This window comes from Kogia breviceps, chromosome 4, assembly GCF_026419965.1.
Source record: "Kogia breviceps isolate mKogBre1 chromosome 4, mKogBre1 haplotype 1, whole genome shotgun sequence".
NCBI classification, from domain to species: Eukaryota; Metazoa; Chordata; class Mammalia; order Artiodactyla; family Physeteridae; genus Kogia; species Kogia breviceps.
In genome coordinates, this window is record NC_081313.1 from 147,800,193 (window position 1) to 147,872,281 (window position 72,089).

Here is a 72,089-nt window from a genome sequence, read left to right on the forward strand (position 1 = left end):
ATGAGACCTACGCAGAAAAAGTAGAAGCAAAGACAACTGCAGCTAGAATTTGGTAGAAAAGCAAGAAAAGATTTTTTTTTTTTTTTTTTTTTTTTTTTGCGATACGTGGCCCTCTCACTGTTGTGGCCTCTCCCACTGCGGAGCACAGGCCCCGATGTGCAGGCTCAGCGGCCATGGCCCACAGGCCTAGCCGCTTCGCGACATATGGGATCGCCGGACCTGGGCACGAACCCGTGTGCCCTGAATCGGCAGGCAGACTCCCAACCGCTGCGCCACCAGGGAAGCCCCAAGAGAAGTTTTTTTAAAAGCTTCCAGTTCAAGTCATAATTAAGGTTAAGTTTCAACAGCTTGGCATAGCTGTGGATGTTTTGCTGTTCTCTGAAAAACGAAGAAAATCTAGCATAAGCATGTTCATTCGAGAAAAATACTGTGTGTGTTTAGGTTTTTTAGCCATGCCCAAGTGACTTTCAATTTTGTACACTGTTCAAGGGCAGAGTGTATATTGGTTAGCAAGTGCTCATAGCTGGTGCATCTCCAAAAAATGCTTCACAAAGGCTGCCAGCTTCTGGACATCTTCAATGGTGTCAGCGTTATGCAGAGAGGCCCGAATGCCTCCCACGGACCCAGAAGAACCACCGATGCAGCCGCTAATAGCAGGAGCACCGGGTTGAGCATCACGACGACCCTCCTTCCCCTCAACAGCTCCTGCGAGGGTCGCAGCACCTGACACCACCGTGTCCAACCTCCCACCTGAAAGCCAACGCAGGTGGCCAGGAGCATCACACATCTCAGTCATTAGAAAATTCCTTCCTAACGCTCACAGGTAACCTAGGTTAGCTCAAGTCTTCGATGAACCTGCCGTGCAGGGGGCAGGGAGCGGGCAGCTATTCTCATGCGTGAGAACATACATCTTCCATGGGGCTTACAGAATTAACTACTCTCTCTGATGTTCAGGGGAGCAACAGTGTCTGTTCTTACACTGAACAGGCTTCTGCCAGCTGCACCAGACATGGGATGGCACCCTTTGTGCTGTCAGAGCAGAGATTTTCAAAGGTAATTCTGACCAAAGCTCCTAGAAAGTGTGGCCACGCCATGCTCTCGGCCATGGAACCGTATTAAGGGGTCTGTAAGCAGAAGCAGGAGAACCCCCGTAACAAATGGTCTTTCCCAACGAGTTACAGTACCTGCTACTCCAGGATGGGCAGCCTCCTAGATGTGTTTCCTTCAGCGTCTGGAAACTAAACCAGTTCTCTGACAAGCTTCTGGATGGGACGTGTACTCACCAACTATGACCTTTCAGGGAGATCATATTGAGTTCAAGAGCTTTGTCGAGAAATCCTTTTTCTAAAGAATCATCTCCTTTGTTGTTGTCAATGCGGAATGGAATATTCATCTTGCTTCTATTCTGGGGCGCCACTGGACATCTTAAAAACATGTTTTTTGTTCCAGCTTTTTTTCTGTAATGTGCAACTGCCATTAATAAAGCAACAGAAAAGTTTTAAAAACCATTTTCAGATGCAAACAAGAGATTAAAAAAAAGATCTGTGCCAGGACATTTATAATTTACATAGGGAGACCACTCTTGCATATGGAACAGTGAGCTAACATTCTCGTATTCGACTCATACTTAATTTCCAAGAGCCTCAGTTTCCTCATCTGAATATTGGGAGTCATAATAATATCTCCATTTCATACTAGTTATGACAATTCAGTGCTACAACATAAATGAAGCTTCCTACCCATGGCACTCACACAGCAATGTGAATGACCCTTTCTCTACAAGGATGCAGAGAAAAACAATAAGTTGGTCCAAATAGTGGCTGTAAAATATAAAAATAACGAGTAGCGTCTTTCAAAGCACTTAAAACACTGTATTGTCCCGAGCTGTGTGACCTTGAACAGGTGACTCAATCTCTCTGTTGTGCCTCTCTGATGTGAGGACTAAATGGCCACAAATTCTCTGCAGCCCTCCCAGCAAGAGGTGGGGCCTAGTGCTCCACACCTTTTGAATCTGGGCTGGCCTTGCGGACTCGCCTTGACCAAGAGACTGCAACAGGAGTGATGCTGTGCAACTTCCAAGCTGAGGCCTCAAGGGGCATGCAGCTCCTCTACCTGCCCTCTGAAAATATCACTGCCATGTAAGCAAGCCCGAGCTAGCCTGCTGGAAATAACAGGCCCAGCCCACAGACAGCACCAGCTGCCAGACAGATGACGGGGGGCCATTTAGACTCTAGGTGGATCACCAGATGACTTTGGTTGAATAAGTGATCTCAGATGAGACCAGCAGCAGAAACCACCCCACTAAGCCCAGCCCCACCTGCTGACTGAAAACAATCCTGAGCACAAGAAATGGCTGTGGTTTTCAGTCACTGTCTTGAAGTGTTCTGTGATGCAAAAGTAGATAACTGATAGAATTTAGAACAGTGTCTGGAACACATTCAATGCTAGGTACATATCTATTGAAGTCCATAAATCTGTCTCTTTATTCTCCGCACCTTGCACAGGGCTCATACAGACTCTCAGAAATGAATGGGTCACGTTTCTCCTCGGATACGTTTGTATTGGACTTGAGATTCTCATTTGGAAAGTAAGCAAGCCAAAATTATCTTCCACTGACAACCAAAGGAGACAAACAGAAGAAGGGCTGGCATGCGATTCTGGATTACACGGAAAATATGTAATAACTCTCTCCATTTTCTCAAACACATCCTGTCATTCTTCTACTTCTACAGGGTGGGATTCATTAAAAGTAAACAAGAAAGAAAAGCAGTGTGAGGAAGCCCCCATTCAAAGCTATGCCCGCCCCTCAGGGCACACACATAATTCCTGTGAAAGTTAATAGGAGTCAAGTGCACGGCGACAGACAGAAGAGACACAAGCAGGGAAACCAACTATCTGCTAATAGGCTTTGAGCCTGAATTCTGGGCCCCCCTTGGCACAGCTAGTAGGTATCCTGGTTGACATTTACATTAAAAATGTAGTGTCTACCCTCTTTGATATTCTGCTGCCTCAGGCACCCCAGGTGACAGTCCAATGATAGAGCTGGAGCAGCTAAAAGGACACGTGATTTAAGGGGAAAACATATTACAAGGGGGAAGAATTAGGAACCTGCATTTACAAAGAATCTGTATTTACTGTCGTCCCCCACACATTTACCCATCCTACTGTGAACGTAGGTGGTACCATGACAGCAACAACGTCATAACAACTAGAAATTGAAGATTAACTTTGCACGGTGCCCGAGAGCGTCCCTGGTGTGGGGCTGAGGGAAGAAAACGATGAAGGGGAATCAGCTGCTCACAACCTGGCAAAACGGCTGTGGAGGGAATTCAAAGGCCACAAGACAAGCGCTGTGGAAGCACAAAGCTGAGCAAGTAACTCTGCCACACAGAAGGCTGAAGGTTTCAGAGGAAGGGAGGTGGGAGGGGCAGGACAGGGGGAGACGAAGGAAGGGCATCTGGCACAGAGCTGTCTCTGCCAAGGCACGGGGCACCCCAGCAAGTTCTCTGCAGCACCTGGAGTGCTGGGTGCCTGGCTGGGGGCAGGACTGCAGACCGCAGAGGGCCCTGCAGACACGCTCTCCTGGGAACTGGATCGATGGGATCAACGAGGAGCATGCAGGTCTGCACAACAAGGAGCTCTGTGTTTTCCAAAAAGCACTACGACCGCCATAGGGGCTGGAGGTGGGAACCCTGGGGGAGAGGCCTGCTAGAAAGCTCCCACAAAGAACTTCTAGGTCCACAGAATCAGGGCTCCTGACCAAGACAGGGACGCTGGGGAGTTTCAAGCATGGGCAGTAAATGCAAATGTCAATAGGGACCCAAGGGTCATATGAATGAGTATAACATGCCCAACACGACAGACTCAACACAAACTCCCTATGTTACCTGTTAACTGTGAGGGCCCGTTCTTTTCTCCCACAGAGAAACAGAGTCTCCCTTTTACTTAAAACATATGGCCCTCCCAGTGTGTTTCTCCCACTTTCAGAGACACGGGGATTATGAAATAAGACACCTGCAGTTAAGTCATCTTCCCATGTTCCACTAAGGGGTCCAATTGTGTGTATTAAACCCTGTGAGCCACACGGAGCACTGCCGTGGGCTGTGCTGGGCCACCGCTCCCAGGCGTTATCACCAAATCCCAGAGCGGGGGCAGGGCCTGCGGCCTGAACGAGTTGGGGGCAGGGAGAAGTTGCCAGGCTGACAGAGCGCCAGCAAGGGGCCGGGTGGGCGTGGAAGCAGTGGGTAATCCTGGGACTGTAAAGCTTCCAGGACAGAGTCTGAGCAGCGCTGCCCAGGGCGTCTATGATGGAAGCTGATGAGAATGGTTGTCACCGAAAAAGCAGTACCACACTCAGTCACAGAAATTTAGGAAATCCTGAATTAACAGGGCTACAAGCGTTTCTTGACTCAACTTCCTAGACCGTCTCAAGAGCTCTGGTGAATCGTGGACTCCCAAGAGGATAATTCATATAGGAACACAGTTTTCCTCAAATGCATGTGGCTGAAAAACCCACTGCATCTCTGGGATGAGTATTCTAGAATGCCCACTGAGAATCCCCGGGACTTCCCAAGGTACCAGAGGGGTGTGTGTGAGGGGAAAGGCACCACCTCAGCAGGAAACAGCAGCTCACAAAGGTGGTGAGGGTTTAGAGGGCCCAAGAAAACCGCAGGCGGTTGGCAAGGGATGACAAGACGCTCCTTTCAGTGGTGTCTGCTGCAAAAGACAAACCAGAAACAAGAAAGGGCGCGGAGAGTGCATCCTGAGGTGAGAGAAGCCCACAAAAGAGTCACTAGGCCTCTCCTGACTGCCTAATTTTTTACATAAAAATTTAACTCTAAATTTGCACACGATTAGGAAAACTAGACTAAAAATACAAAGATCTATTCCCTTCCATAGAGGTGGTTGCCATTAACAGTCTTTTGTGCACTTTCAGGATTAGATACACAAATGTGTACACATGTATATATGCGTGTTTCAATATGTACATATATACATATATAGTATTTACAAATACAAACACTGTGGGTTTCTAAGTGGAATAAGAGACATGTCCTTTTCTACACCTGCTCTTTTCCCTTTGGACCTGATGACGTATCAGGCCATCTTCCCAGCCTGCTCTCAGGCCTTCCCCGAGCTCCACACATACGTTCCTCCCTACCACGGATGGATCCTCATTTCCTTCATCAGACCCCTCCCGAAGGACACCCAGGTTGTCGCTAGAGTTTCCCATTATGTAAGTCTCCCTCATCGGACTTGCGGGTGCCTGATTTGAAGCACGCTTCTGTGCAAGGCAGAGTACTGGCAGAGGGCAGGTGCCTAGAAGTAAAAGTCTTTGGTCAAAGAGCAAGAGAGTTTTGAACTTTGATGGATGCTGCAAGCCTCGCTCCAAATTTGAACACATTTGTTATACTTAACATACTCAAAGTGTGTTTGGTCCCTCGTCTACACCAGATGTTATCAGTCTTTAGAATTTCTGCCCATCAGAGGGCAAGAAAATCCCATGGTTTTAACCTGCATTTCCTAAAGAAGTTGGCCCCTCTTCATTTGTGTAGTAGCCAGTTGTGTTTCTTCTGAGTGGTTTGCTCATACAGTTAGAAACCACCCCCTGCCTTTATAAAATTTGGTTATCCTTTTTCATTTATTGGTGGGTTCTTCTCTGTATCAACAGTCACCATTATATGTTAATACACTACCAAACTTTTGTGTCTGTCATTTTGTTTTGTGTATGTCTCGAACTAATTGTAGAAAACTTTTAAATTTTCATGTAATTAAATATCGTTCAGTTTATGGCCTCTGAGTTTTATGGCTTCCTTAGGAAGGCTTCTGTACTCCCTACACTTACACAGAAATTCTCTCCTGTATTGTGTATTTGCTTCTTGCATTTAGCTGGATTTGCATCTTTTCGACTGACTAGAATTTGTGTATGCTGTGATGCCAATATCTAATTTCTGTTTAAATGAATTAGCAATGCTTCAATCAGTCAATTAGACAAAAAGTCAAGTTAGACTTTAAAATTGTCTAAGTTAAAATACAATTCTCAAGTAAACAGGGACCTGTTTCTGGACTTTTCCACCGATCTGTCTTTCCCTCTGCCAGTGGCTTTATATGTTGATGGGTAATAGGATAATATTATATTTTATTAATGTTAACATGTATGTTTAAAATATTTCATCTATCCTTTTGCACTGACTTTTTCAGGTGAACACTGAACTGACTTCTAGATATTTACTAATTTTTGTGACTATTACGAATGGGATCTTTCCTCGTTTTTTATTGTTATTTCTGGCTTATGGGAAAGTAGCTGACTTTACATATTTAGACACAACTGATCACAATTCTGAACATGATCATTTCTAATTTTTCCACTGATTCGTATATTTGGGAAAAAAAAACCCATCATTATCATCTGTGATTTTTGTTGTTTCTTTAGTAAATAAAGCCTCTGGAACCAGCCCCCGCCAACTCTCCGCATGTTCTTATCCTGCCTGATCCACTTCCCCACTGTACCTGACCCTAATCTGTCTGCGCTGCTGTACAACACTGTCTGTTCACAGGGCTCTGATGACAAGAAAAGCTATTCATATCTGTAAAGCGCCAAGGGCTCTGCCTGCTTTATTTTATTTTGGGGTTGTCACTAGACACATCACATGCTTCCCTCACTTTCACAAGGCCTGCACCCCACGTGAAAGGGAGAAAAGGTGACCTAATATCTTGATATGGATTTTGTCACTTCAAGAGCTTTATCATAGTAGAATTAATATCTAATACATATTAAACACTATGTGTCAGAAACCTCCTAGGTGCGTTCCATAAGAACCACAAATAATACTGACAGCTAACCATTCAGGAAATAATTAAACGTTGAGGCATAACAATTAAGGCTGTTTTAATTTTAGCCCACCGGACATATAAGGGGTATATGTTCTAGTAGCATTAAAAAAAAAGAAAGAGTTGCCAATTCTAAGAGTAGCTTTTCCTTTTCGACCACTTCCCAAAATTATAGTTCTCTTTTTCTGTCTAGCAGCTTTGGATGGTTCCTTCACCGATGGAGAACTTATCCACTGGTACTGAGAGAGAAATGATAAATATGCCATTTAAGTTACAGGTAATTGAGGAGGGTTTGATCTTCACTGCAAATTAAGACATTTTAAGTTAATAAAAGGTCTTCAATCTGCATTTCTGGGAAGCTAAATTAAAGCATCACACACCATTTTCAAAAACAGAAAAGCCATTTCATTTGAATAAAAACTTAGTTTTAAGATGGCAGGAAGTACCTTGATAATTTTCTTTTAAGAAGGAAAGAAAAACAAGCCATTAAAGAGAAATTCTTCCGAGAGAATTAAAACATGTTATATAGCTCTGACTTGGCACTCCTTCCATTCTGCAGACCTTTTTACATAACTGCTTTCATCACAGAATGATTTAAAGTCAAATAAATTGAAATTAGAGTAATTATTTCCCAATGAGTGGCTATTTCCATTTAAAACAAAAAGCCAACTATTATTGCTTTTCTCATAAAATTAAATATGGAATCTACATTATGCAATTGTACACTTATTTCCTCCTTTGTGTATTCTAGTTTCTTCCTCAGAAACCTAAGATGACATACTGCAGACTGCCCACAGTGGGTAAGATTTTGGCAGGAGCAAAGGTCAACTTTAAACATTTTGCATCTAAAGTGGCTTTGGATACCTTTGGATAGAAAGTAGAGTCTGAGCACTGTCCAGACACTTAGATACCTAAAGGGCATCTAAGAGAGCAAACCAAAGTCCTGATATTCCCGCAAAAGCTGCTCCTCCCATCGGCCCCCTTCTTCTAAGTGATACCACCCAGTTGCACACATAATCATCAACAACTTGTCTCCGTGTTACTATTTCCTTCATACCCCACATCCAATCTATCGGCAAGCCTTGTTAGCTACACCCTCAAAACACAACCTGAATTCAAGCGCTTTTCACTTGCTCCAAACTTCCAACCGAAGCTAAGCCAGAAACATCTCTTATCTGGACCACTGTGATAGTCTCCCAACTGGTCTCCCTGTTTCTCTTCTTTATCCCCCCAAGTCCATTCTCTCTACCAGCTCACCTTATTCAGATACTATTTGGATCATGCCTTTTTCCAGTTCAATACCCACTACTCATTTAGAATAATCCAAATCTGTACTCTGGCCTTCGAGACGTTATAAGATCAGACCCCTGGCTAGCACCCTGACCTCATGTCATACCACACTCTTCTTCACTCAGTCCTCTGGCCATGTCAGCCTCCTTGCTTCTCCTGAAATAATCCACCCACCCACATGCCTGCACACTCACGGCCTCCTTGTCCTGGAATGTGCTTACCCCGGATCTTCCGTGGCTTGCTCCTCTCTTCATTCAGGTCTCCGTGCAAGTGCCACTTCTCCAGTGACGCTGTCCCCTAACAGACCTATCCAATGGAGTCCTACCCACCCCCCCTCACTCTCCTTACATTAAGATATTTAGGCACTTCCTACTATCTCAAATTATGTTACTTATCTGTTTATTCATTGCCATCTGAACTCCTTCACTAGGATGTAAGCTCCATGAGGGCAAGACTTTTGTCTGTCTGGTTCACTGCTTTAGCCCTAGTGCCTAAACCTGTATCTGGCACACAGAAGATATTAAAAAAAATTACCTGTGAATCTGACAAATGAACAAAGTACTCCTTGCAAGAATTCAGAGGTTGCACAGGAAAGAAATAATGCTCTCGGTGGAAGCAGGCTTAGTATCTAGGGTCACCTCTATTCAGAGTAGAGATAAGAAGAATTTACAAGTATAATTCACTTTAATCAGTACATCATCTGCTAAAAACATAAGGGAAGTGCAAAACTAGAAAAGTACAGTTGAAGCTTCAACAACATGGGTTTGTACCTCGCGGGTCCATTGACACACGGATGTTTTTTCAATAAATATGTACTATCGTCCTACACGATCCAAGGTTGGTTGAATCCACAGATGTGGAACCACTGACTATAAACTTCTACCCAGATTTTCAACTGCGTAGGGGTCGGCACCCCAAACCCCATGTTGTTCAAGGGCCAACTGTATATGATGAGGAACGTTGAACACAGTAAGTTTTAAAAACTGTCAATACGTGAACAAATCTTTTTGTTTTGCTATGTGTTAATCAATTTAAAAACAGTGACCACATACCAACAGGTGGATTTTTTCTTATTACCAGAACAAGCAGAGTTCTGTTGGTTTCAAGGGCCTTTAGTAAAGCCTTTGCTCCTTCACTGGTGAGGCCACAGTGTTGCAGGTCAAGTGCTTTTGATGGAAGACAAAAGGTCACTGGCTAACTCTACAGATTTAACATATAGACAACTCTCAGTTTCTCACGTGTGGAAGAGTCCTGCACAACACAAGTCATGGCAGGCTTGTAATTTGGGGTATGGAAAAACAACAGAAACCTATACGCACACACATAATGCATAATCCAATTTAAAAACCTCTTCTTGGATGTGCAATGATAACCCTGGCTTTAGTACCAATAAATCACCCAACATAGTTTACAATTACAGAACTGTATAACTGTATACAGAAGAACTGTATATAACCTATGAGCAAAAAGCATCACAAAATGAATCTCAGCTCATAATTAGCAAGGGCGGCAGTGGCATGTAAACCTCACGAGTAAAAACTGGTGGAGGTCAGAGATGCACGGCATTCTTTGGATCATGATCTTCAGCTCTAAATCACACTTGAAACTACTTAAAAGGGGAAAACAAAATAGAAGAAATGTAATAAGTGTTACTTTCAGAGTAAAAAAGACAAGTCTAAGAGGATACAAATAATAACAAATTCAAACAATGTGTGAACAGACAATACATACTAAAAACCTATCATGAAAGCATGATGGTCAAGAACTCTCTCCATAGGGCTTCCGTGGTGGCGCAGTGGTTGAGAGTCCGCCTGCCGATGCAGGGGACACGGGTTCGTGCCCCGGTCCGGGAGAGGCCACAACAGTGAGAGGCCCGCGTACCGCAAAAAAAAAAAAAAAAAAAAGAACTCTCTCCATAAAAAGTCAGACAAAAACCAGAAAAACTGATCATGAGTTCTAGTCGTTCTGGGGCTGAACAAACTACTCATTTATACCAAAGGGATCATCACCAAAGCACAGGTAGTTAAAACTATTACATGAAAGAAAACTATGGTGAGTCTTTTTTTTAAGTGTTGTGCGGATCATCACATTAAAGTAACTGGAGTCTTTCAACACCCCCATGACACACAGAAATAGCAAGTCAGACATACGGATCTGACAGGATATGATACAAGCCTTACAAGCTCTCACTACAGAAGAATGGACACACGCTCTAATTAACCAAATAGCCAGATTAATACAAACAGCCAGTAAACCTCACCAGTAAATCAAATGAATACAAAATAAAACAAAATGTGGTTATTCTCCTATCAGATTAAGCCGAGATTCTGTACGAAGAGCCTTGAAATCATGTCTATACCCTTTTGATCCAACAGCTCTCTTTCTAAGAATTTAACCAAAAGAAATAGTCAGAGATATAGGTAAGGATATATATCAGAGTACTATTTGTAAGTGAAAAACTCGACAAAGCTTATATACAAGAATGGATAAGCTATGTGCACTGTGGCATACTCACATAATGGAATACTGAACAATCGCAAAAAACGATGCAGGAGATGCAAATTTACTGACTTGCCAAAATGCTCATACTAAATTAACTGAAAAAAGTTACAAAATTGGGAGTAATCCTACTGGCACAGAAAATGGAGAGGTACTCACTTTTGTAGTTTTACATTTTTTTACAAGTGCTACAAGCCAGTGTTTGTGAGAGGCAGGCTTCACGTCCACTGTTGGGGTGGACTACAAACTGGCATAGCATTTCTGGATGGTAACTCGGCGATGTGTATCAAAAGTCTTACAAGTATGTCACACTCAGGTCATTCCACTTCTAGTTCCTTACTCTGCAGAAGTAATCCCGATGGACACAGAGACGTATATACAACGTATTCACAACGTTTCTGACAGGGAAAAGCAAACTGTCTAAATCTAATGGCAAAGAACTGATTAAACTATGGGACATCAATATGATGGAATACTACATGATACATCATTAAATGAAAAAAGCAGGAATATGAAATAGCAAGAATACTACAATTTTGTTTTTGTTATCCCCAAGTGGACAAAATATATTCATAGAAAAAAAAGACTGAACGTATACACACCAAAATGAACAGTGATTATGTCTGGGTATTAAGATTATAGGTAATTGTTCTCTTGTAACTCTGCATTTTCTATAAAGAATATATGCAACTCACAGACAAAGTTTACGAGCAAAATAAAACCTAACGGAAAAATGAGGCTTCAAAAGAATCCTATCACAACAGTATCATGCCAAAAGCTAAGCATATATCATATTAAAAATTCAATAGTTTCAATTTTAGAATTGACCTCCAAGCCACAAATCCTCACTAAGAGATTCCGCAAAAGCACTTGCACCCAGGTCACCAATGAGCGTGTTGTAGTTCAGAGTGACGTGCCTCAAACTAGCCATACAGTCAAGATCAGATCTCCTGGAAGGAAAACTCTCAGGCCAGGTGTCTGCATGCCTTCTGGTGGTCTGATACTTCACAGATTTCACGGGATGAAATTAAGATGCATGAATAAGGAAACAGGGTGTGCCTACTGAGTATGGCTTATTACGTCAGAGATTTACACACACACACATATCAAGCATATATGGCGGGGGAATCAAGCTGAGAAATTAAACAGTCAGTTCTGTTTTATGAGTCCAGTGACCCAGATTCTAGTCCGTCAGTGATTAGATTCCAGCCACTGGATGACATGTTTCTGAACAGTTATGTAAAGCTGGACAACTCAATGACAGTCTAGGAATTATCTTCCCTAACTTCTAAGTCAGGGAATTGGTCCTAAATTCTATGACTGCTGAGGCTCTAAATGTCATCATTCTGTCCTCCAATGGTCTCCAAACACTGGACTGGGTAGGGTAACCCATAAGAAAACTTTTTAATATGCATCTTATTTATTAACAAATTATATACACCAAGTTCTATACATATAATGTATGTACATTATAAACCACACAGATAGTTTTAAAATGATACAAAGGCAAATAGGTTCTAATATTTTCTTTTCCTAAATCTAAGGCATTATTTTAATATTATTTTAAAATATTTATTTATTTATTTGGCTGTGCCGGATCTCCAGTTGCGGCATGCCAGATCTTTTAGTTGTGGCATGCGGGCTCTTAGTTACGGCATGCGTGTGGGATCTAGTTCCTCTGAGCAGGGATCGAACCTGGGCCTCCTGCATTGGGAGCGCAGAGTCTTAACTGTTGGACCACCAGGGAAGTCCAAGGCATTATTTTAAAAACTGTGTTACAAAACGGATCTCACGTGCTACCTAGGGTATGCACACAGACTTTAGAGGCCTGGACTATGCACAGCCAGTTTGATGTGCCTTGGGAAAAATAATCGTTTCACATTTCACCACAAGTCTTGTCTTAAAGACATTCAATTCTTTATATTCATAAAATAAATTTTGGTAATAGAGAACACTGACTTTAAATGAAAAAATCTTATCACATTCTTGAGAAAATAAAGGACTCAAAGTGCCTTTGACACTCTAAAACGAAAATTATGAGTGTCATTTTTCTATTAACAGTAACTTCTAAAAGCTCCAAGCAAAAATAACAGCAATCACTTACAAATTAGTGATTGCTAATAACAGCAATCAATGACTGTAATTAATGCTGTAATAAATCAAAAACTATTTATACAAATTAGTTCATTTAAACCTCATAATGAGGCACAGAGTTTAAGTGACTGGTTCATGGTCACTAGCTATGAAATGGGAGAAAGGGAACTGGAACCTAGGCCATTTGGCTTCGGCACCCGTGCTCTTGACTGTTTTCAATCCCAGGGGTCAACGGACTTGCCCTCTATAGGATCAAAGAATTTTTCAATTTTTAAAATCTAAATTTAAACATTTCCAGCTTTGTGGGCTATACAGTTTCTGTTGCAACTACGCAACCCCACTGGCGTAGGGTGAAGGTAGCCATAGCTACCATGTAAACAACGGGTGCCACTATGTTCCAAAAACAGTTTTTTTACCAGGTGACAGGCTGGATCTGGCCCACCAGCCATAGTTCAGCCATCCCTGATCTGCACCATCAAACTATTAAAAAGGCTTCGTGTCAAATTATTAAATAACTTTAGTCCTAAATACAGTCATTATAACCACTGTAAAGTTGTTAAGGCATTATTTTTAAAACTATATTTACAAATTGCTGATGTAGTGATTTTTATTAGCTTATAAACTACAGCAGCTGGTAAACACTTGATTCATTTAAGTCTTGAAGACTAGAATGGCATAATTTTTCACAGTATCACAATCAACGTTTTCAGTAAATAAAAATACATAAAAATATTATGAGGTATTATATATTAAATCTCTTATTTCTAAAATTAAGTGGACTATCTTTACTAAATGGTAGAATCCCAAACTGAAAACTGGTCATATTCTTTCAACAAAATGAAAGCTGCACTCACATGTGTCAAAAGACAAAAATTAACTTCCATCTGTATCAATATATTAATGTGCTTCAATCACATATGTTTTCATGAAAGTTCAAACATAAAAAAATCACCTTTAAGTTCTTGGCCATGTGATCTGCTCCCTGCCATGTCACATTACACCCCATGAAGTTTACTGTCTTCAGAGAGATAGAGTTCTTTACATCTTTGCAAATAACTAAAAGGGAAAAACACACACACACACACAATAAGATGAAGAGCCTATACATTTGTCAATCTTGACTTATTTGCTTTTCTTGAGTCTATTGGAGGTTTATAGCCACATTCGTAAAATCATTAACTACAGTCTTCCCAAATAGGTAACTGATGAACAGATGCATTCTAAAATTGTCAGTAACAAAGTGTTATTCCAGTTAACAGCAGCAGTTTAATTGTATTTAGATATTAAACCTGAATACACTGAATACTGCAAACTTTATTCCCAACCACTCAGTAAAACACTACATACCTTTTGAGACATAGGAAAAAAAAAGAAAAACATAAAAATCTGAAGAGTCTTCCTATTTCCATTTCCAATGATACTTCCCAATCTTGATGATCAATCAGTGATTTAAATGTCAACTATAAACCCAGTATTTTATCAGCTGCTATGCAGTATACTAGAGCCACAGAAGAGAGAGGACCTCAAACCCTCTGCTCCCTCAAATTGAAAGGCAGGCTTCCTGACCCCTCCAGACCACTACGGGACACAGGGAACACACACTAATGTTTCAGGACTCCAACTAACAGTCACCTGCTTTGTGATTACTTCCATGACACACCCCCACTAACACCACTGAGTTTGCTGCTCTTACGGGACATGACATATATTTCCTATTTTAACACATACCACAGTGTGTTATAATTATGATTGCAGATACATGTTCTAACAATTTAAAGATCACGATGACATTTTTGCTCTTTACATCTTGCTATTTCCCTTCCCATAACATTTCCTGAAGAGAAATATTAAAATACAGACAAACAGAGCTTCCCTGGTGGCGCAGTGGTTGAGAATCCGCCTGCCGATGCAGGGGACACAGGTTTGTGTCCCGGTCTGGGAAGATCCCACATGCCGTGGAGCGGCTGGGCCTGTGAGCCATGGCCACTGAGCCTGCGCGTCCGGAGCCTGTGCTCCGCAGTGGGAGAGGCCACAACAGTGAGAGGCCCGCATACCGAAAAACAAAACAAAACAAACAAACAAACAAAAATACAGAGAAACACAAAATACAGAAAATATACAAAATGTGTGGTTTGTGGCTTAACAGAAACTTAAGTAAATCAGTTGTGACAGTAGCCAGCATGACAAACTTCCATGGTACAGAGGAGAATGGACCAAGGTTTGAGCAGGCACAGGAGACACTCCAGGCATGAACAACACCAAGAAAAGGTACACAGGAAGTAACGTGCTTTGTAGGAAATCATGAGGCCAGTCTAATGAGAAGGGACTTAAACAAGACTGAAACTCACTTTCTAAACCTGCATCTCCAAGTGGGCAATTCGCAAGACACAGGTCCACCAAAGTGGCTGATTTATTCAATCCCTTTAATGGGGAGAACAAGTTTAAAATTTTATTGCTATTGTTTGCCCCAAAAGCAACTATCAAATGTTGGCAGGACACAATGAAGGCTTACCTTTGTTAACATAGTTAAGTCTCTCTCTCTCACAACTAGCCATGTAGCTCCACGTTCCTTAGCGCACCGACGCACTTACTCAGAATTTAAGAGCTTTACACAACTAGAAGGTCACATCTTTACTTCTTATCGCAGGAACATGACTTCTGTAAACTTTATTTCTGTCACAACCTAAACCAAAATTATTGTAAAATGAGTGATTTAAACCATATATTTTATCACCATTAAAAAGCATCTAAATAAAAAAAAAGCATCTGCTCTGTGCTAAGGATTGGAAACGACTCCTGCCCTTAAACCTTCATTAAGGAGATGTATAAACTCAAAATTTCAATCACATGAGATAAAGTACCATAACCTTTATGCACAGAGGTTCCTATGGAGGCAAAAATTTATATCTAAGGGACGGCTTCATGATAACCCTGAAGTACAATGTAGAAAGATGAGACCATGCAGAGTTGGAGTACAAGGTACATTAACTGCACAGGGAGCATCTGTGCAAAGACACTCAAGGCTGACACCTGCTGGGCACAGTAAATACTGCAGGTGGCGATGACTTAAAGGCCAGGGGTCCAACTGTGAGAACAGACAGAAAGGAAAATAGAGATGCTGGCCTAAGCAAGCCTGGGAGACAGCATGGACTGTATCCCACAGGTGATGAGGCCTGGGGCTACCACTGGCTGAGTAAGGGTGCCTCCGCTGATTAGAAAAAGGCACCCCGCTGCTGAAGGACTGATTAGATAAAGGGAGTGATCACAAAAAGCTCCCCTTCCTCAGGGTCAAAGAGCCCCAGGAGGCTTAGAAGAGCACAGTTCAGACTACAGGCCTCTGTGCAGAGCACACGCTGGGCGGCTAGTATGCACTAACTCTGTGTGGGTAAGCCATTAGCAGCATTATTTTAAGCGTATCTTCTTACGTTAGAAGATCACTCAACCTGAGTAGGCAGATGAACTCAGAGGAACTGAGCCCAGGGGCCGTGAAACCACCCAGGAGCTTCTGCCATAGTCCAGGCAAAATGTAATATGGATGAAGAAGCAAATTTAGGAGGAGGCCAAAATCCACAAGCTAGACTCACTGGATGAAAAACATAAAGTTCAGTGAAGGACCTCTGAAGAGAATGGGCTCTGCAATCAACTTTTCTTACATTCAATATAAAATATTAGGCAAAATTAAGTACCGTGGTCTTTCAGGTCCCTTACAGCTCTAATTTCTTTTAATTTCTAACTTATTTCTCTGGTTAAGTAAAGTCCCTTCAGAGGTACAGAACAGTTCCTACACCTGAATGGGATGCAAAGAATAATCTGACTTCTCTTCACCAGGGGATGAGTTGAACTGTCCTTGCAGAAGAGATAACAGATGGTATCTGTTATCTGGGTGTGAACAGATGTTACGTATGATCTGGGTGTGAACCCCAGATCCTAGAAAAGGGCCAGGCACACGACAAGTATTCAGCTTTCTGAAAACAAATGAACCATCATTTTCTCTCCTCAATCTTCACACCCTTCCTCTGCTGGCTACTTTCTCTCAACTTATAAACATCCTCAAATATACTCACTTAAAAAACTCTCAGACCTATGATTCTTTGTATCATCTTGTGGGTAACCTACGAATCTCGCATGCCTTCAAACACCTGTCCTCGCAAAAAGCCCAGATCTGAACCTTGGGCCCAGACCCATCTATGAGGGCCCTCTAAAGCACGGAAGATGGAGTAAGATCCTCTCCCCACCCCCAATCCCTTCCTACTGAGCTCTGTATCGCACAAAAAGATGCAGCTGTGAACTGTCACCCACGTTTGCTGCCCTTCCTTTTCCAGCTGGTCACCAGGCCCCACCCATTCTCTCTCGGATCTCCAAAATCCAGTCCATCCTTTTATAACTTAAGGGGACCCTTAGATTACAATTCACCCTGCACCCAATCAACTGCCTTCCACATGGAGGTCCGAGTGTGTTCTAAACCAGAAGTCCATCTCATTGTTCTTTAGGGTTTCCCACAGCCTTCAGGATAAACATCCAAACTTCCGACAGGACAGCCAAGGCCCCTTTCTGTTGGGCCCCACTAGGTTTCCAGTATCAACTCTCATTTCTTTCCCAAGCCCTGAGTTCCAGTCCAGTACATTAGTTTTGCCATATTTTCTTATATTTCTCAACCTTTGACACACTGCTCCCTCCTGCCACCCCAGGAGGTTCTACTCTCCTTAGAAAGGATGCCACCTCCTCCAAGAAGCCTAACCTGAACTTTCCCTTTTAGGATTCTGTGCTCTGCAAAGGGGAAAGGTGGGGAGGGGGATAAATTAGGAGTTTGGGATTAACATATACACACGGCTATATATAAAATAGGTAATCAGCAAGGGCTAACTGCATAGCACTGGGAACTCTACTCCATATCCTGTAATAACCTGCACGGGAAAAGAATCTGAAAAAGAATGGATATATGTATAACTGAATAACTTTGCTGTACACCTAAAACTAACACAATATTGTAAATCAACTACACCCCAATGTAAAATAAAAATTAAATTAAAAAACAAAATGATTCTGTGCTCTGCAACACCAGAACTCACTTCTTCCAGGGCACTGACTACTATGCTTGTGTCTACCTGCTGCCCAGTAGAAGGGGAGATTACCTAGGGCAGAAGCATCGTCTCCAGCAGCCCTTGGTTCTGACAACTCAGTCAAGTGCCAGGATACTTTACACACATAACCTGCTTAATTAATTCTAAGAACACACAGAAAGAGTGGCTTTTTTTTTTTTTTTTTTTTTTTTTTTTTTTTTTTTTTTTTTTTTGCGGTATGCGGGCCTCTCACTGTTGTGGCCTCTCCCGTTGCGGAGCACAGGCTCCGGACGCGCAGGCCCAGCGGCCATGGCTCACGGACTTAGCTGCTCCGCGGCATGTGGGATCTTCCCGGACCAGGGCACGAACCCGTGTCTCCTGCATCGGCAGGCGGATTCTCAACCACTGCGCCACCAGGGAAGCCCGAAAGAGTGGCTTTTAATGTCACTTTACAAGTGTGGGGATTGCAGTTCAAAAGTAACCTGCCCAGGCCACAGAGAGCATAAGCCCTGGAATTCAAACACTAAGCTGCCTTCACACTGGTGCTCTTTCTACTATATGATACGACTATTGAAAAAAAGATTTTTTTCCCTGAGCCCTGTTTTAATGGAAAGGGAATGAAGCTGGGATATATCCATTTCCTAATCGCTTTGGTCTGTACCAGACAAAGTCATTCAACAGACCAGGTAACATCTGTGGAACAATTAACGATGCTCCAAACTGTGCGAAGTGTTCTACATTGTAGAGCCTACAAGCATGAACACAGTGCATCCCTGTAACCGCCACAGAGACTGGGTCCTGTTCAGCCCATGCTACAGATGAGAACACTGAGACCTAGAAGCCTTAAGGCACTCGGCCGGCCGGGGTCACCGAGCTGGCAGGAGTCCTAGGCCGCACGCCCCGTCTAGTGCACGCACACCCGGGCACTGGGCACCGGTTCGAGTGCCCACCCTTCACCTTGCACCATCTAAAACCCCGCTCCGCAGCGCCCACACGAGAGCCCCTGGAAGCGGGAACTACAAACCTGTCTCGCCAAGCCGTGGCTGGAAGAAGCTCTGGATACAGATCAAGGGCAGACGGTGCCCAGGAGCGACGCCCAGTCCACCCCGCGGAGGCGGTCGGCTTTAAGTCCAGCAGGCCCTCCCACAGGCAAGTGCACAGGGCGAGCAGAGACAGCGAGTCCTGCAGCTCGCACAGGTCCTCACAGCGCGAGAAGAGGTCCGCCGCGCACTTCCGGCGCACCTTCACCGAGTGGTCATGGCCCGAGCGCGGCCTCGGGGACGCTGGCTGCGGACACGATGCCCACACCCGCCTGGGGGCCCCGGCTCGCCTCCCGGCCCCACGGGTGCCCACTGCCCGGCGGCTGCGGCCCCGCAGCGTGCGCAGGACCCGCGTCGCAGCCAGGCGACACAGGGCCACGGGCCGCAGCTATGCCAGCCCCTCCATGCCACGGCGCAGCGCAGGCCCATGGCGCCAGCCTCATCGCCCGACGTGCGCGCGTGGGGCTGCGTTCAAACCGGCGGGCGGCCCCGTGGGGGCGGGGCTCGTGGACGTCTGCACGCTCGCCCTGCGTCTGCAAGCAACCCCGCCTCCCATGGGGACCCGGCCTGAGGAGCAGGGGCGTGAGCTTTGAGACTAGGTCGGCCCGAAAGGTAGGCGATGTGGAGAATTTGGGGTTTCCAAAAAGTGTTTGCTTACTGATCCAAAGAAAAGTGAGACATGGTTGTATCAATGCATTTTAAAAGTAGTAAAACTCCCCATAAGTGTCTGTGCTCACCCCGCCCAGGAGAGAGCGTGCACTCCGTGAGGGACACATGAAAGGCTGAATGAACGTCTGCCTGTGGTCCCTTACCTGGTGCACGAGTGTGTGAATTTCTGCGGAGAGCTCTTAATTTCTGTAGTTTCTGCTGACTTGACACGGTGGTTGGCAAGTGGTGACTTACTCCATGCATTCAGGACATGATCGTGGTTACTAATAATCACTTTGTTCTCTCTGCGCATGTCTGTGACTTAATATTTTCTTTTTGTAAAGACACCAGTCATATTGGACTAGAGCCCACACATTTGACCTCATTTTACCTCAATTACCTATTTAAGGGCCTTATCTCCAAATACAGTCATATTAGGAGGTATTGGGGGTTAAGACTTCCACATATGAACTTGAGCAGGACACAATTCAGCTGACACTAGAAGGTGAGAGTACTTTAGCAAGTAAGTAACTATTTTTTAAAGTGAGTTGCTTAAAGATATGAATTTACTCAAGAAGAACAAGAAGAAATTACATAACACTGTACATTATACAAAGATATTAAATTAATTATAATGACATCCCGTGGGATCCGCATTAAGTTAGACTAAGCAAGATGAAGCAACTTATCCAGAATTGTATAGTTAGTACTTTCCAGAATTTAAACCAGGTATTTTCCCAGTTCCATTCTCACATTATATTTTCATTTCATTATTTGAAATGAATCTTGAGTCTTCATTTTGCTTAGTTTCTGAAGTTATATGGGGACAGAATGGAGTTGGATATTTTCAGTGACGTTCACACATGGGGAAGGAAATTGAGTCCAGAAGCTTCCGCGATGTTTCCATGGAGAATGCTAACAACAGAACCAGAAACACCGTTATCCTTTTGGTTCAGTCATGTTTCATAACACACTCCAAGAATTAATTTTAAGAGGCCGAATGTTTTCCAAACTTTCACCAAAGGGCTTTTGTGGGGTCCTCGAGTAATATCTAAGAGACTTCTTACTTTCACATTCCAAGCCACTTAAGACCACGAGTTCTGATTGTTCTTTGTGAGAAAATCAAGTGACAGTCATAGCTCCTAATTTAGGATTGTTTCTTCAGGGCCCAGGCAAAACCTAATACACAGTAATAATCATTGTTAATTGTATCTTTGACAATGATCAGTCGGGTATCAAAGAGGTGTATAAATCGGGAGAAATTATGAATCAAAGAGAAATATAGGCCACAGATATTTAATTAATGCTCAATTATTTATGAGTTTAACTTTGGTTAAGCTAATTTTCCTTCCTCTAGACAATTTCCAATTCATCTCCACAAAGAGACCAGAATAATCACCTTCCAATACAAGATTTATTCTGTTCCTTTAATTAAGAGCCTACAGTAACTTCTACATTCACTCCACGAAGTTTTGCTAGGAGAGAAAAGGAGCCATTATATTTTGTCTTGAATTAGATATGCCACCATACTTGACTTAGCTCATCTTACCGGAAGCACTTTGAGGGCAGATCCTACAGTCCTGTCTTACATCCTCTACAGAATCAAGCCAAGGGAATCACACATAGTTACAGCTGGAAAAACACTTGTTCTGGGTTGATATTTTTAGCCTTTACCACCAAGACTTTATCACCAAGACCTATCTTTACAGTCTCTAAACAGAAGACCTTCTTGCCTTCCGTTTTCATATTGACTAGGAATGTAAAGGGAAGAACTGAGAAGTAGCCTTAGTCTGCTAGCAGCCAGCCCAGATAAGTCATCTGTGGAGATACTGTTTCTTTCAAAAGATATAAACATAAGAGGAAGTCCTAGAGTTTGTAACAACTGTGCAAAATACAATTCCATGAAAACCTAGAAATCCAGATGCAGATCAGTAATATATTGGTTAAATAAGCTGTTATGTTCATGCAGTGGACAAGTGTACAGACATTAAGAAGAACGAAATACTTTTCTATGACATTCTCTTTTCACTGAACTCATCAGTGCCGCAAAAACGATGTTACATCATAGTTTTTCTTTAACATTATATCAGGCATCTTCATCTTGTCCTGCATTTATTGCCAGTGTTACTAAAGTTTATCATTTACCTCTTTCTCTTTTAGATATATAATTTCTTCTTACTGTGGAAGCATTCGTCAATCCCTATTTTACTATTTCTTTTAAATTAGAAATGAATATTGAATTTTATAAAATATCTTTGGGGGATGGATATTTCAAGTGATTGTACAGTTTTGTTCTCTTTTGACCTTGTTATATGGTAAATTATAATTTGTTATTTTATATTATGCTATTTATTATATATGGTATTATGTTTACTAATTACATTTATTATATTATAATTCCATTATAATTAAGGTAGCATTTTCCCTCAGATAGACAAAACAACCAGTGGAATAGGAAGCATCTTAAAATTAGATGCAAGAGCATAAGGGATTTGAGATGAAAGTAAAATTGACATTTTGGATCAGTAGCAAAACTTATTCAACAAAAGTGGGAAAATATGGCTATCATTAACAAATTCTAGATATAGCAACTAGTTGAAAGTAAAAAACATACTGGAACTAAAAGTATCAGAAACCTGGGAGACTTGACATGAATTATTCATGACGAACACCTTTCTAAGATACCAAGAGAAAAGGACACATTTAATTATATAAGAATTAAAATTTTCCTCATGGCACAATGCACTACAAAGGTCAGAAAACAAGCAACAGAAATTGGGAAATATATTTAGAAATGGATATGCTTTCTTGACAACTTTTGGGAGAAGCACATGTTTCTTTGTCCTTTAACCTGTTATGTGGGTATTAATGTATAACGTAAGTGCATGGTTCCTTTCCTTTAACCTGTCACGTGAGATTTAATCTGTATGGTAAGCGCATGGTTCCTTTCCTTTCATCTGTAATGTGAGTGTCAACGTGAGGCACTGTTTCCAAGCACAGACTTTGGATGTTTCTGTACTGGTCCCATCACTGACCATCCACAAAAACTTACAAATGTTGCTTTACTTTCCTGGGGGTTAGAGTCTTAGCTAAGAAATGGAAGCTAAATAGAACTTTCCCCCAGGGATGATAGAAGGTTTAAAGGAGTAAATATGTAAGAGACTTAGCACAGTGCCTAGTACAAGAGAGATCAATGTAAGTACTTATCAATTTTTCAAAGAGACAGATGAAAGAAATAAAATGTGGTGATTTCAATCTATTGATATATATTCTTGACATTAAATTGCGTTTTCATTCTTTGGATGACCTAACTTGCTCATGCTTTTTCTTACTCTAGTGAACTTGGGTAGCTAAAATCATAGTTTAAAATTTTTGCTTTTATATTTACAAGTAACTTTGACCTGTAAATTTCTTTTTCCTTACAGTCCTAATGTATTTTCAGTATTAGGATTATATAGACTTCATAAGATGAATAAAGGAGCATTCTTCCTTTGCTACTCTCTAGAAGTTTTTCTTTTTTAATACTGATGTTATCTGTTTAATAGTAGTTTGATAGAACTCCCCACCCAAACGATCTGGGTGGGTCTGGTATTTTCTTGGTGAAAAATTGTCAACTACTGACTTTATTTCTTTACTGGTGAAAGAACTCCAGCTATGTATTTCCTCTTGTGGCAGTTTTGGTAAACTTTAGGAGCTAGGAAATTGTCCACTTTACAGAAATGTTCAAATTTACTGGCATTTCATATCTTCTCTGTTTGTATTCTCTGCTAGAACATCGTCCTGATTCTTTCTGTGTATTATTTACTTTTGTTTTTGTTTTGCTTAATCAAAGTGTGTTTTGAAAATCTTTTCAAAGAATATTCTTTTGACTTACTAAATCACCTCAATTTTACACTTTTTTCTGTTTTATTAAGTTCTGCTCATATCTTTATTATCTAGTTTATCTATGTTCTCAGGGTTTATTGTTTGGCTCTTCTGATGTCAATTAAAACACTTGGTTATTAATTTTAAGAAATCGTTTTAGTTATAAATAGTTGAACTTTTTGAAGACTCCAGCTTAGTTGTAAGTATCTATGGGTCGGCACCTCCACATTGTTGCTGGCCTAAGCCTTAGTGCACCCTATAGCAATGTATATATTGACATTTTTCCCCCTGGACTTTCTGTGTTTTGCTACTTGTCACTTTTCTTTGGAGAGAAGCCCTGTGAAATAGCCTTTAGTTATTTTACAGCCAATAAGTGTTTAAAATATGTGTATTTTTTAAAGATAAATCGACTTATATAATTAGGCAGAAAATCTGATTTGCCATATTTTTAAAAACAGCATAATTTCACTCTTCTCCATGATTAATCTGCTGTTTTACACAACCTTTGAGTTTTTAGCTTTATCAATGACATGTACTTTACAAATGTTTTAAAGAGCCTACCCACTCTTTTAAAACATCCTGTTCATTGTTTCAGTTCTATTATTGTGTCTATTTTCTGCCTTGCAACTGATAATTCCAACATTGAATGGATGGCCTTGGGAATCTAACTCTGGTATTGATTGTTTTTGCTGATTCTCTCCCATTGTAGCTGATTTCTTCATTATTGTGTAAATTTAGATCATAAGCTCAGCTTGAGCTCAACTTTATCTGTGGGAAGCTATAGGCCCGGGTTGAAGGTCTCCCTCTGCAGAGAGTGTTTAGTTCTGTGTTTGGGATACCACCGATCTGGGAGCATTTTACGGTAATTTCTTACCTTCTGTTCGCAAGACCACAGATAACTTTGCATCCCAAACACTGTGAACACATATCTGGGGTTCAGAATTCTCAAGATTTCCTACCTGTTTCCTACCCAGAGCGGAGGCCAAGAGAATTTGGTCTTAGTCTCCCTTTGCAAGCAGATATATATATATTTTTTTACTGGCACACCCTTTCATTAAAGGTGAAGCTGGGGATAGATAGGCTTAGTTCTAACTTCCCATCTAGTAGGGATGGAGACTTACCTCCTGCCTCCCATGTGGTCATGGACACTTTAACAAGAAGTCTCTATGTCAGGGCAGGTGTGTCATTAAACTATGGCCTGTATTCCAAATCCAGACAGCTGCCTATTTTTTATGGCCTATGAGCTATGAATAATGTTCACATTTTAACTGGTAATATTTTAACTGGTTACTTAAGTACCTAAATAATTTCCTCAATTTTGACTCTTTGGTCCACAAAGCCTAAAATATTTGCTATTTCGCTCCATAAAAACAGGATTTCCAGCTTCTGTTGTAAGCTATCAAGATCTACAATCCACTCCTAATATAGCTAGAACTCTGACACATGTACTCCCCTTCTTCCAGCGGTCCTGGAAATTTCTGCTGCACACTTCAAAAATCACACATGCACTTAAAAATAAGTTGTGTACATTTAACCTAGCATACCTAACCCTTTTCTTTTAGGAGAGTTTTTCAAGTAATCTTGCCCACCATATTCTTCAGAGCTTCATTAATAATGGCAAAAAATGGAAACAACTAAACATTCAACAAATGGGAATTGTTCATAACAATTATAGAAGCACATACAGTAGAAAACTATAAACTGTTATTGAAACAGTGAGACATAACTAGTTTTATTCCTCGAGAATTATGTTTATTTAGGTCTCTTTTCTTTAAATAAGAATATTTCTGTGTATGTATGTATATAATCATGTATTTATATACACATACATTATTTACATGATATATTTATATTAATATGTGAAATACATACCTATACACATACCTTTTATTTATATTTGTATACATACACAGGAATATAATTATCTATATCATATATTTATATACATTGAACTGAAAACTGGTAGTATACATATATATTGTGTATAAATGTGTGTATATGTGTATGTGTAGAAAAACAGGTTGAGAGATATGTAAGCATGATTTAGACAGGTTCAAGATTTTAAAAGTCGTTATGTGTAGGTAGTGAGATTATGGCCCATTTGATTTAAAACATTGCATATTTTTACATCAACTGTTAGGAACAGATTCCTACGTAAATAAAATTATAAATAGTTATACATACTTGTATGTGTAATGTATAATTAAAATATATATACTTTTATGTAAGTATTATATTTATATTATTAATATACTTGTCTTATAATAATACATTATATATTGTGTTATATAGAATACATTAAATATAACACATTATATCAGATAATTATATATTTCTATGTTATGATAGAATTGTTTTATCATCTATTACATGATATATCATAATATTGTGAACATATTAAATACATTGCATTAGTCATATATTTTGTGTACAATATATGCTATGGAAAATACATGTTAATATAATACATAATGGTTATACATTAATTTAAACAGTAATATATTACATGTATACAGCAACATAATATTTAATATTGGTATATATATTATAGTTAATATATACATAGCTAATGCTCTTTAAAGCCATATGCAACAAAAAGTAGAATGGGACCAGGAGTATGGCCAAAGCAAATTCTAAAAATATTAGATTATTTATATTCATTTATATGTCATTTTCCTGGAACTTGCATCTGGCTATTAGAGAGCACACACAGCAAAATCACGATAAAGTACCCAGGAGGACACGGGATCCTTTATTTACTGGGACCTTAAAGGAAACACAGTGCTATTCAGTCCCCCATCAAAGAGCGAAGAGCAAATCTTGAAGCACCCAGTAAAAGCCAATTCAAACACAAAGGCTTTTCCACTTAAACTTGAAAAAGTTAAGTTCCCAAGAGACCCCCTACATCAACCACCGAAGCTCATTTGGCAGTAAAAACAATAACATTCAGGGAACAACAAGAAATCTAAAACAATAGTTGTTTTAACAACAACAACAAAAAATCCAGCAGCTAATTAGTGTCTTTCCTGTTTGAAAGAAGGGGGTGGGAAGTGGACAGAAGACCTGATAGGAAAGATAAAAAGAAGAGGAAAAGGAAAGTAAAAGTTTCCAGTTTGACAATCAAGGTGTCTTCTGCATCCGTTTCATCCCAAGACCACCAAGTCAACGTGGAGGCTTTTTCCTCCTTCCCTTTTCATGAGACTGATCATAACCAGCACAGCAGATTCCTTCGAATTAAGGGATGCTGTTGCCTACATGTGTGAATGTGCTGTGAGTAAAGTACTGAAGTAGAGGACACCTAAATGGAAACGGCCTCATGAATGTCCATGTGGCTGAGCAGGAAGGTAACCTGTCATAGATGTGCTAAAGAAGAAGAGCTGGGTTTTAGTTTATTTACTTTTCCCTGGACTCTGTTGAATGACTGTCATCTACAAGTTCAGGCTACTTTTTGCTGAGGATTGATGCACTGGGAGAGCTGAGAGAAAACTGAATAGTAGAACTGTCTTTTTCTGGGCCAGTTCACCTTACTTTCCCAAACTCGAAGTCTTTCCCTATTTCTTTCTCCTTTTTATTGTAGTAAAATGAACATAACATAAAATTTACCATTTTGATCATTTTACAATTCACTGGACAATTCAGTGGAATTTAGTACCGTCACAATGCTGTGAAACTGTCACCACTGCCTAGTTGCAACACATTTTCATCACCCCAAAAGGAAACCTACACCCATTTTAAGCAGTCATTCCCTATTTCCCTCTCTTCCAAACCCCTGGCAAACACTCATGTATAATATTTTTCGTTGTGTATGGATTTGCCACTGCTGGACATTTCGTACAAACGGAACCATACAATATGTGGCCTTTCATGTCTGATTTCTTTCACTTGCATCCATGATGTAACATGTATCAGTAATCCATTCACTTTTATGGCTGAATTCCCTGATCCTGTTTTCTTCATACTGTTTGAATACAAACTTGAAAATATGTTGAGGCTGAAGCTCTGTTTTAATGGCACATCTATGAGACCAATTCATTTAAAGAAGGTGAAAATGGAGATATTGTTGTGAAATGATCATTGTTGAGAAGCCTCAGCTAATTTGATAATGAAAATTTGGGAAATGTTGCGAAAATTATTTGCTTTATATTAAAAACCTTTTAAACAAGGATTCAGGAGATTGTCTTTTTCTTGCAGGTAACTTAAATGAGGCAGAAGAAAATAACTGCCCTTTAAAACAGATTTTGAAAGGATTCTATTTATTCTTAATAGACGAATGAGAGTACAGGTGGTTCATATCCAATATGGACTCCCTGTCCAAACACTGTTTATCGTTCTAGCCACCACTATCGAATTATATTTCTTGAGAGTAAGGCAGCTGAATTCCTGCATACTACTTTTAAAAATTCATCTATGAAATCCATTAATACAGTATCAACAAGAGATGTTCATGTTTTCAGTGCAGTTCAAATATCAGGTATAAAGAACCCCCCAGTAAGGAAAAGAATCCTATATCTCTTGCCAGAATGTGGTCAGCTCTGGGGTGCTTTGCTAGCTGAAAGACACTTTTATTGTGAACAGAATAGAGGTTGTTTAAGAGGGATGAGAGGCAAAATCTTTTAAGTACTTGTTTGTGTTAAAAACAGTGCTAGGCTATCTCATACTCTATAAAAGTGAAGGCTCACCATTTTACATATGTGAAAAGCGAAGTTAAAAGCGTTTTAGTAACTTACTAAAAGGCACGCAACGACTAAATTCAAGCAAGAATTCAATCCCAAATCTGTCACACTGAAGGTTGAGCTAATATTGACATTAATAAAAATAGCTCTAAATTAAAAGTTCAGAGGTATTTTTTAATTTCACACTCTTTCACTAACCCTCTTTGGAGATAAATCATTTCATTTATATGGGCCTTAGTTTTCACAACTATAATAGTTGGAAGTGTGACTAGGTGACCTCTATGTAGTCTTCCAATTCTAAAATGTTCCCTTAATTTGGATTCCTACAATAATTGCCATTGCAATGCATGCATGCTGCCACCAAGTAGCAGTAGAGAGTACTAGTTCCTTTTTTAAACCTAGTGGGGAGTGCATTTTGACCTCAGACTTATCTGTGAATAGTACAACCTGTTAATAGAACTATAAAATAACAAAATAATATGGTAGTATTCCCTGTAAAGCAGAAGCTTTACACTGTGTCTATGAATCGTATCAGAATCACCTGTAGGTTTTTAAACATAGAGGAAATCCAGATCCCACTGAATGAGGATTTTCAGAGATGGGACTTGGGTTTCTGGAATTTGGGGCTCCCATCATTTGTATATTTTATTTTATTTTATTTTTTCCTATGTACAACATTTGTCACATCCTCTTTTTTTAAATTGATTTGTGTGTGTGTCACATCCTCTTGAATCTTTAGCTATTTCTGTTTGTTTTAAAAGTTTCAAATATTCCATAATCTTCACCTACTTTTCATAAGGCATTATCTGTTATGTTTATTCACTCTTGTGCTTCTCCTAGTTAAAACTTCTTTTTTTTCTGGGGGCCCTGCCTTATGGCTTGCAGGGTCTTAGTTCCCTGACCGGGGATTGAACCCCAGGCCCCCAGCAGTGAAAGCACCAAGTCCTAACCACTGGACCACCATGGAATTCCCAAGACTTCTTTTTTAAATGACTTTTTCCCCCACTCTAATTCATTCCTGGGATCAGTTTCATGTGGGAACATTAAACCGACCTTGCATTACTAGAAGAAAGCCACTTTGATTGTGATATATTACTGTTTTACATACATACCATGGATACTGTTTGTGCTTTTGTTTACAAATTTTGCATGCATGTTCAAAGGAGAAACTGGCCTATGATTCTCTTCTTGTAATATTTTTACTTTTGATCTGAAGCTTATGTTGGCCTTATAAAAATTTTGAGCAATATATTATTTTCTGTTTCCTGGAAGGGTTTTACCTAAGATTACTAATATTTCTTCCCTAAATATTTGGAAGAATTTACTTGGAAAGCCATTTATCCCTGGAAATCATTTTCTGAAAAGGTACTTAATTATACAAACAACTTTTGGAGTAGATATAGAAGTTTTTAGATATTTCTTTTCTTGGTTTAGTCTTGTTAGGTTGCCTGTTTTAAGAATTTGTAATTTTGGATGAATTTTCAAATTTATAAATATAAAAGTATAATTTTAACAGCTTTATTGGGATGTAATTTACATACCATAATTTAACCCTTTAATGTATACAATTCAGTGGTTCTTAGTGTAAGCACTAAAAGACGTGTGTAACCATCACAACAATCCAACTTTAGATTTCTGTCCCCCCACAAAGAAACCCATTACACATTAACAATGTGTTTTCATTCTCTCAACCCTCTCAGCTCTAGGCAACCACTAATCTCCTTTCTGTCTCTACAGATTTGCTCGTATGGGCATTTCATATAAATGGGACCATACAATATGTGATCTTTTGAGAATGGCTGCTTTTCTTTACATAATGCTTTCATGGTTCATCCATGTTGTAACATGGATCAATATTTCATTCCTTTTATAGCTGAATGCTATTCTATTGTACGGATATTCCACATTTTGTTTATTCATTTTTCAGATTGACATTTGAATTTTTTCCACCTTTTTTTTAGAAATATGCTTCTACGAACATTCACATACAAGCTTTTGTGCAGACATAAGTTTTTATTTCTCTTAGGTATATATTTAGTAATGGAACTGCTGGGTCATAGGGTAACTCTATGTTTAACACCTGTAGGAACTGTCGAGCTGTTTTGTAAAATGGCCGCACATTAGGTCAAATGGCTCAGACTGTATTTTCTATCCAAAGGTATCCAAAGCTACTTTAGATGCAAAATGTTTCAAGTTGACCTTTGCTACTGCCCAAATCGTAGCCACTGTGGGCAGTCTGCAAGATGGCATCTTAGGTTTCTGAGGAAGAAATTTGAATACACAAAGGGGGAAATAAGTGTACAATTGCATAATGTAGATTTCATATTTAATTTTAAGGGAAAAGCAATAATTACTTGGCTTTGGGTTTTAAATGGAAATAGCCACTCATTGGGAAATAATTACTCTAATTTCAATTTATTTACTTGAAATCATTCTGTGATGAAAGCAGTTATGAAAAAAGGTCTCCAAAATGGAAGGAGTGCCAAGTCAGAGGTATATAACATGTTTTAATTCTCTCAGAAGAATTTCTCTTTAATGACTTGATTTTCTTTCTTCTTAAAAGAAAATTATTAAGGTACTTTCTGCCATCTTAAAACTAAGTTTTTATTCAAATGAGATGGCTTTTCTGTTTCTGAAAATGGTGTGTGATGCTTTAATGTAGGCTTCCCAGAAATGCAGATTGAAGACCTTTTATTAACTTAAAATATCTTTATTTTGAATGAAGATCAAACCCTCCTCAATTACCTGTGACTAAAATGGGATATTTATCATTTCTCTCTCAGTACCAGTGGATATCTTCTCCATCGGTGAAGGAACCATCCAAAGCTGCTAGACACAAAAAAAACCATAATTTTGGAAAGTGGTCGCAAAGGAAAAACTACTATTAGAATTGGTAACTCTTTCTTTTCCTTAATGCTACTAGAACTTATACCCCTTATATTTTCCATTGTGCTCAAATTAAAACAGCCTTAATGGTTATTCCTTAATGGTTAGCTGTCAGTATTGTTTGTGGTTCTTATGGAACGCACCTAGGAGGTTCCTGACACATAGTGTTTAATATGTACTATATATTAATTTTACTGTGATAAAGTTCTTGAAGTGACAAAATCCATATCCAGATATGAGGTCACCTTTTCTCCCTTTCACGTGGGGTGCAGGCCTTGGGAAAGAGAGGGAAGCATGTGATGTGTCTAGTGACAACCCCAAAATAAAATAAAGCAGGCAGAGCCCTTGGCGCTTTACAGATATGAATAGCTTTTCTTGTCATCAGAGCCCTGTGAACAGACAGTGTTGTACAGCAGCGCAGACAGATTAGGGTCAGGTACAGCGGGGAAGTGGATCAGGCAGGAAAAGAACATGAGGAGAGTCGGCGGGGGCTGGTTCCAGAGGCTTTATTTACTAAAGAAACAACAAAAATCATAGATGATAATGATGGTTTTTTTTCAGAAATATATGTATCAGTGGAAAAACTAGAAATGATCATGTTCAGAATTGTGATCAGTTGTGTCTAAATATGTAAAAGTCAGTTACTTTCCCATAAGCCAGAAATAAAAATAAAAAACAAGGAAAGATCCCATTCGTAATAGTCACAAAAATTAGTAAATATCTAGAAGTCAGTTCAGTGTTCACCTGAAAAAGTCAGTGCAAAAGGATAGATGAAATATTTTAAACATACATGTTAACATTAATAAAATATAATATTATCCTATTATCCATCAACATATAAAGCCACTGGCACTGGCAGAGGGAAAGACAGATCGGTGGAAAAGTCCAGAAACTGGTCCCTGTTTACTTGAGAATTGTATTTTAACTTAGACAATTTTAAAGTCTAACTTGACTTTTTGTCTAATTGACTGATTGAAGCATTGCTAATTCATTTAAACAGAAATTAGATATTTGCTTCACAGCATACACAAATTCTAGTCAGTCGAAAAGATGCAAATGCAGCTAAATGCAAGAAGCAAATACACAATACAGGAGAGAATTTCTGTGTAAGTATAGGGAGTACAGAAGCCTTCCTAAGTAAGCCATAAAACTCGGAAGCCATAAACTAAAAGGTATTTAATTACATGAAAATGTAAAACTTTTCTACAGTTCAAGACATAAACAAAACAAAATGACAGACACAAAAGTTTGGTAGTGTATTAACATATAAAGGTGACTGTTGATACAGAGAAGAACCCACCAATAAATGAAAAAGGATAACCAAATTTTATAAAGGCAGGGGGTGGTTTCTAACTGTATGAGCAAACAAGTCAGAAGAAACACAGCTGGCTACTAGACAGATGAAGAGGGGCCAACTTCTTTAGGAAATGCAGGTTAAAACTGTGGGATTTTCTTCCCTCTGATGGGCAGAAATTCTAAAGACTGATAACATCTGGTGTAGACGAGGGACCAAACACACTTTGAGTATGTTAAGTATAACAAATGTGTTCAAATTTGGAGCGAGGCTTGCAGCATCCATCAAAGTTCAAAACTCTCTTGCTCTTTGACCAAAGACTTTTACTGCTAGGCACCTGCCCTCTGCCAGTACTCTGCCTTGCACAGAGCGTGCATCAAACAGGCACCCGCAAGTCCAATGAGGGAGACTTACGTAATGGGGAAACTCTAGCGAAAACCTGGGTGTCCTTCGGGAGGGGTCTGATGAAGGAAATGAGGATCCATCCGTGGTGGGGAGGAACGTGTGTGTGGAGCTCGGGGAAGGCCTGTGAGCAGACTGGGAAGATGGCCTGATACGTCATCAGGTCCAAAGGAAAAAGAGCAGGTGTAGAAAAGGACATGTCTCTTATTCCACTTAGAAACCCACAGTGTATTTGTAAATACTATATATGTATATATGTACATATTGAAACACGCATATATACATGTGTACACATTTGTGTATCTGATCCTGAAAATGCACAAAAGACTGTTAATGGCAACCACCTCTATGGAAGGGAATAGATCTTTGTATTTTTAGTCTAGTTTTCCTAATCGTGTGCAAATTTAGACTTAATTTTTTATGTAAAAAATTAGGCAGTCAGGAGAGGCCTCGTGACTCTTTTGTGGGCTTCTCTCACCTCAGGATGCACTCTCCGCGCCCTTTCTTGTTTCTGGTTTGTCTTTTGCAGCAGACACCACTGAAAGGAGCGTCTTGTCATCCCTTGCCAACCGCCTGCGGTTTTCTTGCACCCTCTAAACCCTCACCACCTTTGTGAGCTGCTGTTTCCTGCTGAGGTGGAGCCTTTCCCCTCACACACACCCCTCTGGTACCTAGGGAAGTCCCGGGGTTTCTCAGTGGGCATTCTAGAATACTCATCCCAGAGATGCAGTGGGTTTTTCAGCCACATGCATTTGGGGAAAACAGTGTTCCTATATGAATTATCCTCTTGGGAGTTCACGATTCACCAGAGCACTTGAGATGCTCTAGGAAGTTGAGTCAAGAAATCCTTGTAGCCCTGTTAATTCAGGATTTCCTAAATTTCTATGACTGACTGTGGTACTGCTTTTTCGGTCACAACCATCCTCATCAGCTTCCATCATAGACTCCCTGGGCAGCGCTGCTCAGACTCTGTCCTGGAAGCTTTATAGTCCCAGGATTACCCGCTGCTTCCACGCCCAGCCGGCCCCGTGCTGGCGTGCTGGCGCTCTGTCAGCCTGGCACCTTCTCCCTGCCCCCAACTCGTTCAGGCCACAGGCCCTGCCCCCGCTCTGGGATTTGGTGATAACACCTAGGATCGGTGGCCCAGCACAGCCCACGGCAGTGCTCCGTGTGGCTCACAGGGTTCAATACACACAATTGGATCCCTTAGTGGAACATGGGAAGATGATTTAAATGCAGGTGTCTTATTTCATAATCCCCGTGTCTCTGAAAGTGGGAAAAACACACTGGGAGGGCCATATGTTTTAAGTAAAAGGGAGACTCTGTTTCTCTGTGGGAGTAAAGAACGGGCCCTCACAGTTAACAGGTAACATAGGGAGTTTGTGCTGAGTCTGTCGTGTTGGGCCTGTTATACTCATTTCTATGACCCCTGGGTCCCTGTTGACATTTGCATTTACTGCCCATGCTTGAAACTCCCCACCGTCCCTGTCTTGGTCATGAGCCCTGATTCTGTGGACCTAGAAGTGCTTTGTGGGAGCTTTCTAGCAGGCCTCTCCCCCAGGGTCCCCACCTCCAGCCCCTATGTCGGGCATAGTGCTTTTTCGAAAACACAGAGCTCCTTGTTGTGCAGACCTGCATGCTCCTCGTTGATCCGATCGATCCAGTTCCCAGGAGAGCGTGTCTGCAGGGCCCTCTGCGGTCTGCAGTCCTGCCCCCAGCCAGGCACCCAGCACCCCAGGTGCTGCAGAGAACTTGCTGGGGTGCCCCGTGCCTTGGCAGAGACAGCTCTCTGCCAGATGCCCTTCCTTCGTCTCCCCCTGTCCTGCCCCTCCCACCTCCCTTCCTCTGAAACCTTCAGCCTTCTGTGTGGCAGAGTTACTTGCTCAGCTCTGTGCTTCCACAGCGCTTGTCGTGTGGCCTTTGAATTCCCTCCGCAGCCGTTTTGCCAGGTTGTGAGCAGCTGATTCCCCTTCATCGTTTTCTTCCTTCCCTCAGCCCCACACCAGGGACGCTCTCGGGCACCGTGCAAATTTAATCTTCAATTTCTAGTTGTTATGACATTGTTGCTGTCATGGTACCACCTACGTTCACAGTAGGATGGGTAAATGTGGGGGGCATGACTGTAAATACAGATTCTTTGTAAATGCAGGTTCCTAATTCTTCCCCCTTGTAATATGTTTTCCCCTTAAATCACGTGTCCTTTTAGCTGCTCCAGCTCTATCATTGGACCTGGGGAGCCTGAGGCAGCAGAATATCAAAGAGGGTAGACACTAAATGTTTAATGTAAATGTCAACCAGGATACCTACTAGCTGTGCAATAGGTACTAGCTGGGCCCAGAATTCAGGTTCAAAGCCTATTACCAGATAGTTGGTTTCCCTGCTTGTGTCTCTTCTGTCTGTTGACGTGCACTTGACTCCTATTAACTTTCACAGGAATTATGTGTGTGCCCTGAGGGGCGAGCATAGCTTTCAATGGGGGCTTCCTCACACTGTTTTTCTTTCTTGTTTACTTTTAATGACTCCCACCCTGTAGAAGTGGAAGAATGACGGGATGTGTTTGAGAAAATGGACAGAGTTATTACATATTTTCCCTGTAATCCAGAATAGCATGCCAGCTCTTCTTTTGTTTGTCTCCTTTGGTTGTCAGTGGAAGATAATTTTGGCTTGCTTACTTTCCAAATGAGAATCTGAAGTCCAATACAAACGTATCTGAGGAGAAACGTGACCCATTCATTTTTGAGAGTCTGTATGAGCCCTGTGCAAGGTGTGGAGAATAAAGAGACAGATTTATTGACTTCAATAGATATGTACATAGCACGGAATGTGTTCCAGACACTGTTCTAAATTCTATCAGTTATCTACTTTTGCATCACAGAACACTTCAAGACAGTGACTGAAAACCACAGCCATTTCTTGTGCTCAGGATTGTTTTCAGTCAGCAGGTGGGGCTGGGCTTAGTGGGGTGGTTTCTGCTGCTGGTCTCATCTGATATCACTTATTCAACCAAAGTCATCTGGTGATCCACCTAGAGTCTAAATGGCCCCCCTCATCTGTCTGGCAGCTGGTGCTGGCTGTGGGTTGGGCCTGTTATTTCCAGCAGGCTAGCTCGGGCTTGCTTACATGGCAGTGATATTTTCAGAGGGCAGGTAGAGGAGCTGCATGCCCCTTGAGGCCTCAGCTTGGAAGTTGCACAGCATCACTCCTGTTGCAGTCTCTTGGTCAAGGCGAGTCCGCAAGGCCAGCCCAGATTCAAAAGGTGTGGAGCACTAGGCCCCACCTCTTGCTGGGAGGGCTGCAGAGAATTTGTGGCCATTTAGTCCTCACATCAGAGAGGCACAACAGAGAGATTGAGTCACCTGTTCAAGGTCACACAGCTCGGGACAATACAGTGTTTTAAGTGCTTTGAAAGACGCTACTCGTTATTTTTATATTTTACAGCCACTATTCGGACCAACTTATTGTTTTTCTCTGCATCCTTGGAGAGAAAGGGTCATTCACATTGCTGTGTGACTGCCATGGGTTGGAAGCTTCATTTATGTTGTAGCACTGAATTGTCATAACTAGTATGAAATGGAGATATTATTATGATTCCCAATATTCAGATGAGGAAACTGAGGCTCTTGGAAATTAAGTATGAGTCGAATAAGAGAATGTTAGCTCACTGTTCCATATGCAAGAGTGGTCTCCCTATGTAAATTATAAATGTCCTGGCACAGACCTTTTTTTTAATCTCTTGTTTGCATCTGGAAAATGGTTTTTAAAACTTTTCTGTTGCTTTGTTAATGGCAGTTGCACATTACAGAAAAAAAGCTGGAACAAAAAACATGTTTTTCAGATGTCCAGTGGCGCCCCAGAATAGAAGCAAGATGAATATTCCATTTCGCATTGGCAACACCAAAGGAGATGATTCCTTAGAAAGAAGATTTCTCGACAAAGCTCTTGAACTCAATATGATCTCCCTGAAAGGGCATAGTTGGTGAGTACACGTCCCATCCAGAAGCTTGTCAGAGAACTGGTTTAGTTTCCAGACGCTGAAGGAAACACATCTTGGAGGCTGCCCATCCTGGAGTAGCAGGTACTGTAACTCGTTGGGAAAGACCATTTGTTACGGGGGTTCTCCTGCTGCTGCTTACAGACCCCTTAGCACGGTTCCACGGCCGAGACCATGGGGGGGGCCACACCTTCTAGGAACTTTGGTCAGAATTACCTTTGAAAATCTCTGCTCTGACAGCACAAAGGGTGCCATCCCATGTCTGGTGCAGCTGGCAGAAGCCTGTTCAGTGTAAGAACAGACACTGTTGCTCCCCTGAACATCAGAGAGAGTAGTTAATTCTGTAAGCTCCATGGAAGATGTATGTTCTCACGCATGAGAATAGCTGCCCACTCCCTGCCCCCTGCACGGCAGGTTCATCGAAGACTTGAGCTAACCTAGGTTACCTGTGAGCGTTAGGAAGGAATTTTCTAATGACTGAGATGTGTGATGCTCCTGGCCACCTGCGTTGGCTTTCAGGTGGGAGGTTGGACACGGTGGTGTCAGGTGCTGCGACCCTCGCAGGAGCTGTTGACGGGAAGGAGGGTCGTCGTGATGCTCAACCCGGTGCTCCTGCTCTTAGCGGCTGCATCGGTGGTTCTTCTGGGTCCGTGGGAGGCATTCGGGCCTCTCTGCATAACGCTGTCACCATCGAAGATGTCCAGAAGCTGGCAGCCTTTGTGAAGCATTTTTTGGAGATGCACCAGCTATGAGCACATGCTAACCAATATACACTCTGCCCTTGAACAGTGTACAAAATTGAAAGTCACTTGGGCATGGCTAAAAAACCTAAACACACACAGTATTTTTCTCGAATGAACATGCTTATGATAGATTTTCTTCGTTTTTCAGAAAACAGCAGAACATCCACAGCTATGCCAAGCTGTTGAAACTTAACCTTAATTCTGACTTGAACTGGAAGTTTTTAAAAAATCTTCTCTTGGGGCTTCCCTGGTGGCGCATCGGTTGGGAGTCCACCTGCCGATTCAGGGGAAACGCGTTCGTGCCCCGGTCCGGGGATCCCTTATGCCGCGGAGCGGCTAGGCCTGTGGGCCATGGCCGCTGAGCCTGCACGTCGGGGCCTGTGCTCCGCAGTGGGAGAGGCCACAACAGTGAGAGGGCCACGTATCACAAAAAAAAGAGAAATCTTTTCTTGCTTTTCTACCAAATTCTAGCTGCTGTTGTCTTTGCTTCTACTTTATCTGCCTAGATCTCATATTCAGAGCCACCTGTGGGTTTAATTATATGCCCATTGCAGGTTATTGTGGGGCCCTCTAGGTGCTGAATTCTGATCCTTTGCAAGATGACAGCAGTGGGGTCTTCTGGTTTCTTTCCTTATATGGTTATTCTCATAAAGCGATAAAAGTGACTTACTATATGTTTATGTAGCAAGGTCTGTTTTTAATACCATGTAGTTTATATCTCTATGCATTTATATCTCTGTGCCTTTATATTTCTAATAATACGGTTCTTGTTGGTATATGTTGAGACTTTGAGAATTTGTCAGGATCCTTGACCTTGTGCATTAGAGTGTTACGTTCTCAACAGCTGTGTGCCTCCCCTTCCCCCTCCCCTCTCGCGTTTTAAGCTGCTTCACCAGATTTGGAATCTCCCTGATTCGCCTTTACTTTCCTTTCAGTGGGTAGAAGAACGGTTGGTTGGTTGGTTGGTTGGTTGGTTGGTTCTTCGTTTTTCAGCTATGCTGTTAAACTAAAAATCTCTGTTTAACTCCCTTACTGTTTGTTCACGTGACTGTTCTCTTTCTGGTGTTTGACCAGTGATGCCGTGAGTTCGGGAAGATCTTTGCTGAAGAGTCTTTTCCCCTATTGTTCATCTATTGTCAGTGTTTTATGTTGACCGTGTGAAGGACATTAAAGTCCTAAAACATGTAAACCTTTGTCAATGAATTTCTTTACATGCTTTTTAGACAGATTGTTCTCTTATGAACTTTAGGTTGGGAAAACTTGAGTCTAAATATAGCGTCTGTGAAGGGTATTTTGTTCAGAAAGGTGTAAGACTTGAATCCTGTATATCCATATTTTTAAAGATTCAGCATACTGGTTGGTAGCTTTCCGTTGGCTTTTGGAATGGACATTGTCTACCAACCACCTTACAACACAGCTCACGGTATAAAGGTCTATGAACTTTGTCCCACTTAGGCTGGAAACATGCCGCTAGGACAGTTTTGAGCTGTGTTCGTGTTTCGTTGTATTGTGTAATGAGGACTATACTGATCTTTCGTCCCAGCTCTGCACCAATTGCTTGGGTTAGTTGGGTTTCCTGCTTAGGGCTCAACCTTGCCAGTCTTGGTTCTCTCATCTCTAAAAAGGAGGATTGAAATAACTCCCTGACTTATCTCGGGGATGTTTGAAAGCTGAAAACAAGGGCTCAGTGCAGGATGTGACTGTTTAAACACAGTAAATGTTTCAACAGCAAAAGCCGGACAGTCCATGGACGCCATCCAAGTGTTCACATATAATAGTGCTCAGAGTCTATTTTGCCTCCTTCCTCATCCATTCATCTGATGGTCACAAGTCCCTGTGGTTTGTACCGGCCCCAAGTCTCTTGAATCTCCACTTATATCCATTCCCGTTGCCACAGCCAGCTCTGTCAGCGCTCCGCGGATCATGTCAGCAGCCTCCTCTGCCCCTCCCTGCCCCGACCAGCACAGCCCGTTGGACGGTCACTTCCCCTTCGTGCTCCTCCTTGGTGCGTAAAAAAGCCCAGACTTCTGAGCCTAACAGTCACAGCTTTGTGGTGTCTGGTCTGGCTTCTTCTTTCTTGTGTTTCTCGTTCTTGGAATGTGGCGTGCATATATGCCCATGCTACGTCGGGTAAGCCTGGAGTTCCTGTCCCGGCTCAGCAAGACTGACGTTCCTTCAAGACACCTGCCAACCTCCTGACCTTGTTTGTGTCTCCTGCATTGGAAGGATGCTCTTTTCCTTTGTTCTTATAAGCGTGACCCGTTTATCTCATCACAGCCCCTTCATTCTGTGTTTTCCTGTACCGAGGGTGTCTGCTTACGTGCCTTCCCCATCAGAGCAAAGACTAAGCCCTGTTTCTCCACCTCCAGCACCTGGCACCCTGCCTTGCCCTTAGAAGGTGCTCAACTACTGTCTGTTTAATGAATGGAAAGGCAGGGCTTCCTGAATTTCACAAACAGCCTGCAGTAAAGGCAGAGGTACAATCTCACATACGTGGATGTTTTAATTTTTCAAAAGCTTACTATGTAATTTCATTTTTTACTAAAATTTAAAATCGTGGAGGGCTCCCAGACTCTTCTTTACATATGTGCGAAAGTGTTTGGAAAACGGTGAGCCACTGCATTCACACCAGGACAAAGGAGAGTCACTGTTGTCTGGAGCACGGATCGCTGGAAGGTACTCATGGAGCGAAAACCTTGACCTTTGTATGTCTCAAGTGAGTGAACGGACGCCAGTCTGCTGACCACGTGGAGAGAGGGGAAGGGGAGATAAGGATGCAGGCCCCAGATCAACAGGCTGCGGGAGCCACAACTGGCCAGTCTTTAAGATGAAAAGCAAAGTGGACAGACAGGTGTTTTTCCGGCCTTGGGAGATCTGTGTCAGCCTTGGTGGCCTCACATTCCTTTAGAGCCTCCAGAGTGTCCTCCTCCTTCTCCCAAACTGCTTTTGACTATTTTTGTCTTTCACAATGTGTCAGCACATAATCATGTTCCTACCACCTAAGTGAGAAAGAACAGATTTGCTCCCACGTTGCTTATGTTTACCTCCACACACCGCTTCATCCCCAGCACTGTGGCTCTGTTCTTTGCCTGCACAAGAAACAAAATTGTTCTGTTCCGTGCTAGTCTATGTTTACCTAAACATCTAATGCTGTCTTGTCACAACTTAGCAGATGCTGGAAGGTTTGGCAAGCCCTTAGGTGAACTATGTGATGTAACAAATAATTAGTCCCTTTTTTCCCCTTTAGAGCTTAAGGAGCCGCTGAGACCCCATAAAATGGACAAGACCCATTGATAGATGTCTAGCTCTGCCTAAGGCCCTTGCAGGTCTGGTCTTGTATCACTCTGGGATTAATGTTTGTTGTATCGTGTTCTTTGGAAGGAAAATAAAATGAGGAAGAATTTTCTCACATTTGATCCGAATGAACAGAACTAAAAAGTGAAATGCTACTGCATCTGAGAAGAAGTCAATCACTTTAATTGCAAAGAAGATTCCCTGCCTCTGTTAGAAATTGCGCTCTTGGTAATTTAGAATCAGAATCCATGACAGTTTGTGATGAATTGGCTCCTTTTGGGCTAAAGAAGGTAAGAAGTTCTGATTACCCCTGGATTATTCCAGAGTGGGTAAAAAAAAGTAAAAAGTAAAACTAACAAAAAACATTTCCTATTATAAATAACAATGGAATTTAGTACGCTGTTATACCTTCAGACCTTCTGTAGGACATGCTGTTCTTTGCTGTTCCACTGGAGGCAGGATTCACAGTTTTTCTAAAGGGTACAGATCACTATGCCTGATACTGTGAGCAAATGCTATACTTGAGCTCCACTCTTGTCTCTCTCAGGCTTTTTTTGGTATTGTGTAACATGTAAATACATACTGTCAACCTCCAGCATGATACCAGGCACATAATAGAAACCCAATAAATGTTTCACTGTGAGTGGAATATAAGTTGATAGAATATTTTCGAAGGTTGATTAGGCAGATTAGATTGATTGAAAATCTTTCAATATATATATATTTTTTGGTGGTACGCGGGCGTCTCATTGTTGTGGCCTCTCCCGTCGCGGAGCACAGGCTCTGGACGCGCAGGCTCAGAGGCCATGGCTCACGGGTCTAGCTGCTCCGCGGTATGTGGGATCTTCCCAGACAGGGGCACGAACCCATGTCCCCTGCCTCGGCAGGCGGACTCTCAACCACTGTGCCAGGGAAGTCCCTGAAAACAGGGAAGTCCCTGAAATATTTCAATATTTTAAGTTTTCATCTCTTTCATTCCAGAAATTCTATGTCTAGAAATTTATATATAGCTATATACATTTATAAAGAGGTTCACATTGCAGCCTTTCTGTAACAGAGGAAAAAACGAGAAAAACCCCGAACTGAAAACAACTAAAAGTCCATCAGTATTGCACTGGCCATGTAAATTATGTAATGTGACACAGCTATTAAACAGAAAAGAATGGATGTACGCACAAATTGGGAAAATCACTATCCAAGGGAGATTGTAGACTATGTATAGTATGCTGCTCTTCTATAAAATACAGGCTATCTATTACGTAGAAATACTTACATACAAGATGCAACAAGTGTGAACGTAAGCACCTGGGAAATATCTGAAAGAACCACACAAGAAACTGGGAGAGTGGAACAACTTTCCATGTCCTTTTTCATGGGTATTCGGAAGGGTACACACACGAACTAATGGGCCTCTGCTGCCATCGTCCGGTTAAGGGGGGAATTGCAGGCGTCCGAGTCCTCTTTAGTAATCAAGCGTCTGAGTCGGCCGGCGTGATGACGTCATCTCGACGGGCGGTGGCGCATGCGCAGTAGAAGGAGGTCCGCGAGGTACGCGGGCTTCAACCTAGGCGCCTGTGGTTCGGTTCCTTGTGCTGACACTGGGGGCGCCGGGTTGACGACTTAGGCACTCTTGGTGTTGGGTGGGCGGCATGTTGAGGGTCACATGAGCCAGTGGCATCATGCCCGAGGGCGCTGGGGTCAGGGTCGCGGCTTTTCCGGACGTTCGTCGGCCAAGAGGAAAGAACGCACATCCCGGAAAGGTAATACACTTGGCCCCTGGGCGTTGCGGGTGGAACTCAGAGCCCCTGGGCCTGGGCTTTGTCTTTTCTCTCCCCTGTCACTGTTGCCCCGCGCGCTGACCCGTCCGCGCTGTGCTAGAGGATATTGGTCGTCTCCCGGCTCAGTTCACAGTAGCTGAAAGCGACGGTGTGTGATGTTCTGATTTCCCCCCATCGTTTTAAAAGGGAGGCTCTAGTCATTGCTCCTCGGGTAACATGCAGAGGGACTGCTTTTGAAGATGGGACTGTCAGTGTTGGGGACACTCCTTAATTACCAAAATAGAACCCCCTCAATTCCTCAAGCTGTGTTGTTTTGGCACAGAAAATGTGAGTAAGAGGAACTGGAAGTAAGTTTGAGCGAAAAAACGCGCCGGTACCGCCGAATTTTCCATCGAAACAGTTGATCTGTGTTGTCTCTAGGAATTATAAAGGGCGTACTGTTGCTTCCTAACCGGTGTCATTTGAGAGATCTACCTCTGTACGTTCAAATGATTAATTTGGAGACTTTGCTCATGTGTGCAGTAAACCCTTTAATTCCCTAAGACCTTCCTTTCCTCCATGTCATACCCCATAAAGCCCGCTTCAGTTTATCTCCTGAATTTCTTTTGAATCTGTCAACTCTTCCTCAACATCTAATACTGAACTTGCCTGTCGGTTGCAATTAGGTCTTAACTAGCGTCCATATTTCTTGTTTCCTTCCAGTCCATTCTTCACACAAGAAACCTTAACAGCAAGTTGGAGCATTGCTCATAACCATCGCTCCAAAACATTGTTTTGAGAATAGAAAACCAACTGTTGGCCTTCAAGTCTCTGCGTGGTCTAGAATCCTCTCTGCTTCTCTAGCCCCATCTTGTGCCACTTTTGTCCTCACTTTCTATGCTTCAGACACACTGAATTAACCTTAGTTCTAACTCATCTTACAGAAGTCAGTTCAGATATTAGTTTTCACTGTGAATCCTAGCATTAAAGAATTTTGTTATTAGGTTTTGTATGAGGACTAAAAATAAACTGGGAAGTGGAAGAATTGAGTTTAAACTATTTCAGTCAACACGCGTGTATTCATGATACCTTAGTAGTCAACAGCGGGCTAGGTTTTATCAGGGATACAGAAGTTCTGGGCGTCTCTGGTTTTAGATATCCCTTATTTGTTGAGACCTTTGCCTTGTTCAGTTGCCTTTTATCTGTTTTCAAGACGGGAAAACAGGAACAAGGGAAGTATAGGTTATTACTGGGGGGGGGGTTGAATAAGTGGAGCAGCACAATGCAAAGCAGAAAGAGGAGAGAGACCTAGTATAGAGGGATATGATTTCCATTTTCAAGGAGCGTTTATCCTATGCAGGGAGACAGCCTAAGATAAAGTTTGCCTAACAAAAACTATATTATTAGGTGTAAAGACTATCTCCCAGTTGGACAGTGGATGCCCTGGGACTCGTTGCATTGCTTTCAAAGTTCCTTTAAAAAAGGTAAGTGAAAGTTAATACCGTATGCTTCCAGAAATCTGAATTCACCATATAGAGCCCTGGCTCTCAACCCTGTCGTAGTCCATTTTCCCTTTTTATAGCAAATACTTTTTAATACCTCCTTTAGTATCCAGAAATGGAATTCATAGATAAATACAGCCTACTTTTGTATTTACTGTTAAAAAAAAAACCCAATGGAATGCCCTAACTATAAATAAAGAAGAAAATACTTTATAAGAAAGTAATATGTATCTCAGTATGTAAATGTTTGGGGATGAATATACTAGAAATAAAGAAATAGTCAGGTACTTGTACCATGAATGCAATAAACTATGGACTTTGATTGATAATGACGTGTCAGTGTTGGTTCACGAATTCTAAGAAATGAAGCACACTGCTATGGCACGTCGATAATGGGGAAGGCTGTGTGGGGTGAAGGAGAGAGGGTATAAGTGGGAACTGTGTGCTTTTTACTCAGTTTTGCTGTGAATCTCAAAGTGCTCTAAAAGTAGTCTACTAATTTAAAAAGAAAAGTGTGTTGCTGGCACTTGAATAACCAAACAGATCAATGGAACAGAGTACATAAATAAGGCAAATACATAAAAGAATATTTAGCAGTGAAAGCCATCCTTCATATAGGTAGATATTCAAGAAGTGTTTATGTGTCTATTTACAGGCACTCTGCTTGGAGCTGGCGATACAGTGGTAGGCAAAATTGATGTGGTCCCTGCCTTCTGGGAGTTTACAGTCTGGTTAGGAGACCAACATGAAATAAACAAACATAGAAGTAAATGTCTAGAAGTGAGCTTATTTTCTTGTGTCTAATCTCTCTGGAAGAAAGGATTGTAATATCGCTTGTAAATTCCAGAGGAGGAAACTTTACTTTGAATCTCATATGTTAGCATCACAGGGTTTGAATAAATGGATAATATAATAAAGGATTTTAAACACATGTTCTTTCTTATTTTATTCTTTCTGACAGAGTTTTGAAATGAATCTTGCTCCAGAATGTTTTTCCCGCTTGGATCTTTTTTAACAAACACCAAGAACAGAATGAAGAACTTGGGCTGATTATTGACTTAACATATACTCACCGCTATTATAAGCCAGAGGTAAATGGAACCCGTAATTGAAAATGACCTTCTTTCTGATACTGTAATAATTCATAGTAATTCAGTACTTATCATCTTATGCTAAGGTGAATCCTGTTCTTCTTTCATGGGTTCAAAACAGGAAGCTAGTGGTTTCCTTAAATACACATTTCTAATTCCTGTTTCAAAATGAGATGAAAGATATGAATTGAACTATCGTATTTGGCAGTAGACTCTAGATGTGCTTAAGAAATTCTATAAGCTTCCATGTTCTATATTTTGAAAATGAAGTAAATTTTAGTAAGAATAGTAGTAGCCTGAAAGGAAAGAAAGGTATGTCCATTATGTCTTTAGCACTTATTTTCAGCAGTAGCCTGAGCATGTTTAAGCATCACAGTAAAAGACAATTGTTCTCTAAGTTTTATGCTTTCTTTTCCTAATACCTTCTGATACAGTACAGAAACCCATATATTCTCTTGGCCCATGTAGGACATACCAGTGCAAAGGAATTATCCTTCTTCTGACCTGTTCCATGGCCTTGGGAGACAGTAACACCTAATGTTTGTTAATATTTGTATAGCAGTTTGCCATTTAGAAAGTTGTTTCATATCCACTGACTTCGCTAATCTTCACAAGAATCCTTTGCTGTTGAAGTGGAAGTAGTACTGATATCTCCTACTGAGTGCTTACTCTGCACTAAGCTCAGAGGATAGACAACTACAGTTACTAATTTTACAGACGACGAAACTGACTCTCAGAAAAGGAAGAATAGAAATTTCAACTCAGTTATTCCTCTATTTTTATTGTGGTAAAATATACGTAAATCCTATTTATTTTAACCATTTATAAATATGCAGTTCAGTGGCATTAACTACAGTCACAGTGTTGTGTAACCATCACCACTGTGTATAACCAAAACTTTTACATCATCCTCAACAAAAACTTTGTAACCATCAAACAGTAAGCACCCCGTTTTTCCTCCCACCAGCCCTTGGTAACCTCTATTCCATTTTCTGTCTCTATGAATTTGCCTGTTCTAGGTACCTCGTGTAAGTGGAATCTACAATATTTGTCCTTCTATGTCTGGCTTATTTCACTAAATCTAGTGTCTTCAAGGTTCATCCATCTTATAGCATGGAACAAAACGCCATTCCTTTTTTGGCATAATAAATCCCACTGTGTGTATAATGTAGTTTGTTATTCATTGGTTGATTGACACTTGGGTTGTTGCCACCGTGTAATTATTGTGAATCAGGCTGCTATGATCATTGGTGTACAGATATTTGTTCAAATCCCTGCTTTCAGTTCTCTTAGATATGCAGTGTAGGTAGTAGCAGAGTTGTTGTATCATATGGTAGCTCTACGTTCAACCTTTGAGCCGCTTCCAAACTGTTTTCTACAGGGTCATCTTGTTTTTAAACAATGATCACAAATTTTAAACATCTACAAAAGTATACAAAATACTGTGAATGTTCCTTGTATACCCATGAACTCATCCAGCTTTAATATTTACCAACTGATGGCTGTCACATTTTATCTATACCCCCACCTGTTTCACCCTATTCCATAGTATCTTGAAGCAGCTCCAAGACAACATGTAATTACACCTATACATTTTTGGTATGTATATTTAAAATATAGGACTTGTATTCCTTAATATCATTTTTAATATTACATACCCAGTGAGTGCTCAAATTTGCAGTTGTCTCCTAAATGTCATAAAAAGTTGTTTTTAAGAATTTTGAATTAGATCCAAATAAGGTCCTCACTTTGCCGTTGATTGTTAGGTCTCTGAGGTCTTAGTTAATCTATAGGTTCTCCCTCCATGTCTCTCTCACTTTTTTTTTCCTCCTTGAATTTATCTTTAAAGAAACCAGGTAATTTGTCCCATCTAGATTTGTTGATTACATTCCATGTGTTGTTAACATAACCTTCCATCCTTTTATTTTCTGTAAATTGGTTGTTGATCAGAATGAAGCTTGCATGTTTTGTTCTGGCAAGACAGTTTCATAGGTGGTGATGTGTTCTTCCATGGAGACATATAATTGTCTCTTTCTGTGATATTAGCAGTCACAGATGATTCATACCTCCATCCATTCATTCAGTTGAGGCTTCAAAAACTGGTGAATTCTGTTGTTCTTTTTTCACTTATTAGCTGGGTATATTTCTATCAGGAGAAGATTCCGTTCATCAACTACTTGGTTGCCCAGTTGTAGAGGCATAATTCCCTCTTTTTTTTTTCCAGTACGCAGGCCTCTCACCGTGGTGGCCCCTCCCGTTGCGGAGCACAGGCTCCCGACGCGCAGGCTCAGAGGCCATGGCTCACGGGGTCTAGTCGTTCCGCGGCATGTGGGATCTTCCCGGACCGGGGCACGAACCCGTGTCCCCTGCATCAGCAGGTGGACTCTCAACCACTGCACCACCAGGGAAGCCCTCTTCTTTTATTTAGCAGTTTTCAAAATAATGAGTTGATTGACAAATATCCTCCAGTGGTGACCAATCTTTTTAAATGTATTTATTCATATCACCGTGGACTCCATTACAGTTATTATTCTGAATGAGGCCCTGTTTTTGGCTAGTTGGAGCTTCTCAGTGACTGCTGAGTCCTTTTGATATGGCATCAGTTGTTTCTAGACTTTTTCAGTGGTCAGAGCTGGGAGATATGTATGTTTGTTATTAATATAAAATATGTCATAGGTACATACTGCTACTTTCCATTTAAATTCAGAACTACAGAATTTTCACTTATCCTTTTGTGTCTTATATTGATAGTCAACTGTCTCCCACCCCGAGAATACCAGTTCTCAACAATGCCTGAAATTTGCTCTATTTCCTATTTCGAATCCAAGTTCTTCTGACTCTATTCTACTATTCTACTTTAATCACAGCCGCTTTGTGGCCCTTGAAATATAAGATAGAACATAAATGTAGGTGGAACTGTTTATATCCTTTTGAGTTACATGTGCATTCATTCACATAGATTTGCTTTTCCTTTTGCATGCCTAGTAACTGTCCATTCTGCAGTTTTAATGAAAATCAAGTGATACTTACTGGTTAAAGCAGCTTTGGAAAAAATGGCTCTCATCAGAATGACTGACATACTAAGTTTAATGTACTCTCTTGGTTTATATTCTGCCTTCTCTAATTAAATTTTTATTCTTTCCTGACAAATGAAGTAATACATATTTTCATGGTTTTGCCTTATAGGACTTACCAGAAACTATTCATTATTTAAGAATTTGTACAATTGGGCTTCAGGTGCCAGATGATGACACTATTTTTAAATTCCCATGTGCTGTTAATGGGTTTTTGAAAGAAAATAAAGATAATGGTGAGTTGTTTCTGTTTTTTTTTCCTTTACCTGAACTTTGGTATGCATTTTGAGTGGGGTTGGGGATTTTTAACATTTTTAATAGTTCTGACATTAGGCCTGTTGTGTTTAGTAACATTAAGGTGGAAATGTCTGAAGGTGCTGATAGGGTATGGTGTTTTTCCTGTTTATGGTCACAAACAACTTAGTTTAGTTTGGAAGGTGATTTGTGTGAGAAGTATGAACTGAAGTAGCTTACTTACTCTTTTTAAAAAATTTGAATGGAAAATACATAAAAAGATAAAAATGTTCTTTTGTCTTATTTATTGGTTGAGATGTGGAAGAAAAGGTTAAGCCTCTCAGGTTCTTAGCGTATATAAAAGAGAAAAGAAAAAGCAAAGGTTCGGCGTGGGACACATCCCTAGAAGCAAAACAAAAGAGAGTGGACCAGAAGAGTGGCTTCGTTATCATATGTGTTTAAGATATTTTTGCTGCTTTTACCCTTTGGGTGCAAGTGAGGGAGAACACTGCCACCTCTTGTACGTATCTTCAGACAGGAAGAGCTGCAAAGGCTGGTGTTTTCTTGTTTCTGCTTTAAGATCTACTCTGTTGTTAGTAGGTCTTAATAGCGTCTGAATTGTAAGGATCCGCCTGCCTTTTTCTAGCATCTAACTGTCAGAAGGAACATGGTATTTGCCGTGTTTTCAGACTGAGGAACCTTTCGTCTGTGGAACACCAGTGACCCACAGGAGAAGGTGTTCATCTTGTCCTCTTTCTAAATTTAGCCTGATGAGTGTGCACTTTATTAAATAAACCTGACAGACAGTACATATTCCGTGTATTTATAAAATGATGCACATATATACATAAAACAGGGAGTAGGGGAGAAGGAATAGAGACGGAGGTGGGAAGATAGGGGATAGGAGTTGAGAGAGAGAAGGAGACACTGGAATTTCAAGATAAATTTTCATTCTGTAACCTGGTTGCTTAATGCAGGTACTAGCTCTTAAACATCTTTAGACCTATACACAGATCTTCCCTGTACTTTAGCTTTAAAACTTGAGAGGCTTGTCCTTGCCTGTGATAACCAGGGTGTCAAGAAAGGAGGCAAATTATCTGATTTGTGTAAACTGTAGTCACAGAAATGTTACCCCTTAGGATGTTAGGGTACAGCTGCTGGACTTCTTACTTCCTCCAGGCTCCTTTGTGTGTGTTCTGTCTGTTCCGCGTGGGCTAGAAGATCCTTACGAGTGCCTGAGAACACGTTTGTAAACCTTGATTGTTCACATGTTATACCAAGTGTAGTCCATTGCATATGCTGACTCGTGTGTGGGTCTTCTGCATGCAGTGGGCTAACTTCACCATGCTCTCTGCCATTGCAGTCTCAGGACCTTAGTTATGATCCGTTGGTGGTTTCCTCTGCTCTAAGCCCCTCCCACAGATGCCAGCCTCACTGATAATGAGGAGGAGACTCTACTATCCACTCCCTAGAATTGGTAGAGACTCAGAAAATAAATTGTTTTAGTAAACACCGAGAGCCTTATAGGTTTGTTGTTAGGGCACGTGGATACAGAGGTGACTAGAAGTCTTTGTTCAGTAGCAACTTGCAGTTATCTACAAAGGTAAACATGTAGTGACTATAAATGGGTTACTTATCATAAAAGAATCAAGTGCAGCAGGAAAATAGAGGAAAAATCGAGGAAGGCCTTACCGAGGAGACATCATTTGAGCTGGGCTTGGGGGAAGAGGATTTTGCCTGAATGAGGAAAGGACAACCCAGGTATTGGGAACAGGTACAGAAGGCACAGGGCTTGAACTTGTGCTCTGGAGGGGCAGCCTCTGGTTTGACTAGAGGGTAGTGTGAAAGGGCAAAGAATTCATACATTCATTTTCAGCAAATATTTGTATAACACCTTCTAAGTTGAAGGCACTGTTCTAGGAAGTAGGAAAGTAGGAAAAGAACAAAGTTCTTTCCCTTACGTACTTTACGTTCTAGTGGGGGTGGGGGAGAGAGATAAATAAATAAGTAAATATATGGAGTGTCAAGTGGTGCTAAATTCATTGGAAAATAACAAAACGGGAGGAAGAGGTGAGGGCATGTGGTAGGTGATCAGGGACACCTGTTTTATAGACAGACTTATTGGTGTCCACTGTACCCATGGTTTAAACAGGACTGGCTACCTCATCTGCAGGTGAGTTGCCAGCCCCAAGAGGCAGACCATGTTTAAATTGTTCTGTTTCCAATAGAAATGTAAGCTAACGTAAGCTGAATGCAAAAAATAGAGTCAGAGAAATGTATGAAGTGGAAGGCAATTTTGCGCCCTACTCAGAGGTGACCACCAGTAATAATTTAGCACATATTTTTTCAGATGTAAAAATGCAGATGTAAGCATATACGATATTCCCTTGGTATCTGCAGGAGGATTGGTTTTAGGACTCCCCATGGATACCAAAATCCTCGGATGCTCACCTCCCGTATGTAAAATGGTGTAGTATAATTGGCCTTCCATATCTGCAGGATATGGAACCGTTGGATATACAGAACTGACTGTACATGTGATTCAATGGTATAGTATTCAGACATTTTGGTTTATAATTTAATATATGGTGGACATCTTCCTAGGAAAATATTTGGAGACATCATTCTTATTTATTTATTATTATTTTTCCCTCCAAATTTGCTTTATGTAGTTGGATATAAATTAATGAACAGTTAAATGTCAAATCTTTAAGTGCTTATGACATACTAAATTCTTGTATAATGAACTTATGAAGAACCCTTCAAGAGACTTGTGTTTTGTATGTAAGAAAGTGTTAAGAGTCAAATATTCAACTCAATATAAAATAATAAGAAACACTTCTGATTAGTTAGGTTGAGATTGCTTCTCCGTGTAGTAATGAATGATTTTTTTAGCTGTAGTATCACTGAGCTGAACAAATATGTCACCTTCGAGTACATAAGGAAAAATACACACATGCTAAATGGGTAAAACATTACAACTCCATCTTTCCTAGACCATCTCTACTTCTAACACTTCAGAAGCTTAGAGATTCAGAGTGTTCTTACCTTAATTGCAAGAAAAATATAAAGGAGAAATTCCTTCTTTTTTGAGATCACAACTGTGAAGTCGTGATTATACAAATTCTGCATTTGTGTGTAAAACATGAAACACATTTATCTTAATTCTCCCTGCTTAGAATTGTCAGTCAACTAGCAGGACTTTCCTTCCAAGAAACAGAGACTGAGATGTGTTGTATATGACTTCAGTAAGCTCAGCACTACAATAAGAAGACATGCAGTATCCTTTTGCTGTGGTTCAAGACAGCAGGGAAGGAGGTCACAGGAAAGAATAAGTCAAAATTGTTACAACTGAGAAACTTTTCTCAGTTTAACCATGGTGCCTCTTTCATTTTTACATAAGCATGGTGGCATAATTCAAGCTCAATAAATCAGAATTCTTAATGTTGAAAATTTACCTTGACTTTTAATTATCACCATATTAACAACCAAAATGATTAGATGAAACACATAAGAAAGGGTAATGTTAAACCCGTTTACTAGAGTTAGTTTCTGGACACAGTAACTCATTTTTTCATGAGAAGAGGGACAATGAATCTCAGTTTGCTTACAAGCTAGGAGATCACTTTGAATTCTGCCTTTCTTAACTGCCAGTAGATATCGCACTTGTAACAGGTTATAAATAAACTGGTTTTCAAGCACAGAGCCAGCTCCAACAGTAAGAGAACACTATTTAAGAAGACCTAAGGCAATGAATTCCATTTCCAATGGAAAAAAAGAATCAAATGGTCTTGGACAAACAATTCTGAATGGTTTACTTTAACAGTTCCTTAGTAGTTCTTCCTTGCTCATAGAACTTTATGATTTTTTGAGGAGTGAAGCATTCAGCTTTAGTGGATAAATCCTTGTTAGGCTGAGACAATCATTATCCTATCCCTCTTTGCCATGAATTGTCTTATGAATGGTCATATCAATTTGTTTTGGCAAATGAGTAATTAGGGGAAGGCTGTTATTGTGCTTATGAGAATGATATTTTTCTCTGAAAAAAGATAAATAATATGCATTTGGAAAATGAGTATTCAGACTCTTTTTCTGCTCCCTCCTTGTTTTGTGAGAATATGATTCTTGGTTTTACAGCAGCCATCTTGTGACCCTGAGATGATCATATGCCAATAATGGCAAATGGTAGATTAGAAAGAACCAGCAAAGACAGAAAACAGCAACCTCAATAGTAACAACAATCACAGCCAAAGAACAATGGGACCTTAACTTGTGGAGTTCCTATAAAGTAAAAAATAAATGCTCTATGTTTATTCTAAAAAAAAGAACTATGCAAACAAGCTTAAAACTAGTTTTTTTGTGCCAGTGTTATAAAATGTAGCTTTAAATAAAACCTTGACCCAAATGCCAGTAACTTCAGAAAAGAATTTGGGTAGGGGGAAGAAGAAAGTTATCTCACTTAGGAAAAACAACCACTATCTTTATCCTAATCTTCCACACACGAGTGAAACATATGTAGCTGCTGTAACACTTTACACAATTCCTATGTACTGGAGCAATAACAAGATCTAAATACAATTATATTTTTAAACACTGGGTGAAGACTTTACATAAAAATAGCATCCTACTTTTCCCCCTAAATTTCTAAAAGATCACATACTTTTCCCCAACATCTGCAGCTGTTCAGGAGTTTTTAGGACAGTTTCATGCATGATCTTAATTCCCAGTCCCTGGCTCTTTGGGCTCAACGACAAAAGATCAAAACCACCAAAAATGATGGTTCACTTGAAGTCGGGTGAGAGACACTGGCTCACTTAGTCTCGTAGGACAGAAGCAGTGCTGCATCAACTGTCTCCATGCAGGAGGGGCACGTGAAGGGTCTCATCAGCCAGTCACCTGTACAGCCCAGGTGATCTGCATACACAGCAGTAATCAAATTGGGTTTGCATAAACAAAGTCCATCATACAGATCCCACACTCCCAGATCTTTTTAAAAAATATTTGTTTTATTTAATTAATTAATTTATTTGTTTGCACCGTGTCTTACTTGCAGCCGGTGGGCTCCTTAGTTGTGGCATGCAAACTCTTAGTTGCGGCATGCCTGTGGGATTTAGTTTCCTGACCAGGGAATGAACCCGGGCCCCCTGCTTGGGAGTGTGGAGTCTTTACCCACTGCACCACCAGGGAAGTCCCCCAGATCCTTTCTTCTGATCCATTTCTTCCAGGGTCATAAACTCCTTCAGGCTGATGCTGTATGAGGTGTATTCTTTGAGCTATCCTAATTTGTTCCTCTCAGCTGAGTGGCTAGGCATGTCTGGCTAGGTGTTGGATGATAGACCAAAACTGGAACTTGATCCAGATATGGCAGCAGTGGCTCCTGATCCAGCTCCGTCCCCTTGCCAAAGCTAGCCCAGTCAGACTGAGACTTGTGAGGCATGGAGATGTGATCCGAAGTGGGGGAATTAAGGCAGTTCCCCATCTTCCGGGGCTTGAGTGTGTGATCTGTTGTGTGCTGTTTTGACAGTCTTCCAACCTCATTCTTTTTTAAAAATAATTAATTAACTAATTAATTTTATTTATTTATTTTTGAATTTTTAAAACTTATTTATTTATTTATTTATTTTTTTTATTTATTTATTTATTTTTTTTTTTTGCGGTATGCGGGCCTCTCACTGTTGTGGCCTCTCCCGTTGCGGAGCACAGGCTCCGGACACGCAGGCCTAGCGGCCATGGCTCACGGGCTTAGTTGCTCCGCGGCATGTGGGATCTTCCCGGACCAGGGCACGAACCCGTGTCCCTGCATCGGCAGGCGGATTCTCAACCACTGCGCCACCAGGGAAGCCCTAAAACTTATTTATTTTTTATACAGCAGGTTCTTTTTTTTGCGGTATGCGGGCCTCTCACTGTTGTGGCCTGTCCCGTTGCAGAGCACAGGCTCCAGACGCGCACGCTCAGCGGCCATTGCTCACGGGCCCAGCTGCTCCACGGCATGCGGGATCTTCCCGGACCGGGGCACGAACCCGTGTCCTCTGCATCGGCAGGCGGATTCTCAACCACTGCGCCACCAGAGAAGCCCCAGGTTCTTATTAGTTATCTATTTTATACATATTAGTGTATATATGTCAATCCCAATCTTCCATTTCATCTCACCACCACCGACCCCCTTCCTGCCCCACTTTCCCCCCTTGGTGTCCATACGTTTGTTCTCTACATCTGTGTCTCTTTTCTGCCTTGCAAACCTGTTCACCTGTACCATTTTTCTAGATTCCACATATATGCATTAATATACAATATTTGTTTTTCTCTTTCTGACTTACTTCACTCTGTATGACAGTCTCTTGGTCCATCCACGTCTCTACAAATGACCCAATTTCGTTCATTTTTTTTTTGTGCTATGCGGGCCTCTCACTGTTGTGGCCTGTCCCGTTGCGGAGCACAGGCTTCGGACGCACAGACTCAGCGGCCATGGCTCACAGGCCCAGCCGCTCTGTGCATCAGGGATCCTCCCAGACTGGGGCACGAACCCGTGTCCCCTGCATCGGCAGGCGGATTCTCAACCACTGCGCCACCAGGGAAGCCCCAATTTCGTTCTTTTTTTATCGCTGAGTAATATTCCATTGTGTATATGTACCACATCTTCTTTGTCCTTTCCTCTGTCGATGGGCATTTAGGTTGCTTCCATGACCTAGCTATTGTGAATAGTGCTGCAATGAACATTGGGGTGCATGTGTCTTTTTGAATTATGGTTTTCTCTGGGTATATGCCCAGTAGTGGGATTGCTGGATCATATGGTAATTCTATTTTTAGTTTTTAAGTAACCTCCATACTGTTCTCCATAGTGGCTGTATCAGTTTACATTCCCACCAGCAGTGCAAGAGGGTTCCCTTTCCTCACACCCTCTCCAACATTTGTTGTTTGTAGATTTTCTGATGATGCCCATTCTAACCGGTGTGAGGTGATACCTTGTTGTAGTTTTGATTTGCATTACTTTAATAATGAGTGATGTTGAGCAGCTTTTCATGTGCCTCTTGGCCATCTGTACGTCTTCTTTGGAGAAATGTCTATTTAGGTCTTCTGCCCATTTTTTGATTGGGTTGTTTGTTTTTTTAATAGTGAGCTGCATGACCTATTTATATATTTGGGAGATTAATCCTTTGTTGATTCATTTGCAAATATTTTCTCCTATTCTGAGGGTTGTCTTTTGGTCTGGTTTATAGTTTCCTCTGCTGTGCAAAAGCTTTTAAGTTTCATTAGGTCTCATTTGTTTATTTTTTTAAGGCTGCATTGTTCCTTTGCTTATTGATGAACATATAAAAGTCAGAAGTTTTTGATGTTATAAAACATCCAAGTAATGAACATTCCTGTGTGAACATCTTTGAATATATATGCTTTGTCTCAGTTAACTTCACTCAGAATTGGACTTCTGCATCAAAGTGTTTATGCCCTTATGCTTTTTGTGGATGTTGCTACACTGTACCAATTTATGGTTGTTCATGCAGGAAATACTTATTGAGCATCTGTTATGTTAAGCACTGTGCTGGGTGCTAGCAAAACGACTTGTGAAATTTTGTGAGTGAAGAGACTTGATCTGCCCTTTGTGAATTCTAACAGTGCAGAGAGGGAATAGATAGTCAAGAATCATACTCTGCATGTCGAATTACAACTCTGACAAGTGCCAAGGAGAGGGACATGCTACCATGAGAGCATATTTTAGGGAGCATTTGATCTCATCATGGAGTTTAGAGAAGGTTTATTCAGGGATGTTTCAGCTGATATCTGAAGGATGAGTCGGTATTAACCAGATAGGGATGTTGGGGAGAGATTTCTGAGCATAAGGAATAGCACAAGACCCTATAAGAGGAAAGCATATGCTGTGTGGGAGGAACTGGCCGGGAAGGTGGGGCTGTTGGGGGAGCATGTCATGATGATGGAGCTGCAAGTGTGGGTAGGAGCTCGATCATGCAGGCTTATGTTTAAGGTTTCAGACTTTAAGAGGAATAGAAAACCATTGAACTTTCTTGTGGAAGGTGAGTGTGTGGAACATACCCAATTGCACTTTCAACCTGTCGTTTTGCTACCGAGTGGAGAATACACTGCGGGGAGAAAGAGTGGAAGCGAGGAAACAAGTTAGGAGACTTTTGTAGAAATTGGGCATAATGGTGGCTTGGAGCAGGGTGTGGTGGTCATTTTGGTGGAAAGATGTGGACAGATGCTAGAGGTATGGAGGCAGTATCACTGTTAGCACTGGTGGTGGGTTGACGGTGAGGGTGAGGGAGAAATAGCTGTCAGTGATGGTGATTCCTAAGCTTCTGGCTCCTGTGGTTGGTTAGATAGGGTTTTTTAGATATGATGTTAATCTTGATCCTAATTTGTCTTTTGTTATTTGTTGGTTCGTGATGAATACTCTGTCATATTAAGTCTCCTGTTTTGAGTGTACAAAGCATTTTGACTGAAACTGACTGTTGTATGTTATCAGATAACTTTTTAACATCTGCCAGTTTGGTCCTGTATTTTATTCTCTTTCATTTATTAATTAAATTGTTGTATTAATGTAAATAATTATATTAATAGATTGTCTAAAGTTGCATTATCCTTGCATCCTTGGAATAAAGCCTTTTTGTAGTCATGGTATATATCATTGTTTAATAATTATTGATTAGATGTGCTGATATTTTCTTAGGATTTTTATATCTATATTTGTAAAGCGAAATTGGACCATTTTTGCAAAAACTTGATTTTCTTTTCTTTTTATTTACAAATGGCTTGAATTTTGTTGTTTTGTAGGTATTTGATTGATGTAGAAGGCATGTGGCCAGATGATGCAATTGAATGTAAGTATTAGGGTTGTCACTACTTTTCCCTTTTTATAAAATATGAAGGTAGAAGTGTAGGGGAATTTCTCAAATTTTGGAAAAAGAGAAAAGTTTGTAATTCATTTGTCCTCACATAGCATAACCTTTTACCAAAAGTTGATAAAGGAATGTATCTGGAAATAGCGAGATATAACAGCCTGAATAATTAGTCAGTGGACTTCAGCTTTTTTTCTTCTTTAAATTTTTAAAATTAATTTACTGAGTTTTGATATTATATCCACTGCACCACCAAGGAAGTCCCTTTTTCTTTCTTCCTTCCTTCCTTCTTTTCTTTCAAGCTCCAAGTCATTTAAAATACATGACTTCTTACTAAAAGTCTCCAGTTCATATAAGCAAGGGATTTATAACTTCTCCTTTAAAAGATTTATTCCTGGGACTTCCCTGGTAGTCCAGTGCTTCAGACTCTGCACTTCCAGTGCAGCAGGCATGGGTTCAATCCCTAGTTGGGGAGCTAAGATCCCACATGCTGTGCAGCCAAAGAATTTTTTTTAAAAAGTTATATTCCTGTATTATTGAATTTAGTGGTTTAGGTTTTGTTTGAACATTTAGAAGATTTCAATTTATTTACCAGGAACAAACAAAACATCATGTAAAATAGTTTTCCAGAAAGTATTTCCATCATTCTCTTCTTCCCTTTCTCGTGCAGACTGGTGTTTTATCCTGACAAGCTCTGCGTCATTCCATAAGAAAGCTGCTCTTCTTTTGGTTTCACAAGAGATGGTGAACAGTGGTAAAATATCCAGTTTACCTAAGTTTCTAGAGTACACTTCAGGGAGCAAATGATGGGGTGGGATGTTGGGGCAGAGTGAGAGCTACAGATTCTGGTGAGACTGAGAGTCAGTCACAAAAATTACTGGGCTGTGGTGAAGGGAGAACAAATATAAATCAAGTTCCTGCTGGTGGACAGGAAGCCACAGTGAAGAAGAATGGTGTGTAGCTGGGCTGTGTAATTGGGCCCATAAGTGCTGTGTCTTCTGATGGTAATTATGAACAGAAACCAAATAATAATTACTGCTAACATGTAGGTGACCAATCCTTGAGAGCTGAGGCAGAGAGAAGGAGAGACGGCATTATACCTTGTCTCTGGTTCATTGAGTTTCCCAGGCTGATTTGTGACCAATCTTGGGTGAAATCATAACTACATCATTTTTGCTAAGGTGGTCAGCTTCCGTGGGGTCCTTTCTCTGCACTCTGTCCAATGATAAAGCCCACTGGTTTGTGCCTCCTGGAAAACAGTTATTCCAAAACAGTATAACTGAAGCATTGATGGAACAGCCGTGAAGAACGTGTTTCCACATGGCCTCATACCTCCGTTTCAAAGTGCTTTAAAACTTTTTTCATCCAAAAATCAATAACAGGAAAGGATTGGGATCAAATCCCGTACAGACGTAGTGAAAGAAAAAAGAGAATAAGGAGCAGAATAGCATCTCTTCAGACAATAAAATCAAGTTGGAAAAGACAGGTCCACAAACCAGATCAAAACTGTAACCTGTTATTTCACAGTGGGCTTTTAAAAGATGTTAGGAAAAAGAATGCAAAAGTTGAAAGAACATGGATTGAGGAGGGAATGGGAAGTTATTGTTTAATGGCTATAGAGTCTCTGTTGGGGATGGTGAAAAAGTTCTGCAAATGGTAAATGCTGATAAATACAACCTATGGATGTTTGGTTTTAGTTGATCTTCTTCCATGTAAGGGTTTGGAGAGATTCAGAGATTATGCGGCTGCCTCCATCTTTCTGAGGTCCTGCTCAATCTTTTTTGACATAATTATTTTGAATTTGGAGAGTGGTGATGTTTGCACAGCACTGTGAATGTATTTAATGGCACTGAATTGTATACTTGAAAATGGTTGAAATACTACATTTTGTTTTATGTGTATTTTACCATAATAAAAAAAGATGAAAGAACAGCATAAACCAGAATTAGGTGAGATGATAGAACTCAGGACAGAATTCAAAGTAAAAGAAAAATAATTCAGAAATGAAGACTACATTTATAATAATACATAGTGGGTACTTCCCGGGTTGTCCAGTGGTTAAAAATCTGTCTTCCAGTGTAGGGAATACATGTTGGATCCCCGGTTGGGAAACTGACATCCCACATGCTGCAGGGCAAGTAAGCCTGCACGCCGCAACTACTGAGCCCACGTGCTCTGGAGCCCACGCGCCACAACTAGAGAGCCCACGAGGCACAGGGAAGACCCCATGCACTGCAACGAAGAGCCTGCGTGCTGCACCTAATACCTGACACCACAAAAACTAAACAAATAAATTAATTAAATAAATTAAATAAAATAATACGAGTGAATGAACATAATGGATAATGCCTTAAGAGAAACAAACAAGAAAAGGAAAAAAAATTTTAATCAAAAAGAAGATAAAAAGAATTTTATAGAAATGGCAAACATAAAACAGGCAAAAATAGGACAGCTCTGAAAAGAGTAATATAAATAGGTGTAAGAATCTATTATACCATAAAAGTGACATTTAAAATCAGTGGGACAGATTAGTCAATCAATTGTGATACATACATGTTGGGGTATAAATATTTCTCTGGAAGGATCCACAGCACGACAAAAGCAGATGTCTCTGAGGAGGGAAACGTGTGGCTGGGGAAAGTGGGAAAAAGGGTGACTTTTCATTGAATTGTCTTGTGTATGTACCTTTTCTAATGTTCTGTCATGTGAATCTGTTACCTCTGAAGTTCGCTGAGTTCAAACCCCAGTTCCCCAAATTGCTAGCTCTTAATCCTGGGCAAACTCTTCACACTCTCCAAGCCTCTTTATCTGTGAAATAAGGTCAGTAACTTAGCCTGGTGCTGCCTGGCACAGAATAAACTCTCAATAAATGGAGGTTATTAGTGAAAAACCCCAAATGCCCATCAGTGCAGGAATGGATTTTTTAAATGGGGTGTATATGTGAAATATACAGTCATGAAAAGGAATGAAGTACTGACACGTGCTACGACATGGACGAACTTGAAAACATTATGTTAAGGGAAAGAAGCCAAACACAGTGGTCATATGTGTATTATTTCATGAAATGTCCAGAAAAGGCAAAACCGTAGTGACAGAAAGCAAATGAATGGTTGCAGGGACTGAAGGAGGAGGGGATGAAGAGGGCCTGCTGATGGTTACGGGGGCTTGTTTTTCCGGTGATGAAAACGTGATGGGTTAGATGACGCTGATGGTTGCATAGGCTTGTGAATGTACGAACTGACACTGAATTTGCAGTTTCAGAAGGTGAATTTTATGGCATGTGAATGACATCTCAGAAAAATAATTTTGAAAATGAAAATTGCCAGATTTCCCATAGTCACTATCCACTGTCTCCATCTCTCCCTTCTCCCCACTGCATTCCTTTTGACGCCCACCCCTGCCACTCTCTCCCACCCTCACTCCCTCGAGCTGCCCCACGAGGCCTCCCAGGGAGCCCCTGAAGCGCTGGGCGCCTGCGTCCTGTGGCTGTTGGAGCGGCTGCCCAGTGTGTGTGCCCCCACCACTCTCACCCGTGAGAGTGGCCGCTTCCCTCGCATTCTTCTCATGCGTTTCAGCTGATGGTGATGTTTACAGAAGGCAGCATGTGCCCTGGTCCATGGAGGAAGCCCCTCAACTTAATATTTAGGCCCGTCCAGAAGTTTAATCTCATCCACCAGTAACCTCAGGATGCTGTGCTCTGAAAGCCAGGTTGGCCACCTGCGGGCACTTGCAAATACTGAGGACTTCGGAGGCATTTGGGCCTCCAATTGAGGCCTTGTACCTCCACATGCGATGTGACCTCAGCCCTCTGCTGCACCTCTCTAAGTGAAGTGGCACAGGAATACTGACCTTGTCTGTTGTTGCCAGGATTAACTGAGTAGTGCATTGGCTGCCCTGGTGCTTAGGTGTTGAGTACATGGTGATGTACATACCAGGCCCTATTGGTGGGCCTCCTGATGCAGCAGTTCCCTTGGCTCTGCCCCTGTCGTCAGCTGCCCCTAGGATAACTCGGAGCCCGAGCCACTTCTCTGGTAGATTTCCCTATTCCCCCACTATGGTCACACCTGCATAAGGCAACTCAAACCTTTCAGAGATGTGTCCTGAACCTCTTCTTTTCATAAATACCTATCTGGTGGTTGTGAGACTTAAGGCCAACCTCCCCAAGAGACTTTTTCTGTTTCTCCTAGGAAACCTAGACTCATCTTCTGTCATCTTCAACTCTACTCAAATTTTGTTCTTTCAACCCTGACCTCTGACCCTGCTTACTTCTGCCATTTCATCCTCACTCCTGCTTCCTTTCATAAATCCATAAATCTCTTTTGGCCTTCCTACCCCTGGGCCAACTTCCTTCCTCTTTCCTCAGTTTTTACCCCTTTCCTCCCGTTTCCTTCCTTCTCCCATCCAACTTTCAGTCCTTCCTTTCACATGCAGACTTTGATTCCAACCCCATCAAAAACATACACGTCACAGTTAGCAGCATCTCAAAATTCAAAAGGTTTATTACTCATCTATTAATTCTATTACATTTATTTCTTCAGTTTTATTGTTTTTAAATATATCAAAATAAATAGAGAAATTTATACCTATCTTATCTATATATGGAAGAACAGCTGGTACCCAAGGTGTCACCAACAATCCTAGCAGCTCTTACTGTACGTATCCGTAGTAGTCAGCAATTTCCATTTCTTTTTCCCTCTCAATGAAAAACGTCAGTTTCCCCAGAGAGGTGTATTTGGCAGCATTCTCACGTTCTTGTTGAGCCGCCTCTTCATGGCCACCCGCTCTGGCCTCTGCTCTTGTTCGATGGGCGTTGACATTACTGGCTCAGGAACATTGGGTTGCCTCCACTGAATTTGGTGCTTCCTGAAGTCTTGGAATAGAAATGGGGTTTGGAGCTCCGGTGAGGACTGGTGCTTAGTCAGAGCAGGGGGAAGAGGCTCCTGCTGGAGAGAAGTGCAAGGTGAAGTTTTGTACGGTGCAGGCCTCGGAGCAGCAGACGGACGGACACTAGGCTGGGTATGGTCGGTCCAACCCGGTTGGGTTGGGTTGGTCGCAGTTGGCTGAGCTGGTTTGGCGGGACCTGGCAAAGAGGCAGGAGGTGGCTGGGGTGAACTCACTGCAGCAGGTTGAGCTGGGTTAGTAGCAGCAGGCTGGGCACGGTCAGCCACAGCAGGCCGATGTGAGGCCAGAGACTGTGGCCTCCGAGGAGCAGGTCGAGCTTGAGGCTTGTCCCAGGCAGAAAAAGGCAGAGGCATCCAGTTGACCTTCCCAGGAGGAGGCAGCTCATACTGGGATGGAGATGGACACTCTTTTTCAGCACTGCTGTCTGGTTTCTGGGCTTGGCCTTGAGTTTTCTCAGGACCCTGACCCTCACGTGGGGTATGCCGCCATGGCTGGATCGCTGGAGGTGGCTGGCGGTCTTTAGGGTTGATTGAATTTCCCAAGACCCGACAGGAAGAGAGCCCAGTTTTCTTATCATTCTTCTTCCCCAGTGCGTGAAAAACTGTCACAGACTCCAGCATGCGCATGCCTAGGGAGGTTCGAGGCTTTTTAAAGTTCTCTTGGGTAAGCTCAGTTTGGTGTTTCTTTTGCTTCGTCTTGGGAATTGTTGGCTTCTCTTCTGCCTTGACTTTGTTCCCTGACTTTTTATTCTCTAATGTAACAGATAAGGAAAAAAAAACACGCTTTGTGAGACAGTCAGTGATTTGTCCAAAGTCACACAGATAGTAAATGTCAAAATCAAAACTGAACTTAGGTCTCCAGACTTCTAGTTCAATACTTTCCCTCATTATTCCATGCTATTTTGAATCCACTACTAAATGTAGGGGCAAAATAAATGTAATGAAAAACTTTCAAAAGTTTCTTTTCTCACCTGACATGGTCAGAGAAGAAGAGGAAACATCAACTGCAGATACAAGGGATGAGGAGACAACACTAGAGGATGTCTGAGTGGCTGCAGCTGAACGGCGCATGTGTCCAGTACAAAGGTCACTGGTTACTGGTCACTGGTCACTTGTGACGATCCAAATTTATTTACAAACAACTCCACGGAAACCCCAAGACTCTAACAAGTGGTAGTAGGTTTGGTAGGAGAGGGATGTCACAAAGTATGCGGTTTAAAGGTATGAGATAGCCAATAGGGAGGTCCGATCCCCAACAGGAAGGCAGGATTGGGTGAAGAGAGTGTAGGAGAGCTATAACAACACCTAAATTTCTGAGCTCCGGGGAGGAAATCCTAGAAGACAAATATACCTCCCCCAGGCTCTTAACATTAGGGAAATCATTGCAACATTTCTTACAGACTTTCATTGATATAATTAACAGTTACTTATATTCCACAGAGTATTATATTTTATGTATCATATACTTATATATATATATATATATATATATAATTAATATCCTTAGGAAGGAAAGAGCCATCAACTTTGAACTATTACAGTTGTTCTGAAATCATATCTGTCTAATTAGTGAACTTAGAGCAGTTTTTCAGGAGCAAAAGTAGGGATGAAGAAGCTCTTCCTGTAACTTGGTTAAAGAGTAGGGTGAAGTTTGTTGAGTGTACCTTGTGGAGAATGTTGTGGTCCAAGGCTCTTTTAGTTTCATCCCCTTGACTCCTACCTTCCTTGGGCTGGGCTAGGCTGGGCCCGGTGGGACTTGCGACTTACATTTCTCTTCTGCTTTCTTTTTTTTTTTTCATTATGGGCATTGTTTCTAGGACAAGCCTAGATCTTGCATTCTTACCTTCATGGATGTTACTTCCTGTCAACTTCCAGCAGCAGGAGTCTTCTTTTCAGTGCTTGATGCTTCACAAAATACACTCAGCCCGTTGGAAGCAAATACCAGAGAGCAAGGAAACAGAGCTGGTTGCAAACCTTTCCTCTTCCAGCCTTTGGTTGCAATTCTTTTGCCCATAATTTGCTACCTCCAGTTCCTTGGGCCACACAAGTATCCTGCCATCCAGCTCTTTTATGTGTGAGAGACATTCTAAATACTGTCCCTTTTTCTTTGCACAGAAGTATATACAGTGTGGCAGTTACTGTAATCTCCTACCCCTTGCAAACAGCCACTCTAGAATCTCAGACCTCTAGGATTCTCCATCTTGCATGCTTGGGTGCAAGGCCAAACAAAATGAAGAGGAGAATAATTAGAGAAAGAAGAGGACATTCGTGGAGAATTGGGAGCAGGTAAGGTGAAAGGGCACAGGAGAAAAGAGATTCATGTAGATTTTTTGTTTTCTGTGGGAAACAAGTTGACACACTTGGCCTCATTTTGTATTACCAGAACAGACAGTTATAGATATATTTAAGTAGCTTGATAGTGCAGCAACTGTCGTGAATTCTGTACACTAAGGAGAACAGTGTTACATATATTTTTCATTTTGTTTTATGTCATATTACCTTATTGATAGCATTCACTGGTATGTTTGTAAAATACAGATTTTTCTAAATGCTCTGGTTTTGTCTACAGGGTTATTTCCTTGTCATATTTTTAAGCACTCCAACATTGTAAGACATACTGCATGTTTTTCTCTTGACGATGGCTTATCTTGACGCATCATGAACTAACTTGACCTGTTGAATTTTGTGGAGAAACTTTAAAGAGGGTCTGTGAAAAAGGCATCGTGGTGAGTCGCATTATGCACCCAAGCGTAAGGAGCTGATATGTGCCATCAGCCCAACTTGGCCTGGATTGCCTCTGTTTTAGTTGCCCTGGTTAGTGCTTTTCTCCCTCACCACGCTTGTGACTGTGATAGTGTCAGTAAGGGCTGAGTTGCTAATGATTTATATGTGAGGTAAGCTGGTTTGAGGGAGGAAATCTATGGATGTAGTCATTTTCCTTGGTGGTCAGCTTTCAGGGGTGCAAAGATTGATCTTTCTGGGGACTTTTCCAGTACCAGGAAGATATCCCATAGATGGGACCTCCAAAGACACACATTTAATTTTTAGGCCTGTTTTTCCTATTATGAGATATGAGTTTTTTCCCTGATGGGGATGATGCTTCTCTGAGAAGAAATTGTGAAAGGTGTTGTAGTATAGAGATGTGGCTTAAGCCTTTAAGTTTTTCTCAGGGTTTTTCCCCTAAGCTTCCTACTTCAGAAGGCCTATTTACATGATACTACTATGTGACCTGAGGCTAACAACTTACTAAATACCTGCAAGCCAGATCAGTGTCTCTTTTCTCTATATTTCCATGGAGATCAAGGGACCCATAGCTACTGCAGGTTAGGGTGGGTGGTGTGAGATTGGGGCAAGTGTGGTATGACAAATTTTGGTATCACTCAAATGTTTGCCTATTAAAATACTCAGTTCCAACATTCAATTCGATGTAGGCAAACCCTTAGTTAGGCTTTCCTTGGTTCCAAGCCTATGTAACCTATTTTCTCTCCCTAGTTCCAGCCATTTAACTTTAGCTTGCAGGCTCAGCCTCATCTTAACCTCTAAAAGAATCTTACATGTAGGAGGAAGAAACTACAGAGCTCTATTTCAACACTTAGGAACATCAAGCTCTGCCCTGACCTAAACCTTTATTCTTATAGTTAGGGTATTGTCTTGTCCGGTATACCCACTTTCTGCATTTTGAACCCATCAAGTTAACCGAGACTTGGCTTGGTGTAACATAGCCAGTTCATCTACCCCTGAGGCTGTCCTTAATTCTTCCCATTGTCACATTTTGATTTAATTAAATACTGGAATCCCTCAAACCCTTGCATGTGTCCTGATGCCGTATCAGATACTGGTCGATTTTGTTAGTGTCAAAAACTTAGCTGTCTGATTCTCCAAATATGCCTTCCTCCTATATTTTCCATCCCAGCATACTACATACCCATGCAGGCATTGTTATATCTCATGTTGGACCCACTCCCATCCAGAGGCCTACTCTATGCTAGTTCCCATACTTTCTGGAAACCTTGTTATGGCCAGGTCTGGATTTTTTTGTGCTCCCACCCAAAGCCTGTATCTTTTAGCAAGCTGGAACTATAAGACCAACACAGATTTTCTAGTTTCTGATAGATTTATGTCACAATTTGTACATTGTCATTTGTGTAGATATTTGTATCATTTGTACTTTTTGACCATTACATGCCTATTGGATATTTTTCATAAATTGCAAAAGAATATTATATGACTTAGCACCAAATTGAATGTGCCTAATTGTAAGTTTGTAAACTTTGTTGAGCTAGCATGTATCTTTTCTTTATCCAAATAGTAATTTACTAATATTGTCCCATTTGTAATTATGTGGAAGTTTTCAGAATTGTAAATAAATGCTTGTGGATTGAAACTTGGTTAGACTATGACTGTCCCAGATACACTAAAGCTAGTGATCTTTTTACTCATTCATTCATTCATTCAATAATTGTGACATTCCTGACTCCGTTTACCCAGCTCAAATGGTTGTGAAGGTTACTAACCGTGTATGTAAGATACTTTCAGAAATTAGAAACTAAAAAGTAAAACTAACAGAAAACATTTCCTATTATAAATAACAATGGAATTTAGTATGCTATTATACCTTCAGACCTACTGTAGGACATGCTGTTCTTTGCTGTTCCATTTGAGGCAGGATTCACAGTTTTTCTAACGGGTACAGATCACTATGCCTGATACTGTGAGCAAATGTTATACTTGAGCTCCACTCTTATCTCTCTCAGGCTTTTTTTGGTATTGTGTAAAATGTAAATACATACTGTCAACCTCCAGCATACCAGGCACATAATGGAAACCCAATAAATGTTTCACTGTGAGTGGAGTATAAGTTGATAGAATATTTTCGAAGGTTGATTAGGCAGATTAGATTGATTGAAAATCTTTCAATATTTTTTACTTTTTTTTTCTTTTCTTTTTTTGTGGTATGCGGGCCTCTCACTGTTGTGGCCTCTCCCGTCGCGGAGCACAGGTTCCGGATGCACAGGCTCAGTGGCCATGGCTCACGGGCCCAGCCGATCCACGGCATGTGGGATGTTCCCGGACCGGGGCACGAACCCATGTCCCCTGCATCAGCAGGCGGAGTCTCAAACCCTGCGCCACCAGGGATGTCCCTACATTTATGAATTTTAAATGTGTTACATTTGTCTTGCAGAGGTCTTCTAGAATGCAGAGCCTGAGGCAAGGATTAAAATGCTGGTATTTTGGGGGGGTTGTATGTAAGAACAGAGTTGTGAGGGTGGGGAACGGGCTTCACAATGAGACAAAAAGACACACAGGTTGTTTGCTATATATGTTCACTCAGCAAGCTGGACTTACTTTGGGAGGCTTGAAAGGAAAAACCATTCCTGAGAGTAATCCACAGAAGGGAGAAAGAAGCGGGAATTTGCTGCCAGGCTTCCTCCTGTCTTATGCATTTCATTAATCAATCAAGGCTCCTTCCATGGGAGACAACTCCTCTACACTTCTGTTCATCATCTCACCCTTCTCTAGCAGCTCAGAAAGCCAGAGTTGTGGCCTGATATGTAGCATTTCCTCCAACTCTAACATGGAGGGATGGCTGAGAATAGAGAGGGCTTGGTATGGAGGCCCGGAGTTTCACCTGGGCTCTAGTCAGCTCAGAGAGTGCTAATTAGGTTTGCTGGCAAAGGCAAAACAGGGGAGTGTGGTCCAGGGGGCAGATGGCACCTTCAGGGAGGGGGAGGAGGTTGAGGGAATCTGAGACCATTCTTAGAAGCTGTGTTTCCCATAACAGGAGCTATGAATGAAATAAATGCTAAATAGTGATACACGGTACCTTGTAGAAAAAGGAGTAATTCAGTAGGGGGGTAGGGTTGGGAGAGAAGGCTTTACTGAGGAGAGGGGGCTTCAAGAATGATTTGTGCACAGAGGCTATAGGAGAGCCATTGTAGCCAAGGGAACAACCTGAAAGACAAAGATACTGCGGCATAAACATGTATAATGTTGTGGTCAAGAAATGGCCGGCACACTGAAGCATGGAGTGGAACACGGCAGAGGCTTTGAAAACTCAGCTGGGAGTCAGATCACACAGGGCCCTGACAAGGAGTTGGAAATGGATTCTGAAGGCTGTAAGCCATTAAAGGTTTCCAACAGGGGAATAACATTAATGAGCTTGTTTTAGGACATAATTCTGGGGCAGTGGTTAGAATTACATTAGAAAGGTGGTTCAGACAGGATCTAGATAGGGCCTACCTCCAGAGCAGGAGTGTGTGTAGTTGATTTTGTGGGTCCAAATCATGACTTAGGGCACTGAATGGCCTGCACTCCTGGGACATGATGCATAAAAATCAAGCTTACCAGACTGAGGTTAAACCCAAAACCAATTTAATTGGCAAAGTCTCATTACACTGGCTAGACTGAACTCATGTCTATATCTCTACGCTTTACTCAAACCCTACCAAGAAGATAAGACACCTAAACATTAAGAACACAAGAGAATGGGAGGGATGATGAATGGTAGACACACACACACACAGACACAAACACAGAGAGAGAGAGCGAGAGAGAGCAATAAAAATGTCAAAGATATTAACTCTCAGGATGGAGAAAAATAAAACCTCATTGTGTGCAGCAAGGGGAAACTAAACAAAAAGTCAAGGTGACTGAGCACCTTACTACAAGTCTACCATACACTTCCATCAGCCCTGAGTGCCTCAATCTTAAGTACTAAATGACAGGCAAAGATCACCAGATATTTCAAGATCACATCTAAAAGGAGAGAAAGGCATCAACAAACAGGACAACACAAAAACAGCTGACAGGGAACCAAAGAAACTTAAAAATTGATAACTTTAGAGAGAGACAAGATAATGCATTCATTAAAAAAAATAAAAAATGAAATGCCTGGGAAAAAACATTGCGAAAAGAAGAGCTAGCTCTTGGGGATTAAAAACATATAGCAGGGGACCTCCCTGGTGGCAAGTGGTTAAGAATCCGCCTGCCAATGCAGGAGACATGGGTTTGAGCTCTGGTCCGTGAAGATCCCACATGCCGTGGAGCAACTAAGCCCGTGCACCACAACTATTGAGCCTGCGCTCTAGAGCCCACGAGCCACAACTACTGAGGCCCATGGGCCACAACTACTGAGGCCCTCGTGCCCTAGAGCCCGTGCTCAGCAACAAGAGAAGCCACCACAATGAGAAGCCCACGTGGTGCAATGAGGAGGAGCCCCTGCTCCCTGCAACTAGAGAAAGCCCGCGTGCAGCAACAAAGACCCAATGCAGCCAACATTAAATAAATACATAAATTTATTTTAAAAAATATATAGAAGAAATATGTATATAATATCTAGCAGAAAACCTAAATAATCAACAGAAGGGTGGAAATCTGAGAAAATTTTTGTGATTTAAAAAAAGAAAGGAAAGATTAAAACTGGAAAATAAAAGAAAAAATATAATTAACTTAGAGGTACATTTCAGAAAATCCAATCGTCAACTAATAGAAGTTCCCCAAAAAGAAAATAGAAAAGATAAAGCGAAAAGAAAATTTCCCAGAACTGATGCACATAGCCTGCCAGACTGGAAGACCTCACTTAGTATCTAGCATTATGAATTTTAAAAATACCCACACTAAGTCATATCATGAACTTTCAGGACACCTGAAACAGAGATCCTAAAGTTGCAGAAAGAAAAATTACAGGTCACAAATAAAAGTTCTGGAATCGGAATAGCACAAGGCTTCAAACGGCAACAATGAACTCTGGAAAACAATGAATAAATGCATTTTAAAGTGCTTACCTACAATTGTACAGTCTATCAAACTACTAGTGCAGTGGAAGAATAAAATAAACCCGTTTCAGACATGCAAAAGCCTCAAAAATTTACATCCCATTAATCCTTGGGAAACCATGGAAGGATATGCTCCACCAAAGAGGGAAGTAAACCATGAACGCAGCCGCTGTGGATCCAGGACACAGAAGAGGGGCATAAGAAAGGAGCAGGGTGAAGGCAAAGAGAAATCTCAGGGCAAGAGCTACGGCTCAGGTGTAGAAAACAACCGACGTGCCTGTCACATGTTGAACTGTGCTCCTGCGGAAGTCATATGTTGAAGTTATCCTAACCACCTGGACTTCAGAATGTGACCGTACTTGGAGATGGCATCTTTAAAGAGGTAAGTTTAGATGAGGTCATTAGGGTGGGCACTAATCCACTATGACTGGTATCCTTATAAGGAAAGGAAATCTGCACGTAGACACAGAGGGAAGACCATGTGAAGACCAAGGGAGAAGGTGGCCATTTACAAGCCAAGGAGAGAGGCCTCAGAAGAAACCAGCCCTGCCAACACCTTGATCTTGGACTTCTGGCCTCCAGTACTGTGAGAAAATAAACATCTGTTATGTAAGCCATCCAGTCTGTGGTACTTTTTTATGGCAGCCCTGGCAAACTAAAAACAGTGCCCAACCTAGAACAGGTCAAGAACAAGTCCAATCAATCCAGGAAAGATTTCAAACAAAAAAGCATCTGATGTATTTACCCTATCCACACTGAGAAATGTGACAGTGGTGTTAGAGGTTTGGAGGATGATTAGTGATAGGTTCAGAGGAAAAGACGCAAACAAAACTGAAGGGGACAAAACGGTGTAAAGAATGGAGACATACTCATACACGATGGTTCAGAGGTGAATGATACTTACCTAGCAAATAACATAAACTTAGAATACTGATTTCACCAAAAGTTGGGAAATAACTATCCTGAAAAGATGAGGGGAACAGAAGTGTGTACGTGGACAGATGATGGGAAAGAGCTAAATTCTCATCTTTCACAGTAGGAAGTCAATAGATAGTATCAGAAACTGAAAAATCAAGACGTGGTAATATAAGCCTAGTATTTAAATATGGAGGCAAATATTAGAAAATAATGCTAAAATACTTAAAGTGGTTGCCTTTGGGTAGAAAATAATGCAAAACTACTTAAAGTGATTGCCCTGGGGAGTGACAATCAGGGGATAGGGCAGGGGTGCTGATGGGAAGACTACTCTTTTTCACAGAAATCTCGGTAGAACTATTTGCATTTTAAACTGTTGGGTTGGCCCAAAAGTTCGTTTGGGTTTTCCGTAGCATCCTGCGGAAAAACCCAAACAAACTTTTGGGCCAACCCAATACTTAACCTGTGTTTTTTTTAAATAAAAATAAAAAATTTAAAAGCTTACACAGACCACTAAAGACCTTTCACAAAGGTTTCTCGTCCCTTTAGCCAGAGGACTTTCAGTGGTGTGACGTGAGCAGAAGCCAGAAACACAGTGTGCTGAAGAGCAAATGAGACACGAGATGGCAAACAGAGACTGGTTTTCAATAAGCTGTGTTGATAAATGAAATGGGATGGGGACAGAGAGGACAACACGATCAAAGAAGGTTTTCAAAGGTGGCAGTGCTTAAGATGACGCTTGTGCTGGCAAAGTCCTCCTCAGAAACTGCGTGCCAAGGAACTCCTTAAAACTATTCGATTAGCTGGACTCCCATGCCTGTCCCTGGTGGCGCTTTTTTTTTTTTTTTGCCTCACCAGTTGTCTTGCTGCTCCACTATCTTTCCAAGGGAGAGTTCACGATGTATGTGAAGGAACAATTCCACAGAGCAGCCTTCTGGCAAGAAGAACTCTTGTATCTCTGTTAAATGTGGCGGGCAGAAAAAAACTTTCTGAGCCACCACCTAGATGAAAGGTAGCAAGCTGACTGAGCCCATCAGACACAGACCAGGGAGTAGCTGAGTTAGAGCACTTCCTCAGGGTCAGGTTCCGCAAGATGTTCATTTATAACACAGAACAGAGAAAACAACTATCATATGCAGTATCAGACTTTCCATGATACAACGCTTCAAAATCAGAGACTCAAACAATGAAGCCAACTTGCCCAAGTATTCATCAAATATTTACCAAGGCTTATGATGTCATGACAGTTAGACCCTTTCTTGAGCAAACAAAGGTTTCTGGCTTCCTCTGCAGCTAAAAATAATGAACAGCTCCCACGTGATCCAGGTGTGTGTTCCAGAGGTAAACTAGCAGAAGGGGCAACTTAGAAAAAGTCAAGGTCA

The 72,089-nt window shown here is 41.3% G+C and overlaps 1 long non-coding RNA gene and 3 pseudogenes across 1 annotated transcript in view; 2 read left to right on the forward strand and 2 right to left on the reverse strand.

The window, feature by feature from the left end:
- Positions 1-517: 517 nt before the first annotated feature.
- LOC131755782 (centrosomal protein of 78 kDa-like) lies at positions 518-21,208 on the reverse strand (annotated as a pseudogene).
- Positions 21,209-42,145: 20,937 nt separating this feature from the next.
- The window catches only part of LOC131755514 (RNA/RNP complex-1-interacting phosphatase-like), a 248,669-nt pseudogene continuing 218,725 nt past the window's right edge, over positions 42,146-72,089 (forward strand).
- LOC136794079 (uncharacterized) overlaps positions 48,185-72,089 on the forward strand; it is a 43,943-nt gene continuing 20,038 nt past the window's right edge. Inside the window, exons 1-4 of the long non-coding RNA XR_010840361.1 lie at positions 48,185-48,269; positions 54,137-54,346; positions 57,052-57,098; positions 57,787-57,870. This is a non-coding gene — a long non-coding RNA (uncharacterized lncRNA). The remainder of the gene's footprint in view (positions 48,270-54,136; positions 54,347-57,051; positions 57,099-57,786; positions 57,871-72,089) is intronic.
- On the reverse strand, positions 53,078-53,746 carry LOC131755783 (RING finger protein 11 pseudogene; annotated as a pseudogene).